At 38.6% G+C, this 66,343-nt stretch overlaps 2 protein-coding genes across 2 annotated transcripts; both read right to left on the bottom strand.

Annotated features, from left to right (window-relative positions):
* Positions 1–5,881: 5,881 nt before the first annotated feature.
* On the bottom strand, positions 5,882–34,956 carry NUS1 (NUS1 dehydrodolichyl diphosphate synthase subunit). The gene is made up of 5 exons (XM_059400615.1): positions 34,408–34,956; positions 19,859–19,984; positions 18,774–18,923; positions 12,611–12,710; positions 5,882–8,747 (listed from the first exon to the last, which is right to left on the bottom strand). The coding sequence occupies exons 1-5, from the start codon at positions 34,820–34,822 to the stop codon at positions 8,657–8,659; spliced, it is 882 nt and encodes a 293-aa protein (XP_059256598.1). The 5' UTR covers positions 34,823–34,956; the 3' UTR covers positions 5,882–8,656.
* Positions 34,957–44,463: 9,507 nt separating this feature from the next.
* On the bottom strand, positions 44,464–64,884 carry LOC132017333 (nephrocan-like). The gene is made up of 3 exons (XM_059399123.1): positions 64,601–64,884; positions 54,700–55,601; positions 44,464–45,508 (listed from the first exon to the last, which is right to left on the bottom strand). The coding sequence occupies exons 1-3, from the start codon at positions 64,787–64,789 to the stop codon at positions 45,061–45,063; spliced, it is 1,539 nt and encodes a 512-aa protein (XP_059255106.1). The 5' UTR covers positions 64,790–64,884; the 3' UTR covers positions 44,464–45,060.
* Positions 64,885–66,343: the final 1,459 nt, after the last annotated feature.

The raw sequence follows: 66,343 nt of genomic DNA, 5'->3' as shown, positions 1-66,343 counted from the left end.
AAAGAAAGAAAGAAAGAAAGAAAGAAAGAAAGAAAGAAAGAAAGAAAGAAAGAAAAGCAAAGCTGAGAGTTTTCCCCCTAAGGTCGGGAACACAACAGGGATATCCACTATCACCACTGTTATTCAACGTAGTACTAGAATGGGTACCTGGGTGGCTCAGTGGGTTAAGCCTCTGCCTTCGGCTCAGGTCATGATCTCAGTGTCTTGAGATAGAGCCCCGATTCGATCTGCTCAGCAGGGAGCCTGCTTCCCTCCCACTCTGCCTGCCTCTCTGCCTACTTGTGATCTCTGTCAAATAAATAAATAAAATCTTAAAAAACAACAGCAACAACAACAACAACAACAAAAACATAGTACTAGAAGTCCTAGCCTCAGCAAACAGACAACAAAAAGAAAAGGCATCTGAATCGGCAAAGAAGTTAAACTCTCACTCTTTGCAGATGATTTGATACTTTATGTGGAAAGCCCAAAAGCCTCCACTCTAAAACTGCTAGAACCCATCCAGGATTTCAGTAAAGTGTCAGGATATAAAATCAATGTACAGAAATAAGTTGCATTTCTAAATTTCTAAATAAGTTGCAAGACAGAAGAAAGAGAAATTAAGGAGTCAATTCGATTTACAATTACACCCAAAACTGTAAGATACCTAGGAATAAACCTAACCAAAGAGGTGAATAATCTGTACTCAGAAAACTATAAAGTACTTGTGAAAGAAATTGAGGAGGACACAAAGGAATGGACAGATGAACAAATATTGTGAAAACGTATTTGGAAGAACAAATATTGTGGACTGGAAGAACAAATATTGTGAAAATGTATTTGCTACCTAAAAGCAATCCATAGATATAATGCAATCCTTATCAAAGTACCATCAATCTTTTTCAAAGAAAAGGAACAAATAATCCTAAAATTTATATGGAACCAGAAAAGACCTCAAAGAGCCAGAGGAATGTTGAAAAAGAAGTTGGTGGCATCACAATTCTAGACTTCAAGCTCTATCACAAAGCTGTAATCATAAAGACAGTATGGTACAGGAACAAAAACAGACACATAGATCAATGGAACAGAATAGAGAACCCAGAAATGGATGCTCAACTCTATGGTCAACTAATCTTCTACAAAGCAGGAAAGAATATCCAATGAAGAAAAGACAGTCTCTTCAACAAATGGTCTCATTTCATTCTTCCGCATGTGACTGTCCAATTTTCCCAACACCATTTCCTTATACCACACACAAAAATAGACTCAAAATGGATGAAAGACATCAGTGTGAGACAGGAATCCATCCAATCCTTGAGGAGAACACAGGCAGCAACCTCTTCAATCTCAGCTGCCGCAAGTTCTTCCTAGAAACATCACCAAAGGCAAGGGAAGTAAAGGAAAAAATGAACTATTGGAATTTCATCAGGATCAAAAGCTTTTGCACAGCAAAGGAAACAGTCAACAAAACCAAAGACAACTGACAGAATGGGAGAGGATATTCACAAACGACATATCAGAAAAAAGGCTAGTATCCAAAATCTATAAGGAACTTATCAAACTCAACACCCAAAGAACAAATAATCCAATCAAGAAATGGACAGAAAACATGAACAGACATGTCTGTAAAGTAGACATCCAGATGGCCAACAGACACATGAAAAGTGCTCAATATCACTCGGCATCAGGGAAATACAAAACAAAACCAAAGTGAGATATACCTCACATGAATCAGAATGGCTAAAATTAACAAATCAGGAAACGACAGATGTTGACAAGGATTTGGAGAAAGGGGAAGCCTCCTACACTGTTGGTGGGAATGCAGACTGGGGCAACCACTCTGGAAAACAGTGTGGAGGTTCCTCAAAAAGTTGAAAATAGAGCTACCCTACAATCCAGCAATCGCATTGCCCTAAAGATACAAATGTAGTGATCCGAAGGGGCACGTGCACCCAAATGTTTATAGCAGCAATGTCCACAATAGCCAAACTATGGAAAAAGTCCAGATGTCCATCAACGATGAATGGATAAAGAAGATGTGGTATATATATATACAATGAAATACTATGCAGCTATCCAAATCCCAAAATATTGCCGTTTGCAACGATGTGGATGGAACTAGAGTGTATTGTGCTAAGTGAAATAAGTCAATCAGAGAAAGACAATTATCGTATGATCTCTCTGATATGGGGAATTTGAGAGGCAGGACAAAGGGTTTATAGGGGGAAGGGAGGGAGAAATGAAACAAGAATGGGACCAGGGTAGGAGACAAACTGTAAGAGACTTAATCTCATGAAACAAACTGAGGGTTGCTGGAGGGGAGTGGGGGAGGGATAGGGTGGCTGGGTTATGGACACTGGAGAGGGTATGTGTTATGGTGAGTGCTGTGAAATGTATAAACCTGATGATTCACAGACCTGTACCCCCGGGGGAAAACAATACATTATATGTTAATGTTTTAAAAAGTAGGTATTCATTCATTCAATAAATATTTGTTGAGCACTTGGTACGTGAATAAAAATCTAACAAAAATTCCTGCCTGGATTGAATTTACACTCTCCAGGGAGGCAGTCTACGAAAAATAAACGTTAAGTAAATCATAAAGTGAGTTGGATGCTCTTAAGTGGAATGTGAGTGGGGTAAAGGGATGAGGAATTCCAAGGAAATAAGGAGATGCGCAGTTACCGGCTTTCAAGAGGGTAAGCAGTAGAGGTTGGAGAGTGGCCATAACTTGAAGGATTGGAAAAGCTCAGCGCATTTGGAACTCAGGATGAGAATCCCCTGTGTTTAGCAGACTGGAAATGAGAAGGAAAAGTAACAGTCCCAAAGAGAGGAAGAGATGGTATCAGAGACACAGCGTGGGTATTAGTTGTGAACTTGACAAGAAATGTCTTTTCTTCACATGGGGTGAAGAAGGAGATTTTGAGGGAAAAAGGAGTGATGTTGACACCTAGATTGCGGAAGCCCTCCCCATGCTAGGCCTACCTACAAAATTTTAGGTCCATCTTTTGTGACAACCTTCTAGGTCACAAAAATACAGAGAATTCTTGGATATAATCATCAGCTCGGAAATCGAGTAGTAGTGCCAGTTTATGTGCGTTACCTGTTTCTTCTTCTAGTGACAAAACTCACATTCCAAAACACACATGCTCCTTTGGTTAACTGCGCTTTTCTTTTCCTGGGTTCCCAGGAGTAGCATCAGAAAAGTCAGGATTTTCTTTTAAATTAATTAGAAGCATTACCAGTTGATATGCTGTGAGCATCGTGGCTGGCCTTACCCATCTGATAAGCTGAGGACCTCAGAGTACAGCTGATAGGGTCTGATTTTGCAAGCAATTAGATATTCTGCATATTTATGGATAGATGAGTTTCTGCTTCCAAGGAACTCATAAGTTAATATTTAATGAAATCATTTGCCTGGGGATGTTTTGTGCATTCCTGTTACTCTCCTGAATGCTTTATATTTGGTGTTGCATCTCAAACTCCGAAGTAAGTGACAGACTTGTCAGGACTGTTTCACAGACACATATCTATCCCATGTCAGCAGGTTTATTTCTCTGTAATTAACCCTCAGAAAAGACATCTTTCTCCAGGCCAACCAAAATCTCTTTGTGAGAAGCACTCTAATTATGTATTTGAATCACAGGTAATATTTAAGAAAATCACATTAGACTGAAGCCACTTCACTATTACTTTCAGAATACTTAAAAGGGTGAAAAATTTAAAAAAAATTAACAATGTTTAGTCATTATTCTTGGAAATGTGACCTCAAAAACAAGCATAGGATATAGTACAAGCATTTTTTGGAACAGTATAAGTGGTTGTAATGTGGAAATCAACTACCTGCAGAATGAAGGGAAGAAATTGCTACCTTGCTGTTTATACAGTGGGTGATCTGAAGCATGGGATTTCTTAGAACATCATATGTGGGTAAAACTTTTAACATTTTCAGAAAACACTGCTTTCTTTCAATTAAGCTTAGACAACAAGCTGACATGCTTTAGAAAACTGGTGTCTCAAAACGTCAAGGGAAAATGTGAAAATAATGACTAGAACTCATGAGTAGAAAAAAGTTTATATATTTCACATAATGAAACTATGTATATAAAAGTGAGCATTTATTTCATCTATACATTCAAATCTAAACAAACTCAAATTATTTAAAATTGTGCTATGGCATATTTTGGACACCATCCATCACCACCCCTAGCTTGGCCTCTTTCCACTTGATACCAGTAGTATTCCCTGACTTGTGACAAACAAAAATATCTCCAGGTGTTGTCAGATGTTTCCCGGGGGGGTGTAATCACTCCAGTTGAGAACTCAGCACTAGACAATGCTGTCAAAAATCTCCAGTTAGGTAACTTCCAGGTTTTTCTTACATCCCATTTTCTAATTATCTGAAATCTAATTAAAATATTGGTCCCTCTCTGGTGAAAACAGTTGATTACTATTACCCCTATTTATTTCTCCACTTCATTTTGTAAAAATAAGAAATCTAAGGCAGTTATGCGTAACAGTTACTGAGGAATAATACTGCAAAATACCCATTAAAAAAGGAGGGGGGTCATCAATCCAAATCCATAGGATGTAGCAGTTGAAGTTAACTTCAAAATGGAAATATCAGATACTCTATACAAGTGTAACTATGTTGTTAATGACTAACCTACATTCAGATCTCTTCATTAGCTCAGGCTTTCCAAATTCTTTGAGCCAAATGTCTTTTTTTCCTTGTCCTCATTAAATCAACTTAAATTGTTACTATTACTGATGGGAAAGTATAAACATGGTCAGTGGCAGATAACCCAAATAGTCTGATCTGGGAGTATATCTCATTTTTATTTTTTGCATTCATCAGGATGTATGAATCTGGATGCTAAAATTTATTTTTAGGTCCCGAATCTCTATAAGACAAATGGAGGATAAAAAAGAGAAGTGTTAACAAGAACTTAGACCAAGGCTAAATACTAATTAAGGGTAACTGAACATGGACTTTAATTTCTTCCAAACATTTTTCATGTGCTCATGTGACTGTTTATTTCCAGACACAATAATGAAATACAAAACAGAAGGCAAGACTCTCAGTTTATAGTTTGTGGCTTAAAAAGAATCTCTTTATTAAGCCTCTTAGAGTAGAATTCATTTTTTTTCAAATGTAAGTACAAAAAATTTCTAGGAGTGTCACCAAAAATGTAACCAATGAGTGATGGCACTAGAGATTATTTTCCTTTATTTTTGCTTTTCTGAATTTTCTATTTTTCTACAATTAATGTGTATTTCTAAAACCGTATAAAAATTCTTTTTGTACTCCCTTTTCTCATCAATTTTACCAGTTTATGGCCTATTGAGTAGGATTCTTGGACAACTGGACATTAATCTTGTTTCCTGGGTTTTATTTCAAACTATACTGACCTCCTAATTTTTGTTAAATGCATTTCCTATTAACCAAAGTTAAAATGTACCCTTTGAAAATCCTGATTTCAGATAAAAATTATGCATTAGAAGTCAAGTGAATATTCTATGCAAAGCAAGACAAATCAGAGTTCTTACCGTTCTATTTTCTAGCTTAACAAGGACTGTCAAATTTCTTAAAAGAATACACATATATGTTTTTAATTTGGCATTCCCTATTCAATAAAAATCAATTTAGATTTTAATTATTCTGGAATTTTGAGAACTCTAACAATGGCAAAGCGAATTTTATCTTGCTGTTATCTAGCAAGAAGCAAATACCATTAAGGCTGCAAATGTTTAATCTGGTAAAAAACGTTTAACCTGAGAATACATTTCAATCAAGAACTTACCATCCAAAAAAAAAAGGTATTGCTATCTAGTCATGAGTTTCTCAGTAAATTTCTGCAGGCCCTAAATGTTTAGAATAAATGTAGCATTCACATACTACTATAGTCCATGAAAAGAGTATATTCTTTTATTGTTTTTGTTCATACATGTTAAGTTTCAACTTTCAATAATAAAATTCAATAAATTTGATTCCTCGATCATAAAAACTTGCTTTACACATTATTTACATGTTGCCGAAGTCTACAGTCATACAAAACACCACAAGGATTTGACTCTATGCATGGTACCATCACACAGGAGGAGGGAGCTAATCAAGTAACATACATTCAAAGATTAAATTGTAGATACGCACAGTGTATTTGGCACTGTTCATTAACATTGTAACACCTTCCTCTCAGAGATAGGTATTCTTAAGCCTTAGCCCCAATATGCCAGAATTTTGCTATTCACATCAAAAGCAGCTTTCAAACTTTGTTATAACAGTAATCAGGTTTAAGAAACAAAATACAACCAGAATTGGGAATGGAATTCAAACACTCCAAGTTTTTGCTATGCTCTAAGCTGCCATCCTTAAAGTCGGTTTAATGTGATTTTTCCATTGTGGGGAGTGTCAAGAAGAAACAATGTAAAGACAAAAACCTTGAGTACACACAAAGACAAACAACAGTTTTCTTTAAGGTTATCAATTCTTCTTGGGAGCGGAAAGGGAGCCCTGATGATACATAACTTGTGATGATCTTGGCAGGAATTACAGAATGACCAACGCCATTCAAGTTGTGGAAACTGATATTAAACTCCTGAGGAGAAGGATCTGGAATGCCTGTTATCTGAATTCAGAATCTTTAGCAACTTATTTTAAGGGTCTCTTCCTAGGACTAGAATAGACTCAGGTAACAGGTTATAGGTTTATTGTGATGTGTAATACTAAATACTACACTGTTATGAAATGGAAAGAGGAAAGTACAAAGACTCAACCATTAAACTTTTAGCAGCTTTGGCTATATCCCAGTGGGTAATTTTTTTTTTTTTTTTTTTTTAACTAACTTCATTTTAACAAATAAATCTCTTCCCTTCAATCAGGCCCATTAAATTTAATCCATTAAAGCCATACATTTTCCAGAATGTTTACAAAAGACACATATCGTGTTTATAAAGGACATAAATTCAGTCTCAAACTAAGGCAAAAAAGCCTCAATAGAACATGGATCACAGTACAGTGGGACAGAAATCAGATATTGTCTAGTAAAGTTCAGAGATAGGCTACAGTTTCACATAAAAACTTTCAGCAATAAATTAAGACTTAAAAAAAAAGTCTTAAAATGTACAAAGGACTATGAAGTGCAAAGTAATGTCACTGGACCAAAATTTAGTTTAATCATTTTATTTCAAGTGTAATTTTTAAAATCATAAATGGGGTTTTGTAATCCAAAGTGGAAACAATTATTCTTCATAGCTTCAGAATATGACAAGCAACTTCAGATCTTGCTTTCCAAACCCAGTCTTCTTTGCTATTTTTCAGACTTCTGAGACCTAGTATTTAAGCTGCTCCATTCCAAATGTACAGTTTTAGACAACTATTGTACACTTAAGATTTTACTGAAAGCAGTCCATCAAATATAAAGACTGGTTTCTATCCAAGGATCAGCAGTGAGGGAAGAAATATTAAACACCTATCAAAAAATCACTTATTCATTTAAAAAATAACAGAATCAGTGCTATTCTCTGTCATGAAAGAGAACATGTAAAATTAATTTAAATTACTTTTGTGGACTTTGGTAATCTTTTATTACCCACACAGACCTCAATCTTACTTAAAGTTCTTTTAGGCAAAGTCACCATCAGGATTTAGAGTAAAATGAGTAAAAATCCTGGGTACTAACACAGCCCGAAATGTGCTATTCCAAAGAGGAACAGGTTACTACTTTTGAAGAAAAGAGCTGCCCTGATAACTTCCCTCAAATGCTTATTTTAGTATATGTGCTGCCGAAGCGAGCACCTTCAAATGCTTATTTTAAATAAAAATAGTTAATGGAAATATTTTTTAAACCAACTTTGGGCACACACTGCCCACCAAATGAAAAAGGAAATTACTTTCTTCCCTATTTTAGGAAATTTTCCAACTTTACTTTTAAGATTATAACTTTTTCAATTTTTTACTTTCTAATACAGTATATAGATTTTTAAAATTTTGCATTTCAATGTAGTGAGGGTTCTTTTTCAGATGATCTTCACAACCCAGAACACAGACACCAGAGCAACCCTCAGAAGTCACACTGTTCAACTACAATGAGATGAAAATGGACGGATATCTGAAGTACGTATGCCCTCTGCTCCAAAGCTGAGCAAGCGCTTTTAACATGTGACCAACACAGAACTCCACTCTTCTGGAGATTCCTCAAGCTCAAAACAGTTCCATTTAATAAGTCAATATATTATTCTTAAAAATTAAGTCTGGTCACTAGGAAAGACTGAACAAAAATTACTCCCCTCCCCTCAACACAACAACCAAATAGCTTTAGTCACCCCCTCTGCTCCCCACAAAAATGGGGAAGTAGTGGAGGTTGAAACCTTTAAATCTGAAATTCCAGCTCCTAAAACACTGAGGCTATTTGCTCAAACTGCAGGTCTACGTCTTCCTTCTCCAATACTTCCCCATTTATAAATTTATTTACACACACACACACACACACGCACACGCACTCACACTCACACACATACTCTTACTCTCAAGTAAGACACTTTTTTGTGTTTGTTGATAAATTATGAGGATTATGAACTAGGTGTGTACAGGGTTTCATAGGTGCTTTGTAAACATCAGAGTCACTTGGGTCCTTTTCTCCAAAAGCCTGAAATCAAATTACGCAGCCAGGGATCACTACTTTCCCAGACGCTGTTCACAGGCTGCATATTGACGAAGGGCAGAGAAAAAGTCCTCATAATTGATGTTCAGATGGGAAGGCAAAGAGCTGAAAAGAAAGCACAGGGAAAAAAAGCAATTAAATGATACACTGTAATTTGAAGGGGGATCCAGAAGGATAATGACCCAAAGGAAGTTAAGGACAGAAGAAAGTAAATTCTAAGTGTAGGGTATGTCAAACCTTTTCTACTAAATGACTGCTAAACTCACTGTGAAACAGTCCAAGTAAAAAACTTTCTCTCCTTCTTTCCATAAGAAGAGGAACTTGTATTTTGAGATAGTGATTCAGAACATATAGTAAAGCCTAAGTCTAAATTAATGTAAAACTGGAGACCTATTTATAAAGAATCTCATTCAAATTCACTTTAAGAACTCCTTCCTGAAGCAACCAGGGTAGTGGCTCAGTCATGATCCTGGGGTACTGGGATCAAGCCCCACACTGAGCCCCGCACTGAGCCCCACACTGAGCTCAGCAGGGAGTCTGCTTCTCTCTCTGCCCCTCCCCGTGCTCATGTGAACTTGCACGCGCTCTTTCTCTCTCTCAAATAAACAAATATATAAATAAAATCTTAAAAAAAAAAAAAAAAAAGAAAAAGAACTCCTTTCTGTTAAGAGTATAGCCAGTACTACTTGAAAAGTTTATGAAAGCCAGGATTAACCCTGGCAGAATAGCACAGATCCTTCTATGACTGTATGTTAAAACCATGCGGTGAGCAACCAGTAAGTTTTTATCTCTACCATTTCTAATTGCTCAAGGAGGCAATTAGAGTGTACTGAAAAGGCAAACACTTTAAAGGCAGACTGAACATACAGCCAGAGGGTTCCCCTTTAAGTATTTTAAATACTTAATATAATTTTCAATAATTAACATAAACAATTCTCTAATTTATACAGCTTTATTGTGAGGCTTTGGAAATTCCAAACTGTACCAGAGCCAAACACCAGGTCAGAGTACAAGCCACAGAGTTCCAGTCACATGCACCACTGGGCAAACTACCATGAACGAACTGCTGGCCTGACCGTGTGGTGCTCATAGCTATGCCTTCTTCATCCTTCCTTTTCCCTTCCCTAGCTTTACTGAAATACAATTCACTTACAATCTTGTCCCTTCCTTTAACTGCCCAAAATTCTGAGAGATGTCTCCTTTCCCTCCATTTCCTTATCTCTTAATAATCTCTGCCCTCAAACTTTTATCTCATTCACTGTACTTCAGAAATAAGCTCACAAGATTTCCTCAAAGGACAAAGTCAGCGACCCTCCTCTTGCTGAAGCATCCTTCAGACATCCTCTTTAAACAACCCACTTTCCTCAGTCTTTCTCTTTTATCCTATCAATGGCTTCCTCTCCTTTCATTCCTCAAAAAGCTCTCAGCGCCACTACTCCTCAGTGCCTCCGAAGTGGTCTTGCCATTCTCTTCCATCTCCTTCTCCATATTATAATTAAGACATTAAGACCTAACCGTGCTTCCAGTCGGATGGGCAGCAGACTTCAATATAATGTGACACAGAGCTAGGACAGAAATATGTACAAAAATCCATGAGAAAGTTTGTTACGTGTTAGGTATCTGATATCCATTATCAGACTTAAATCCTCAACTTCTTATTAACATACCCATTTGACAAATACAGAGAAGCTTACACAACTATCCAAAGTCATGTTACTGAATTGCATTGCTAAGATTAGAAAGGAGATACATCTGTTCTACAACACACGCTTCCCTCCAAACCATGCTCAACTTCACAAGAAATCACTGCTAGCTTTCTTGGAGCCCAACCCAAAGGAACCTGAAATCAAACTCAGAAAACCCAAACTCAGAAAAAGAAATGAGAAATAGACACCTATCACAAGAAAACCCAGAGTTTGGAGATGTAGGTTCTAATTTCACTTTATTACAAGCAATAATAAGAGCAATGTCTCTTCCCCCTTCTCCTCACCTATAAAATAAGGAGGTAGGACCACATGGTCTATAGATCTTTCTGCCTGGCATGCTATGCGTTCTTTTCTGCCTTCTGATTCCACAAACCATTTCCCTGTCCTGCCCCTGAACTTGAAGCACTTCTTAAAAGACCAAAAGATCCCTCCGTACTGTGCTCTTCTATATACACCTGAGGAAGTTCCTTTATTCTCACTGGTTCAACTACTACTACTTCCTAGGTACTGTCAGTCTTCAAATACCCTTTTTTTGCCTTGAGTTCTCATCCATGGACCAATTCTAGATCTTCATATGCTCTCCTAAGTGTTTCCACTAAATAGTCTATGGCCTCAAAATCAACTTATCCTTGAATTCAACATTTTCTCTTCAAAAATCAATGTTCCCTTGACTTTCTAGTCTATAAGTGGGGAGTCTGCTTCTCCCTCTCCCTGTGCTGCTCCCTCTGTTGTGCACTGGCATTCTCTGTCAAATAAATAAATAAAATCTTTAAAACAAAATAAATCAAATCAGGGGTGAGCAAATGCAGCCCAAGAGCCTGCCACCTGTTTTTGTGAATACTGTTTTGCTTCGAGAGTCACACATATTTGTTTATGTACTATCCATGGCTGCTTAGCTACACTACGAATGTTGAGCAGCTGCAACAGAGAGGAATAGCTCGAGACTGTATGGCCCACATACTTACCTGAAATATTTTCCACCTAGTCCTTTATACAGAAAGTTTGGCCAACTCTCTTCTAAACAGGCAATTTCATACTCATCACTGTATGATCTCCTAAATCATAGTTATGGACTTCCACTCATTTCTCTACCTCATCCTTTCCCAGATTGAATCTACTCTAGTACACAGCGCCAAACAAATCTTTTAAAATCAGACACTTTATGCTATCCGCAGGTTCAGTGGCTTCCTACTTCCTGTCAAAACTGTTATACATATTCTTTGTGCTGGTATTTAAAGCCTTCCTAGCATCGATACCCAAATTATGCGTTTACACCTTACAGAGGTGACCCCTGACCAACATGGGTTTAAACTGCACAAGTCCAATTACACAAAGGTATTTTTTTTTTTTAAGAGTTTATTTATTTATTTGACAGAGAGAGATCACAAGGAGGCAGAGAGACAGGCAGAGAGAGAGTGAGGAGGAAGCAGGCTCCCTGCCGAGCAGAGAGCCCGATGCGGGACTCGATCCCAGAACCCTGAGATCATGACCTGAGCTGAAGGCAGCGGCCTAACCCACTGAGCCACCCAGGCGCCCACAAAGGTATTTTTTGATAAATGCAGTACAGTACTATTAATTTATTTTCTCTTCCCTATAATTTAAAAAACATTTTCTTTTCTCTAGCTAACTTTATTGTAAGAATATAATAATTGTGTTAATTGGTGTTATTCAGTTGGGCTTCCAGTCAAAAGTAGGCTATTAATAGTTAAGTTTTTAGGGGGTCAAGTTACATGCAGATTTTTGACTGCATACGGGGGCCCCCATAACACTCACATTGTTCAAGGATCAATTATTCTACCATCTAATGCTATAGTGCTAAGTCTCCATTCTGGTACAGCCAGTTCCCTACTTCTTGAAAATGAGATGTTCATTGCTCACCTCCCAGGTTTTTCTACCTTTTCCTACCATCATCCGCTACACTTCTCACCTTTTTTTCTAATTATAGAAATGCTATCCATTTTACATACATACCCCAGAGCAAGTTACATCTTTTTTTTTGTAAAACCAACAACTCTGGCCCACAGAGGTATCTCTCCTTCCTGGTCTCTTATGACAATGTGTATCAGAACCAAATACTTGCACAAACATACTCTCTTGTGTCTGAGTCCTCTACATATGTCTTTATCTTACCACTGATACTGTGAGATACCTGAGGGAAAGGAACAGTACTGTCTCTGGGAATCATCAAGATACCTAGTACAGTGCTAGGCTCAAGAAACACTTGCTGGATTGAACCAAAGTCAGCACATTTTAATTACTTACATAATCTCAGTCAATCTGATGTGCCAGGGAAGAAAGCCTAACGTGCTGTCCACAGGACCAAACTTCAATACTAAATCAGGATCAGGAAAGCCAGTTGAACCTTAAAAAGAAATAAACAGGAATTTAACATGCATTGCTTACAAATAAAATGACCGAAGGCAAAATCTGTTAATCAATTTGGCTTTTTATGCTCTGAGGGTGTTTCCTTTAGAGGTTTTATCCAATCCCCACCACACTGCCCAACATTTACTTTAATATCTATGCTTTTTTCATATGTCAAAGTTTTCTCTAAAGACCATTTAACTGAACTGATTACCTGATAAGAAGGGGTAACCCCACTCCCATTCTAAACCCTACAGGTATCCCCCAAATCCCACCCATCTTTCAACATAAGAGTTCTCTGGGCATTCTGGGAACCACACTGCTTTGGGGGCACAAATGCTTATAGAATCATGTAAGTTCATAGCCTCATATAACTTCAGATATGAAAAGGAACTATAAAAGTAACTACTATCCTTCCTTCCCCAATACCCATTTTATAGCTAAGGACCCACAAAGATCAGCTCCCAGATATCCAGCATAAATGTTCTTTCCAGAGCCCCTGCCCTGGGGTGGGAAAACACTATACACCTGCCTCAACAAAGGCATGGCCACTTGGTCTCACAACCCGGTTTCCATATAAGACCCGGTTTGAGAAAAAGAGGGGATAAGGATAGCACAAGGCAAAAATTTAAAGTAGTCACTGGTAGAACAGAAAAGATGCTATAATCCAAGAGACCCAGGCTCTAACAGTTTCGAATAGCTTCAGTTTTGCCACTAACTTTTGGTCCCATAACCACCCCAGAGCTTAGCTGTTTCATCTGTTAAGTGAGAAGACTAGATGAAACAGGCTCATCCGGCAGTAAATAAAGAATTATTTCCGTAAGGAAGTTTCTTTAAAGTCCATATTAGTAAAGTAAGTGGACTAAGAAGAATATCTATTCCTCGACCTGGTAAAAAGCAAATTCTCTTTAGTTTAAAAAAAAACCAAATTAAATAAAAAATGGCAAGAAGGAACTTCTCACGAATGGTAGTGTAAAGGTGATGAATCCTCCCCCATAAAAAACACATATAAAACTGGACAAAGCCAAACATTTAAGGGGACTAGGCACTGTCCAGAAGCAGACAATTATTCTTTTAATAACAAGAAAACGAAACAAAACAAAACACTAGCCAGAGCGTCAGGTAAGAGCAGTGGTAAGGGTCTTTGTCTCCTGCCTGGAAATGGTCCTAACTCCCCATGCCTCTACCCTCAGTCAAATGGTGAGCACCCCATTTTTACCAGCATGGGGCTCAGAGTAAAACTAGCAGATTTGGTGCTTGTAGACAAAAGGTATACACTCAGTTCGGAACTGGAGATTGGCGGGGGAGGGGGGATGATGATGATGAAAACCTAGGGTTTTGCCAGCTATAAGTGGAAAACTCAGAAGTGAACAAATGAGGAAAAGCCACAGCCTGCTGGCCTGATGTTGTAGCCCCAATGGGGGCAAGCAGTATAATGGTCAGAAATTTACCAGGAAGATCCCCAAAACAAGGGCTCAGATAAGCTCTCCACACACCCACAGCTGACCAGGAAACTGCATACATGCAAAGGAGGAAAGAGGGCAGGGGAAGAGGGCATCAAGAGAGCCAGTGAAAACAAACAGCCAAGAAGACTTGAGAACTGTGGCAACTCTGAATGCACTCTTACATCACACAGAGATCGGGGAAGCCTTACAAACTTAAGGTGTTTGAGCACAACCAGTGTGCATATCATAGTCTGACACATAAAACTAGACAGACACAGGCAATCAGACTAAAAAATAAAATAAAAAATAGAAAATTTGAATGAGCACAGATAGCAGTTGGCATCTTTATATATACACAACATCATCTTGTGCTTAAAAAATCTTAAGACTCTGAAAAATGAACTACCAGAACTATTAAATGAATTTTAGTAAGGTGGCAAGATATAAAATCAATATTTAAAAAGCAACTATATTTCCGCATATTACCAACAAACAATCCAAAAACAAATCGAGAAAACAATCCCATTAATAATGGCAACCAAAAGAATAAAATACTTGGGAATAAAATTAACAAAGTAAGTACAAACCCAAATCCCGAAATTAAAAAACATTGTTAAAAGAAAAATTAGGACCCAAATAAGTGGAGAGATATGCCATGTTCATGGATTGGAACGTTCAATATTGTTAAGATGGCAATATTCCCCTAACTGAGCAAGATTCAACTCAATCCCTATCAAAACAGGGTGTCTCTGTGAAACTGACAAACCTATTCTAAAACTTACATGAAAATGAAAGGGCCCTGAGTGTAGCCAAAGTTGTTTAACTTTGAAAAAGAAAATCAAAGTTGAAAGACATACCCTACATGATTTCACAGTTTACCACAGCAGATGCTGACGTAATCAAGACAGTGTGGTATTTGAAGGACAGACAATATAGAACAATGGAACAGAATAAGAAGTACAGAAATAAATTCAAGGATTTATGGTAAACAGAGTTTCAACAGAGGAGTCACAGTAATTCAAGGAGAAAAAAATGGTGGTAAAATGGTGGTAAAAGAACAACTGATTTTGTTTATCCCACATTATTCACAAAAAATAGGTCGAAATGGATTACAGATTTAAATGTAATAGCCAGAGTGATAAAAATCTAGAAAACAAGAACTGTGACTCTGGGTTAGGCAAAGATTTCTCTTTTTATTATTTATTTATTTATTTATTTATTTATTTATTTATTATTTTTAAAAGATTTTATTTATTAGAAAGAGAGAGAATGAGAGAGAGCACAAGAGGTGGGAGGGTCAGAGGGAGAAGCAGACTCTCCATGGAGCAGGGAGCCGGATGTGGGACTCGATCCCAGGACTCCAGGATCATGACCTGAGCTGAAGGCAGTCACTTAACCGCTGAGCCACCCAGGCGCCCAAGATTTCTCTTTTTAAAAATTTTTTATTATTATTAACATATAATGTATTATTTGTTTCAGGGGTACAGGTCTGTGATTCATCAGTCTTACACAATACACGGTGCTCACCACAACACATACCCTCCCCAATGTCCATCCCCATCCTTCCCACCCTCCTCCACTCCAGCAACCCCCAGTTTGCTTCCTAAGATTAAGAGGCAAAGATTTCTTAAATATGACACCAAATGTGTGATCCACAGAAGGAAAGAAATGATTAACTGTACTTCTTAAAGAGTAAACACTTTAAAAGAAACTGTTAAGAAAAAAAAAGCCATGGATTGTGAGAAAGTATTCATTCATAAATCATACCTTACTACTGAAAAAAGATGTACACCCAAAATACACAGACTTCTGAAAGTAACAAGACAAACTACCCATTAAAGACAGGCAGAATGTTTTGACTAGATTCTTCACCAAGAAGATACAGATGACAAATAAGCACATGAAAAAAGCTCAAGTCAGTAGTCATTAGGAAAATGTGAACTAAAAGCATAAGATACTACACACCCACCAGAACAGCGAAAATTAAACACACACACACACACACACACACACACACAATACTAAGCCTTGGCAAGGCTGTGAAGAATCTAGACTCCTCTACATTGCTGGTGGAATATAAAAATCAGTATAGCCTCTTTGGAAAATAGTTTGGCAGTTTCTTAAACATTCACTCACCACGCAATCTGGCAATTCCACTATTAGCTATGTACCAAGGAAAGGACAACATGTCTGCACAGAGACTGTATGTGATTGGTCACCGCAGCAGCATGCAAACAAACCTAATGCTCATCAACTGATGAATGAATCAACAAAATATACATCCATACAACTGAATACTGTTCAACAAAAAGTAATGAGGTATTAATATATGCAACATGGATGAACCTTAATAATATGCCGAGGAAACAAAGCAAGACATTAAAGTTATATATAAATGATTCCATTTATATATAACTTATAGAAAAGACAAAAGTATAGTCAAAAAGCAGATATGCAGTTGCCTTGCGTGGGAGTAGGAACGGTGATTAACTGCAGTCACAAGAGAACTTTTGGGGGTGACCGTATTCAGAGGGTTTGCTTCCATTTATAAGCAGTTGATCAGGTAGCCAGTCCAGGTGGCTGAGAACTGCAACTGGCATCTGAAGTGGGGACAGTCTTGTGTGTATTTTGGGTGCACCGTATTCAGAGGGTTTGCTTCCGTCCGATCAGTAAGTTAACGTATGGATTTTTCAGGGTTTACTACCCTGAAGATAACACCTGGGCTCAACACTTCAGTACTTCTCCATAGGCTACCTTTGGTCCCTGCATCACTTTCAGGATACCCTCATAAATTACTCTCTGGCTGAGGCATTACAGAATCCAGGAAACAGTCAACTCTCCAATAACCTACACTGAGCCCCTGCAACAGTCTACTTTAAGTCTGTTCATTCAGCCTGAAGACTGAATACAACAGGCAATGAGAAAAGAACAGGACAGTCGGGGAGGAGGTGAGTAGTCAATTTAAGTTGGGACTTAGTGAGGCCACGTGGCCAGAGAGCGACTATGCACTGGGATGAACATGTGTCAAAGTAGAAGAAACAAGAACACGGAGTCAAACAAATGACTGAGTTAGACAGAAAACGCATGATTAATGAGTAAGGTTAAGTGGAAACTCTATGTGAATGAACAAAAAAATGTATGTCTGAAATTGTATGGCTATAGAAGCTATCAACGGACATGAACTTGTTAGAAGTGCTGCCTTTATTCAAAAGGATCAAGGATAATGCCAGTAAGCAGAAGAACCATAAAGTTAATGCAAAAAGTTCCTATGGGGCTCTACAGAGAATCAGCAAATTAAAGGCTTTTTTATAAATAGTTACAGGAAAAAAGAAGTATAATGTTATACTTGGTACAACATGACAAATATAGTAAGTATATTTGGTATCACGTAATAGAAAGTCCTAAAAATAGAGCGATGATTAATGATAAGATTATATTCTTTGGAATGCCTCCTAAAGAGCTGTTAAATTCAAACTTACCAGATAGGTCAAATTAAAAAGACACAGTGAGAAGAGTGTGATATTATAATATAATAAAGAATATATACTTGGTCTCTGTCAAGGTTCCTGGCACAGAGCTCCTAAAATCCTTGCCATTTCCTGAATGATAGGAGAGGAGTATTTTTTGTTATTTATAATAAGCACCCTTCCACCATACCTGAGTTTATGTTAATTATGACTCTTGGTGAGCCTCTAGACCTCTAGATAACTTTAGGAAGGGAGCTAGTTGCCAAAGAAACCAATCATGTGATTAGAAGGCTGAAACTTTCCTCCTTCCCTTCCAACCTCCAGGTATGGAGGGGAAGAGAGGCAGGAGACAGAGTTCAAATCCTAAGAGGCACTGATTTAATTAATCATGCTAACATAAATGAACCACCATTAAAAACCCCTAAAAGACAGGGTTCTTAAAGCTTCCAGGTTGGTGAACACAATGACTGCACCCTCCCCTGCCAAGACCTTGTCCTAGACTCTTACACTGGGCTGCTCCTGACTTGTAGCCTTTATAATCAATGGGTAAACAGAAGTGAAGGTCCCACCTAAGTTCTGTGAGCCACTCTAACAAACTAGCAAACCTTAGGCGACAATCATGGGAACTCCCAATTTATAAGCAGTTGATCAGGTAGCCAGTCCAGGTGGCTGAGAACTGCAACTGGCATCTGAAGTGGGGACAGTCTTGTGTGACTGAGCCTTTAAACCTGGAGAATCAAACACTGGACTACAGGTGGTTAGCATCAGAAGTGAACTGAATTGCTAGACACTCCTGTGGTGTCTGAAGAACTGGAGAACTCACTGTCGGTATGGGAAAATATCCCAGAAGAAGGCTGGTGACAACGTATTCAAGAATATTCATTACTGCCCCCCAAAATCCTCTCATATCCTCTCCTTACCAGTTAGTCCTCATGCAAGTGAGTTGACTACAAATTTCATATCTCAAAACCATTTTCACATGTGGGTCTTTAAAATTTCAGAAACATTGCAAGTGTAAAAACAACAAAATCAGGCGTTATCATGCAAGTGGAACCTAGATGTTCTCCTTCATACTGTACACTTGTGGGACAAAACTAAAAATAAACATATATATATGTGTATATATATATATATATATGTATGACTTACTAAGTAAACGGTCGAACATGTCTACATCCAAATCTGTGGATCTCTTTTGCTGCTGGGCTACTAATTGGCAAAAGTCCTGAGCAGCTCTCACAATATCTGCTTTTCCATCTTCTGGGGAGAGCACCTTCACTGCTGATCGGCAATTTAAAACTGGAGGAAAAACCAAAGTTATTAAATAAAACATCCTGTTCTAGACATATTTCAAAATCTGTTTCAAGAAATATTAAGTTCAGACTAAAATAAAAGTACAGTTGTTCTAGTAAACAAGAATCATTTAGGTCCTTCAAATTCAATATCAAAACATACCTATTTACTCTCCTCTAAAAAGACTCACACATCACATTTTTGTGTATGTATTTATATATCGCCTTCCTTTTAGAGTGCTCAGAGACCTTGTATCTCTGAATGAATCCTCTAGAAAACAGGAATTATAGGCTAGCTTACAATCTTCATTCACCTAAAATGTCATCTACAATCACAGTACAGTTAGCAATAAACATGAGAGAAGATCAAAATGAAGACTGTAAGGAAAAAAATGTGTTTCAATGGAATAGGTATTGTCTACTTTATCAGACTCTGATTCTATTGGACCTATTTTATAATTGATAGGATTCTATCTTATCTATTGATATGTAATTCTTTCTGATATGCAAAATTCTTTTTTATCCAGTAAAGTCTAGCAATGCCAAATTCTTATCTATCGACATGCAAATTCTTTCTTGTCCAGTAGAGGATCAATTATCTTCTCTGTAACCCAACAAACAAACCAGTTTTGCCTCCATTTACATATTCATTTCAGTATTTCTGACCTGTGTGTCCATTCTCTGGACTCTCTTTTGAACTGGTTACAAAATCTGCCTGGTTCCTGGTCTATGAATTAAATGAAATCTTTAACATGTATTTATTTTTTAGTATCTACGAAAATCATAATTTTATCCTTTTCTGAAAATTATCTTTGAACAAGGTGAAGAAAGAAAAGTCTAAATCTGATGATTAAAGATGGTGACAATAAAGTGACAGAATTTACCTTGAAACACAAAACATATCTGCGTAAATTAGATACTCAATTTTATACTCATGCTTACCTTGATCATCTTTGTCATTACTATTTGCAAACTCTGGTGAGTATTTTGAACAATCTAAGCCCAGAAGTTCCTGCTGTTGTTTTAAAATTTCATCCATCAATCTGGAATTATTTCTTTTGAAAATACCTTAAAAAGAAAAAAAGCAAGTAAACCCCAACTAGGTTAATTTATCAACAATTAATGGATGTTTGTTGTGAAAACAACATGCTCCCAGAATTGGACAAATCCCAAATGAAACAAGTGACTGACTGAACCTAACTAGAATCTAAAAGAAAAACACAACAAGATTTTGTTACTATAAGAGTCTAGAGTCAGGCTAATTTACAAAAAAAAAAAAAAAAAAAAAGGGTGATTACTTAAGAGTCAGTATGACTATGATAAAATTAGACTGAGAAAAGCATTTTACTTTTTTAAAAAATATTTTATTTATTTATTTATTTATTTATTAGAGAGAGAGAGAGATCACAAGTAGGCAGAGAAGCAAGCAGAGAGGGGAGGGGGAAGCCGACTGAGCCGACTGCTCCCAGCTGAGCAGAGAGCCCAATGCAGGACCCTGAGATCATGACCTGAGCCAAAGGCAGAGACTTAACCCACTGAGCCACCCAGGCACCCCTGAGAAAGACATTTTAAGAGATCATTTACTTGAAACCTTTACTTACAGATTAAGAAACTGAGACACAAAATCCTTTAGAGACTTGTCCTAGAATTTAAAAACTATAGCAGTGATCTGGAGAGAGCCCTTGTCTTCCTGATTCCCAGTCAGATTTACTATGTACATTCAGTACTATTACCTTAATTTAAAAGATTTTTATTTATTTATTTGAGAGAGAGAGCATGAGCCCACTCAGGGGGAGGGGCAGAGGGAGAAGAAAGAAAAAGAGTCTCAAGCAGGCTTTGGGCGGAGCATGGAGCTCCAGTGGGCCTGATCCCACACCCGAGATCCGCAAACTGAGCTGAAACCAAGAGTCAGTCGCCCAACCAACTGCGCCACCCAGGAGCCCCTTGATTCGTTTTGTTTTTTCTTTTTTTTTTAAATAAAGATTTTATTTATTTATCTGACAGAGAGAAAGATCCAAGTAGGCACAGTGGCAGGCAGGGGGAGAGGGAGAAGCAGGATCCCTGCTGAGCAGAGAGCCCAATGCAGGGCTCGATTCCAGGACCCTGAGATCATGACCTGAGCCAAAGGCAGATGCTTAATCAACTAAGCCACACAGGCACCCCTTTATTTGTTTTTTTAATGATAAGATGAACTAGAATGAATTATGTAAAAAGCAGAGAGAATACACAAAGTAACAGAACCAGAATTTAGTAAATTCAAACAAAGCATGGAAAATGTACTACATAAAACTGTGTTTGAGGCACCTGGGTGGCTCAGTGGGTTAAAGCCTCTGCCTTCAGCTCAGGTCATGATCCCAGGGTCCTGGGATCAAGTCCCCCATCGGGCTCTCTGCTGAGCAGGGAGTCTGTTTCCTCCTCTCTCTCTGTCTGCCTCTCTGCCTACTTGTGATCTCTCTCCAACAAAAAAATAAATAAAATTTTTAAAAACAAAAGTGTGTTTGATCCTTCAGCCATGCACAGAAAAGTTAAAACTTTTAATTACTATTAGGTCATTGAAAGGGATGAAGAACTATGTGACGTATGTTTAATATAAAACTAATAAAGATAGCTCTAAAAACAAGTGACAAGTTTTTAGCTGTTTTCAGAGGGGGCATTTCTCCAATGGCCAGTGGGTTTTTTACTTTATATCTCCAATGGCCAGTGGGTTTGTTCCTACTCTGTACTCTCAGTCAGATTTGACTTTAAAGCACTTCAAAGATTAACTGGGAGAGAGAACACTGTAAATATAAATAAAATTACACAGAATCTGCTGTATACACATGTCAACTTGGTGGTGTATGTGTTACAGCAATTCAAAGATAAAAAAAGCAGTCTCCTTTATTTTAAAAGAAAGGGTTTGTAAAATAAGCAAGACTTGAGCTACGCTGACTTGAGAAACTTAAAAAAATGAGAATACTGTTTTTCAGGAGAAAAAAAAACAAAAACCCAAAGCCTGAATTCAAAAGACAGACAAATGTTGCTGGAGCAAAGGATCTGAGAAAAGGAGACAGACCTAATTTTCACTTCATGGTGTCTACCGAACAGGTAACCAACAATTAAATTCCAAAGCAATGTGGTAATGGTGGAAATTTAGAACTTCAGGAAAATTAACCTGACAACACTACAGAGAAAGGGAGGCAGGAGAGTACTGTAATAGCCCACTCATAACCTGATGAAGCAATGGAAGGAGTTCATTATAAAAGAACTGACACAATGAAGAGCGTGACTTCATTAGAGGTGAACACAGAAAATTCCATGACTTTAATCCTAGCAAACAGATAATAGTAACTTTTTTTTTAAAGATTTATTTATTTATGTATTTGACAAAGAGAGATTACAAGTAGGCAGAGAGGTAGGCAGAGAGAGAGAGAGGAGGAAGCAGGCTCCCTGCTGAGCAGAGAGCCTGATGCGGGACTCGATCCCAGGACCCTGAGATCATGACCTGAGCCGAAGGCAGCGGCTTAACCCACTGAGCCACCCAGGCGCCCAGTAACTTTTTTTTTAAAGTGGAGAAATTCTAGCAGAAAAGTGGTTTGAAGGAGAATAAGCTTAGTTTTAGAGAGCTGATGACGAATATTTAGGCAGGGGATACCAAAAAAAGTGATTAAGATACATGAGGAAATGACATTCAAAACAGGTCCTCTAAGTACCATGTGGGTAGATCTAGATCTTGAGAAGACAACAAATAAACGTCTGCTGAAAGAAGACAACAGGTTAGAGACTGGCCGGGGGACTTCAAAAAACCTCTTTAGGGTAAATGACGTTTCAACTGGCCCATGAAGAATTAGGAGAATTCTTCAGGGGTACACACAAGAAGTGAGAAATAAGATTTCCAAAGGTAAGGAAACATACATGGGGGAGAGCAGGGGCTAAGGTTGTGGCTCCTTTATGAAAGCCCACAATCACAAGATCAAAAGCCAAGAAATATAAATGCAAACATTGTGTAGTAGTACCCATACCCAGAGTGAAAGTAAACAAAAAAATATAGTCCCAAGTACAACCAAAATTTTTAAAGGCAGGTGATTAATATCAGAAACTATTTGAAAAACAATGTTTAGTATTATACTACTTCTGCAACAACAGAGATGTGCAGGATATGAACATCTTTGAGTAAATCACATAATTCACATGTATGACACAAAGGCATATACTTCAAAACAACTATATAATACAGATTTAGTAATGTTATAAGATTTCCAATTATTTATGCAAATAAAAGATAATTTAGACCACACTTTGGTCTATATCATAGGTATAAATTATGGAAGACATATGAATGTTAAAAACAATTCAAAATCTCCACAACACTCCTGCCAGGACATATGGAACTTATTAAAATGTTAAATCTATTTCTCACATGAGCTAAGATTATTCATTTCAACAGTAACCTACCACTAGGAACCCTTGCTTTTGTCTATTTACACCACGCTGGTCCCTTCCTTTGATACTCTGAAGATCTATGCTTCAGTTCTCACCAATTCAATTTGCCAATCCAATTCAATTTCCTTAGCTTCCAGAGGAGAGTGGTAACACGCTACAGGAACTCCTGCTCTCTCCAAATCAATGGGTGATATTCTTTATTACCAAAATATCACCATCTCTTCTCAATCTATACCTTTCCTTCTCAATCTTTCTAAAGTGTTACCATTAATGACTACCCTGCTTCCTTCTCAAAATTCTATCCTTACCCCAGCTTGTCTGAATGCCCTTTCTTAGCTCTACTCCCAACCTGTTTCTTGAATGGCACCTTCTCCCTTTTCACCGCATCCGTTCCCTCTTCCCACCTATAACTGGAGATTACTCCTAGAATTCCTATCTCCACTTTCTCTTTCTGTCCATGTGCTTCTTGCTCTCTAAGTCTAGTCACCCACAGGACTTTACAACCCCTCAGGACCAGGACAAGGGTAAGATGAGTGAGGCAAGACTTAAGGGGGCACCAAAAAATTCAGTTATTACGATAAATAATAACTTAATGCAGTATCTTTAACAACTTAATGCAAAAACATCCATGATGAACAAAACATTAAAATTTTAAGTAAAAACAGGATTAGCATTTGGTTAACAATTCCAGTTCTTTCAAATATCTAATTCTATCTAGAAGTCCTGTAAACATCTGAAAATGAACAAACCTAAAACCTGGCAGCTTATCTTTTAAAGCTAGTTCTCAGGGCGCCTGGGTGGCTCAGTGGTGTAAGCCGCTGCCTTCGGCTCAGGTCATGATCTCAGGTCCTGGGATCGAGTCCCGCATCGGGCTCTCTGCTCAGCAGGGAGCCTGCTTCCCTCTCTCTTTCTCTCTGCCTGCCTCTCCATCTACTCGTGATTTCTCTCTGTCAAATAAATAAATAAAATCTTTAAAAAAAAAAAAATAAATAAAGCTAGTTCTCAAATACGTATATCAAGTTTGTTTGTTTCTTTGTTTTAATGGAACAGTACCATAAATGTAAAACTTACATGCACTTAGGACACGGCCTGAAGGGAATAGGCAATGTAAGAATAGAGAATGTATAAGGATGATAGGACAACAGGTGATTTAAAATTGTCACTGTAGTTAAACTATTTATATAATTAAGATTAAAAAAAAAAAAGCCATAGCCCTTTTTGTTGGTCTATTTCTAATAAAGGCATCACTACCTACGCAGTTACCCAGGCATCTTCTCTACTCTCTAGTATTTTCACTATCACCTCCAATGCCCTACTAATATGCTAAACCCATTATCTCTCCTACAGCAATATTTCCTATATCCATTTCCATTTGTTCCTTTTCCCCAATTATTTCAAGCAATTCTCTTCTTTAAAATATTATAATCAATGGGTTTTCCTGCCCCTTCTAACATGTATTACTAGATTGGCAACTAGACTAATTGTTGGATTCATCTTCAACTCTGACATATTCCAATTTTATTATCTCTGAAGGCCCCCCAAATGCTTAATGTATTAAGAACATACTGCTCAGATCAGCATTAAGTTGTGCCTAGGGACGCCTGGGTGGCTCAGTCAGTTAAGCATCTGCCTTCAGCTCAGGTCATGATCCTGATGTCCTGGGATCAAGTCCTGCGTCCGGCTCCTTGCCCACCTGCTGCTCCCACCGCCTGCTGCTCACCCTGGTATTGTGCTTGCCCTCTCGCTCTGACAAATAAATAAAATCTTTAAAAAAAAAAAAAAAAAAAAGATTGCAGCCAATGTTACTACACATGGTAGGGAGAAATAATGTTTATGAAACAAATGACTATTTCTCTGTAGTATGCCACTCCCAGCAAATTAGAATTGCCTTATGCCCCCCCCCAAACATATGATGTAAGTCCAACGTCCATCCTTTGTGACCTTCCCAGCCCCACGCCTACTAAAACTCTACATAAGCCAGCTAAAATATCACTTACCCTCAAGAAGCCCTTTCCAACTCCCCAGCCAGATATGCCCCATTCCTCCTTGGACTCACCCTCACCAAATACACACTTTGTTCAAACTCCGTAATAGAAAATATTCTACTTTTTATTCTAATTATAGCTTAATCCCCCTACTGAATTGCAGTCTTACTTCATCTCTTTTCCCCAAGGCACCTTCCACATAGCAGGAGTTCAATGTTTGTTTAAAAAACTGAATTATCAGTGCACAAAGTGCCACCACCAACAAAACCTAACTGGACAGGTCTCTGAATGGAATTTTTAAGAAGTTTCCAGGAACCTCTCACAATAAAAGCAGGCACTTCCTTAATGCATACAGGCAGAAATTCTGTTAAAAGGGAAGAATACAGAGGCACAGTTACAAAGTATCTTTTATAAGGATGCTCATAAAGTTATTTTAAACACAACCTTTGTCTTGGCTGATTTGGATGGAGAAATTAAATATATAGGTATTGCTTCCGATAAGTGCTAAATACAGACAAAGCACAGTATCAGCAAAATGATTCCTGATACCTCATAGCTTGCCTCCTCCAGAAATCCTGATTATATACCACACCCATCTCACTTTCCTATAAGCAATACTATCAACTTAAAATTTACTTCAGGATTCAATGTGTACCCACACATATTTCACATGATACACAAGAAATGCAACAAGATTAAGACTGCCTTTGACTAAGACAGGCAATTCCTCTGGTAATAGCATAGTATGATATTATGCAAGTATTTATACTTATAGAGTTCTTTTTCTCATATCATAATTTATCTTTTTTGCCTTCATAGGCTCTCAATGGAAGCCAAAATGTTGTGAAATAAGTCAAGCAGAGAAAGTCACTTATCATATGGTTTCACTTATTTGTGGAACATAGGATATAGCATGGAGGACATTGGGAAAAGGAAGGGAAAAATGAAGGGGGGGAATTGGAGGGGGAGAGAAACCATGAGAGACCATGGTCTCTGATAATCAAACTGAGGGTTTTAGAGGAGAAGGGGGTGGGAGGATGGGTTGGTCCCGTGATGGGTATTAAGAGGGTATGTATTGCATGGAGCGCTGGGTGTTACACGCAAACAATGAATCATGGAACACTACATCAAAAACTACTGATGTACTGTATGGTGACTAACAACATAATTTAAAAAAGAAAAGAAAAGAAAGCAAAAATGTAATAAAAGAAACTATCACAAAAGTCATTTTATGTAAAAGGAAGTTGGGACCATAATCACTCAGAAATAACTTACCTAAGGGATTACCTAAGGGAAAAACAACTGCAAATACATTTTTGAGAAAAATCACACCCATCTTTTTACAGATGAGGAAATAGACCTAAAAAGGTTAAGCAATTGTCCTTGTTGGTTAAGAGTCTTTAAAACGATGGCCTGAAATCCAGGTCTCTCGGATTCTACTTACTCAGTTCAGTAACTATTTTTAACACTGATAAACACACAATGTTAAACCCACTTTACTAAAGACCCATTACATTCTGAATTCCTCTCCCCCAAAGTTGAACTCTATTAAAATATATACAATTAGCGTTTTCACAAATAAGTCACATCTTTTGAAAAAAACTAGGACTAGAGCTCCTTTTTAAAAGGTTTTTAAGAAAGCTTGCCAGGGCTAACAGTTATTTAAAGAATTTTGTATTATGTTTTGTTGCTCTACAAGTATATCTCATGTACTCTCAACTTCCTAAGTGTAAACTACCTGTAAATAGACAGAAAAGATATATGGAAGAACTATTTTTAAAAATACACAGATTCACATGTACACACACCCATGAACATTTATAATTTCAATAAGAAATAAAATATTATGCTAAGAAAACTGGACCTCAGAAAGGCTACACTGTTTTTGGTATTTCTTGATAAACATTAGCTGTGCACTTTGGGGGCCAAATGTAAACTTTTTAATCTTAAGAAATATCTATTTTAAATTCTAGTATTCAAATCTACTTACAATGCTCAAAGTATAGGCAACAAGGTAAAGTAATGTCCCCTAACCATCCACCCTGAACTGAATGCCCCCAACCTCACATCATAACACTTCCAGTTTTTACTATTTCTTAGTCTTTGTTCCCATGCATGTGTAATCCTGGTTTATAGGATCATACAATTTTTTTTTCACTTGTGTAACATGTATTCTTCCTCGGTGCTAATCTCGTGATTATTGTAACAATTGCATTATTTAACAAAAAAGTCTTTGCTGATTTTATTCAGCTCTCAAAATACAAAAATCAATACTTTCAAAACTGAGATCGTTACCATTATAGCTACGGCATATTCTCCCAGCATTTAGGTTTTCATCATATTCAAGGGAAAGAAAAATGCCACTATAACTGGTGAACATAGAAATTAAGTGGAAAAAAAAAATTATATGAGGTCAGACAGATGTAGGCAAAAGGGTCATACAAAAGGATCTGTGGGCCTTAGTAATGAGCTGAGAAAACATTCCAGGTACAAAAGGAAACTGCTGGAAGGTTTTATTCAGGTTTCGAATGATGTTAACAAAAAAGATCACCTTGCTGGTGAGTGAAGAATGGATTATATAGGGGCCTGAATATCAATGACGATCTAACAGGTGGCTACAGCAATAATCCAGGTGAAAAATAATAACTCAAAGTGGGTGGCTGTAATGGACAACCAAAAGTAGTGTCCAATTTGAAACATATTCTAGAAGTAAGGCCAAGGAGGCCTGTTGATGAATTACAGGTGGAATATAATGTAAGAGATTCACAGAAGACATCTAAGTTTTTAGTTGAGCAATTAGTTGGAAGGTGCTAGTATCTTTTAAGATAAGAAAAACTGTGAGAGAGACAGGTCTGGGGTAGGGGGTGAATTCAAGAGTACTGTTTTGGAAATGTTATGTATCTGAGATGTCAAATAAAAGTGAAACTGTTAGGCAGTGAGTTGGATATAGGAGCTAGAATTATGGGAGAGATCAAGACTGGAGATACAAATCTGGGTATGAGCATTTAAAGGCTATCTAAAGTGATAAGAATGGAGAAATCATCTGGTATAGGGGTCAACAAACTACTGCTATTGGGAACACAGCCTCCACCACTCACTTATGACTGAGTTTTGGACTCACTTGCAGAACTGAGTAGTTGTAACAGAGACCTCTAACCCACTAAGCCTAAAATATTTACTAGCTGACCCTTCAAGAAAAAGCTGGTTGACCTAGAAGATGGCATGAATGAGAGAAAGACAAGGCATATATACATATAAGCAGCACAAAACTCTAGGACACCCCAACATTCAGAAGTGGAACAAATGAAGAGAAGCCAGAAGGCTCAGAAGGAACAGAGCAAGACAGGAAGAAATCTAAGCATATATGATAGCATCAAAGCCAAGACAGAAATATTTCAAAGAGAGTAGAATTAAGTATGCTCTACATGCTCTTAACTACCTATTAGAGTATATACTGTATTCAGGACCCTTCCTGTAGCTTTCCTGAAATATCTACTATATTAATTAAAATGACATTTTAGAATTATAGAGTTCAATGTTTAGTCTACGCTTTCACTCAAGCATGCATACATTAACTGGGTAATACAACCATGACATACGTACTTTTTTTCAAATTAAGGTAACCAAAAAGGAGGTTTGTTTTTTTTTTTAAGATTTTATTTATTTATTTGACAGACAGAGATCACAAGTAGGCAGATAAGCAGGCAGAGAGAGAAGAGGAAGCAGGCTCTCCACAGGGCAGAGAGCCCGATGTGGGGCTCAATCCCAGATCCCTGGGATCATGACCTGAGCTGAAGGCAGAGGCTTTAACCCACTGAGCCATCCAGGCGCCCCTAAGAAGGAATTTCATTAGACAAGTATTCACTCAGCAAATCTTATCTGTATTCCTTAAACACTGCTTCTTTTTTAAAATTTATATGAAATGAATAATCAATTCCATAAAATGAGACTTTTAAAGCACCTATTTAATGTATCTTCTTTTAAATCTGAAATTAGAAATTTTTATCATGGTTATCCCCTCCCTTCTATAGAAACAGATTTCAAGAAACATCTACAGCAGGTATTTACAAGGCAGGGTCCTGGGATCAAGTCCCACATGGGGCTCCCTGCTTGGCTCCCTCTGCTTGTGCTCTGTCAAATAAATAAATAAAATCTTAAAAAAAAAAAAAAAAAGACAAGGGAAGGGAAGAGAGAAAAGTGGGATAAACACTAAAATAATCTCTCCTAATTATAAAGCATAACCGGCTATGGAATTAATAAGTGTCCGTCCTTCAAAGTGGCCTTTTATCCTTTTAAACTAGACACGTAAGTGACCTAGTGGTTACCCTCATTTAATTTCTCTAACAACCCAATTACCCTATCAGAAGCAATCTTCAGAGAAAAAAACATATACTTATGAAGCAATTATTTAAAATTTTTAAAAACTACCATTAAAATTTTACATGACTAAAGTAGTCATAACAAAATAAATCTTATATGCCATTAAACAATTTTACTTTAAGGGAGAGCCCCAGGATACTTCATTGGAATGAGCACACTGTAGCAAGGGAAGAGACCTGTGACTGGGGCACAGCAAATGTGACAAGTGCTGTGCTTCCCAACCCAGCTCTTCAGCAGGAGAGACGGGCGTGATTAACAAACTGCACAGGATTTCTCGGCCTCTGGGTGCACATCTTAAAAATGAGAAGAATGTCTTCACATACTATGACAAAGACATAATTCAACACAGAGCAGAAGTCCCATAAAATTAAATTTGGTTGATTAAGAAAGTATGTCCCATAATTTATAGGATTAACCTCTGTATTAGTGGTATGAAGAAAATTCTATTTGCCTTCAAATACGTTACAAATTATTTCTATTACCTGTAGATAAGTACCACTTTAATCAAGGCTTTAAGATGACCCAACATAATTAGGAATAATACTAAAAGTGACTATATTATAGTCCTATTCTCTTACCAGTGGAGGTCAGTATAGCGAAACAATTAAGTACAAAACCCGTACAAGAAAATCTAGTTCAAATTCTAGAGCTGCTCCTTACTAGATACGGGTGCTTGGCTTTCTAAGTGTCAGTTTCTTTATGTGTAAAACTGCTAAGGATTTACTGCTAACTTCTTTGCATAGTATCTAGTACATAGTAAGAATTCAACAGAGACTAATTATTCCTATTACGTAAAGGTTTATTTTTTTAAAATTTTATTTATTTATTTATTTGACAGAGATCACAAGTAGGTAGAAAGGCAGGCAGTGAGAGGAGAGGAAGCAGGCTCAATGCAGGGCTCAATCCCAGGGCCCTGAGACTCTGACCTGAGCCAAAGGCAGAGGCTATAACCCACTGAGCCACCCAGGCACCCCAAAGTTTATTTTCATACACGGGCAGTACTGTGGCTAAACAGAAGGGTACTCAAGAGAATGAGGTCATTTCAAAAGTTAACAAAAGCAGAGTAAGGCTTTTCAAAGTCAGCAAAATTGGGGATTGAATAACCAAGACCTTAACTAAAAGTTACAGAGTGGACGTTATAAGGATTGATGGTAACCTTTTGCTGGGTACCTAACTTTGTGGCACAGAGAGGACATTCCAGGATGCTAAGGTACATGTGAAATTCTGTACAGGACAAAAAGTACACAAAGGTGAAGACTGGGAACAGATGCTCCCATACATGAGTTTCCCCATGAAGGAAGACAAGCACCCCAGTTTGTATTGCTCATTATAACATGATATAATCACAATACAACTGGATTTTCACCACTTCTTCCAACTCTGTATTTCAATATGAGGAGAACAAGAAGTACTTAGTAAAACCATACCACCCAACAGCATCTGTGTCACTGTGCCAAATACAACTCGGACAAACTATGTTCATTTCCCTCCATTATTTTAGGGGTCCTGGGTATTCATGCTGGGAAACAAATTACATGAACAACATCAAACTACACATTGTAGGAGAAGCAAAAATGAAAAGGATAGATAAATCTGTGGAGCTTACAATCTAGTAAGATGATTCAGGCCCACAGACATGACTACTACTTTAGAAAAGAAATACCTTTAGAGATGTACAAAGTTCTGAAGATATCCAAGGATAAAGCAAGATAAAAGAATGGAAGGGTCAAGACAGGCTACGTAAGAGGTCATAGTGAGTAAGGATGGATTTACAAGGATAAATGAGAGCTTCTGACTAGTAGACAGCCAATAGACAGTGAGAGGGAACATCAAGTAACCTAAACATGGATGCAGCAAAAGGTATGTAAGATAGTGAGAAGTAGGTTGGGGAGGCTGGGAGTACACTGGGCAGGCATTTTTAATGCCAGTGTGAGAAATCTGTACCCAAAAACAATTTCAGAAGATACCTAGTCCAGATTTACAACTTTACAACTATGGAAGTTAACACCAGAGAGAGCAACACAAAAGAAATCTGTTCTCCTGTTGCTGAATCTTCACAGAGAAGACAATTCTGGAACACTCCAATTTATGCTAATAGTTTAGGGGCTAATTTATGCTAGTATTTTAGGGGCTAATATTAAGCCCCCACCCAGATTGCCTCCCTCATGGAAAGGAACATGAAGAATGAATAATCTGAAGTAAGGTTAAGTTGCAGAGTATCCCTCAATTTGTGCTAGCCTCAAATTTCAGTGCACAGAGGCAATGTATAGACAGTCTGATAAAAACAAAGATGCTCAGGTCCCACTCCCCTAATTCAGTCTGATCTAACTGTTCAATCTCTATTTTTTAAGATTTTATTTATTTATTTGACAGAAACAGCACAAGTATAGAGGGAAGGGCAGGCAGAGGGAGAGAAAGAAGCAGACTTCCCCACCGAACAGGGAGCCTGATGTGGGGCTCCATTCCAGCATGACCTGAGCTGAAGGCAGCCACTTAACCAAATGAGTCGCCCAGGGGTCCCTGAATCTCTGTTTCTTATAAGCATCCCCAATGACTCATTCTCAGATGGTCCCTTGGCCACATTTTGAAAAATACTGCCCTACAGCAAGGTCTCCGCATGGCAACAATAGAGCTGGGCAGTAAGAACAGGTCCCATCACTGAAGATAACAATACATACCCAGGTAACGTGGAGTTAAGCATACTTCAAGTGAGACCCAGGCAAGCATAGCACCCAAAAGCCCCTAAACTCCAGTTTTTTTGCCACTCCAATTATGGTCATTTCTTTAGTTATAATCATGGAGACAAATCTCTTTACTCAGGTCCTGTTCCTTGAGCTCCCTGCTCAATGGGGAGTCTGCCTTTCCTTCTCCCTCTGCTCCTCCCCCTGCCAATGCTCTCTGGCTCATTCTCTCTCTCATACAAATAAAATCTAAAAACCAAACCTCCTGTTTTTTTTTGTCAATACCTGGTTAGCTTGACTTCTTCCTTTTCATTAACAATCATTTTTCTTTTAGCAAATGTAACACAAGATATTTCTGAACCACATCAACAATTCGTTAACAGGAACTGCTGGAACAAGGAAGTGTGGCAATATTACAATCTTTGTAGGTACAATAACCAAGTTAAGCTGTTAGCTATACATCTGCCTTCCCTTCTGGAATATAAAGGTACTTGCTTGAAAAGAATCAACTGTACGTATGGGATTCACTTATAAGTTAATTCACCACATTGTTTAATGGCTTCAACTAATTTCCATTTCTGCTTCACTTCTTTCCCCAGGCAGTATTTGTGTTGCCCTGGTTTAAGCAACGATGGTGTCCCTTCCTAACAGTCTTGTGATTTCTATTGGTCTGCTGACTACTTTGGGAAGTTCCATAAAATGTCAGTCTCCATTAAACTTTATCCTACAGGTTAAATCATTTGATGATGACAGGCTGAGTCACTCTATTCCTTGCTGACTGCAAGGAAGATGCCAGGTTAAAGATTAATACCCTCTAAGAGTTACGTCTGACCTCACGCTATCTTTCTGACAAAACCCCACAAATGACACCCACCTACCTGAGAAAGATTCTAAGGAAAAAAATCAAACTGTAGCTTCCGTGGCGCATACAAGTAATCTACAGTACTGAACAGAGAATAAAATATTAGTTTCCTTTCCTTCATACCAGCACATCTAAATCATTGTTACGACACCTGTGTCTCTAAAAAAATATTCCACTGCTTTCAAGATCTAACTGAACTCAGGCCTGACATTTAGAGCCTTCATCAACCTTATCTCCAACTCATAATGTCCCACTGAAAGCCCATTTCCTCTGCCTGAACATCTCAAGTTCCTCCATTCGAAATTTCTCTCCCCCAATCTCACAGTGTTTACTAACTCTCAACACTTCTTGTTATTAACTCGGTCACTTAGGTATTTGTCTACTCCCCATAAGCCTGACAGTCCACGGAGTCAAATGCAAAATCACAAGGAATGTGCTCAGCACAGTGCTGAAGGTTTGTCGCTACCCAGTAAGTGTTAAATTCTCGGACTTAACAAAATCCCCCACGGTGAAATGCATTCCCTTCATCAGAACTTAACAAAGGGAACTATTCTCTCAAGGACGGTGTTAACCACTAAGGATCAACCACTAAGTTAACCACTTAGTTAACCACTAAGGATCTGCACACCACCCCAGAACTCTGAAGACTAAGTGGTTAGTTTCATTTTTGCCTATCCAGCCTCAGACTTCTCGCAGGCCCAGTTCAACTGCTACCTGGCCCCAACCCCTCACCTTACGCCTCTTACCCTTCACAGCCTGACACTGACTTAGGAGCGGTTCCTGGAATCTGAAGAAACACTGCGGTGCAACAAAAGGGCAAGTACGTGGAGAAGCACAGATGCTGGCGATCCTCAGGTCTCCTCTTTGGTGAAACAAGGGGATACAGATACCATCTACCTTACCGGGGCATTGTAAAGAACAAGAAATGTTTTTAGACGCGTAGAACACGACTGAATCGAATAGAGGGACTTAGGAGGTGTTAGTAAATCCTCTCTCCCTTCCTCGAAAGCGCTGGCATCCTAATAGGCACTCAAGGACCTCGGGACTTGGCAAGTGGAGGAGCCTGGAACACCGCGGTGAGCGGCACGCCCCGGATACATCTGCCGGATGTGCGGTCCCGGCGGTCGAAGATGCCCGGGTCCCCCTCCCCGCGCCGGACCTCACCTTGGTGGTCGTAGACGCTAATGTAGGAGATGCCCACAGCCATACACCACACCACGAGACTCGCGATGTCCGAGAAGCTGGGCTCCTGCTCCTCTTCAGTGACCACCAAGCCCATATGCACTGGCAGCTTCTCCAGGGAACGGCCGTCCGCGCGCCAGCGGAGCCGGAGGTGGGAGGCGGTCAGGCCCGGCCTCCCGCGCGGGTGCGGGTGGTGACGGCGGTTCCTGCCGGCAGCCGGGGGCTTGCGGAGCGTGAAGCCGAGCGGCGCTAGGACCGCGGCGGAGGCGGCGCGACAGCAGCGCCGCCAGATCCAGTTCCAGGTGCCGAACCGAACGCGGAGCCAGGAGGTGAGCGTGCGGTGCAGACAGAGCAGAGCGTGCAGCACCCGCCACACCAACTCGTACAGCCCCGTCATACTCTCGTGGCGCCCTCACCTCCCTCCCTCCTACACCCGCGGCGCGACGGCTTTTATCCAGCCCTGCGGCCGGCGCGGGCCATCGCTCCACGTTCCCCCGCCCCCCACGCCCGAACCCCTTTCTGCTGCCAACACCTCACCTCGCCCCCGCCGCCATCTTCCTCCTGCCTCGGCAGCCCCGCCCCCGCTAGTACATGGACAGTGCTGATTGGCTGGTGCGAAACTGTGACGCGGCCTCTGGGTCTGAGGATGTGGCCTAACCCCCCGCGGCAAGGAAGGGCGAGCACCTGCGAACTAAGTGGCTCCGGACCAAAGCACACCCCCTAGTGTGTGGAGGGCGAGCTGCAGACGCCGCCAACCCTTGCTGGCAGGATCCCAGAAAGGTACACATCTTAGAGGTTGGATCCGGCGGTTTCAGGGATTCAGCGTGTCTGGGGGAATTAGGAGTCTTATACTGCCTACTTTCATGGCCCGGCCAGAAACGGTTTCTAAGGAGTAGAAGTGACCCAGGGATTAGAAATTACAAACGCCAGAAACAATCTAGGAATAGAAGGAAGCCCGCTGTCATCACTGCTACATTTCTCTGACTTACTCTAGTGTTTGCCACTTCAGACAAGATTAAAGCCATCAATTTCATCTCCCCATGGCCAGCTCCCAGGTCTGCAGGCACATGTGGGCTACAACTTTTGTACTTCCTTGAGTTGCAAACTTAAGCAAAGGGGTTCTGGCCCCATCTCTATCTGATAGTACCCACCACGGCCCCCAACATGCAGATCCTGGTTCCTCTCCTCAAGTGTTTGTTTTTTTCCTCCAAGAGTAACCAGAGGTAGGTTAACAGGTCTCCTGGCTTAAACATGACCAGCCTCCCCGGGTGCTTGGGTGGCTCAGTTGGTTAAACTCTTGATTTCAGCTCAGGTCATGATCTCAGGGTCATGGAATCAAGCTCTGCATGGAGCCCCACGTTGAGCCCCATACTCTCTCTCAAATAAATAAATAAATGTTCATTCTCTACAAGGGAGTAGGGAGGGGGCTCCCACTCTTCTTCTTTGGCATCTTTCAGTGAGGTGGGGATGGAAGTGTCTGGTGGTGGTTCTCAAATTCTGGCTACTTCTCTGTGCTTAGAAGGAGGTAGTTTTCCTGTACCCCAATGTTTTTAACAGCGATGTCCACAATAGCCAAACTATGGAAATAGCCCAGATGTGTACCGACAGACGAATGGATAAGGCAGATGTGGTATATACATACCACGGAATATTATTCAGCCCAGAAAAATGAAATAACGGTAGGAACATTTAACTGTAGGAAACAAACTGAGGTTGGTGGGGGTTGGGGTAACTGGGTGATGGACATTAAGGAGAGTATGTGATGTAATGAGTACTAGGTGTAATATGCAACTGATGAATCCCTGAACTCTATCTCTGAAACTAATAATACACTCTATGTTAATTAATTGAATTTAAATAAAATAAAAATTTTTAAAAAGGAGTTAGGTTTGATGCCTTTTGTTTTCTGCCACAATTCTGGGATAACAGGAAAACATAATATCCTGTTAGGTATTGAATATCCATTCAATCCAAAGTTTATGCACTTCTCTCTTTTCTAAAGAATTTCTTATTTTGTCATTTTCCAAAAATGACAAAAGTAAGAAGTAAATGTGAAAGAAGTAAATGTGAAACTTCTAGGAATGTTAGGGGTTTATATAAATATAATACACATTTTGAACTTCTTAAGCATAATTCCCAACCCCCAAGTCCTACCAGGGACAGAAAAATGCTGGAAGAATTTCACAGCCTCAGAAAGATAGTAAGTCCCCAACATTATGGGGACATACATACTGCGTGATTCCAAGTGTATGACATTCTTGATATGTCATTTATCAACATTCCTTGTATATCAGTCTGGTTCTGATGCCTCCTCTCTCTGTCTTCAAACTGGTTTTGTTTTGTTCTGTTCATTGTTTTTGCCTTTTAGAATGCACTGTAATTTTTATTTGAGGATAGGACATGATATACTGGGGAAAAGCAACTTCTGTGAACGGTCCTTTAGTAATGTGGTGAATGAGTTGCAGAGGACGGGAAGCAGGAAGAGTTCTGTAATCCTATGATCAGGACTCAAACTCTTAGTGAGGCTGTGTCTGTCATCTGTGAACCCACCAATGTTTTCAGTTCCCTAACTCACTCCCTCTTCTGTGGGCCAGGATGGCTAGACAGGGCTGGAGTTGGGTATTTCCCTTCCCCTAGACCAGATACAAATCCCAATAATTTAGACTGTGGTGAAATAGTTTCTCTTCGGAGCACACCTTGTTAAGAAGAACAAAATGCATATTTCAAAAGTTCCTATCTGCCATCTATTGCCAGAAGCACAAGGTGATTTTTGCCTCTACTATTTACTTGAGAACCTTGTCCCTTCCTTGTTGACTTGTTGAAACTTGACTTCCTGAAGGTAAAAGGTACATAAGTGTGGGAGACCTCCCGTCCCTGCCCTTCTCAACCCCACTCTCCAGAGTTTCTAATTCTCAGACTTGTCCATTTTGAGCCTCCAGCACTTTATCAATTACAGTGTGGGTTTTTCTGCCATAACACTGGCTCCTGCTGAGGTGTCTGCTCCAGACTTTTGGCTCCAGTGAACTGCGATTCTCTCGTTCACCCGTCTCTCTAATGTGGGGAGCAGCAGTCTGCCTTGTGACCTCACTCCTCTTACAGATCAAAAAACGTTGATTTTTTAGTTTGTTCAGGTTTTTTATTTGCTGTTACAACAGACTGACAACTTCCAAGCTCCTTACATGATGGGTCATAAACCAAACACCCGCTACCAGATTTTAAAACGTTTTATTAGAACACAACCATACCCCCGCCTTTTTTTTATGACTTGTCTATGGCAGAGTTGAGTAGTTACAACAGAGATTTAAGTCCCATGACGTCTCATATATGTACTCTTAGGTCATTTAAATTAGAAATTAGCCGATTTGGCTTAGATTACAAAATTACTTAAAGAAAAGGAACCTCATTCTGATTGGTCTCTAGAGGCTATAAAATACATGTCTAATCTTCCTTGAATTCCCAGAAAACAAAACAAAACAAACAAAACAAAACAACACTATGTACTAGGTTCTTAAAGGGAAAAAAATCCCTCTCTCACAGAAACTGCTAGGTCCAAAATCCAAAAAAAGTACCCAAAATGTTTAGGTAAATCATACTTGTCTGATAGTACGGGTTTTTAAAAAGTCTGTAAGATTATTCCCTAGACTTGTCTTCTCATAAAGAGGCTGGTTAACATGAACTTGCTGAGTTCTTGCTCTGTGTTATTGATCAGATACATTTACTCCTACGTAATGTTTAAAATTAAGAAAAATGCAAAATTATATGTTCAACAATTTAGCACTATATAAATTCTGATGAACTTTGTATGTCAACACTAACTATGATCTGTAGTATGTCATTTTAAACAGAATTTCCAAGATCCTTTGTTAACTTTTACAGTTGGAAATAATATTAGATCAGGTTACTTGATTAATTGTTATGAGTTACACAGAAAACTTCTAAGTAACATAGAATACTGAAACATATGTCACCAGGTTATATAACTATCCACAGAGTAGATACATATCTTATGTGTATGCTATATATATGCACATATACACATATTATATAAACACACATATATACACTAAAATGTATCTTAGTGTATATACATATATATGTGTGTATATATATATATATATATATATATATATATAGTGCCTTTGGCTCAAGTCATGATCTCAGGATCAAACTCCCACCTGCTTGGCAGGGAGTCTGCTTCTCCCTCGGCCCCTCATCCCCCTTGTGCTCTCGCTCTCCAGAGCAACCTGAGCTGAAATCTCGCTCTCCCTCTCAAATAAATAAACAAATAAATAAAATCTTTTAAAAAAGAAGATGAGCTTATTTGACTATCTAAAGGTTAAATTTTTTATAAGACAAAAAACATCATAAAGCAAGTCAAAACAAAAGCAATGATCCTGGAGAAAATGTTAATAATATAACCGGCAAAATAGAGGTAATATCCCTTACTAAATGAAGAAATCCTACAAATTGCTTTTTTGAAAAGACAAAGACCTGAATTTTTTTTTAAATGGGTAAAGTGGATGAATAGGTCATTAACAGAAGAGGAAGCGCAAAGGCTAACAAACATATAAAAACGTGCTCGACCTCCCAAGTAGTCCGTAGAGTGAAGACCAAAACAACGAGATACTGTTTTTTCACTCACCAGACTGGCAAAAAGTAAAGACCAAGGGTAAATTCTGATGACCATGTAGAAACGGGTCTCTACAAACATTGCTGCTGACTTGATACCTTTGGAGGAGGTAATCTTTGTAAAATGATCTGGTGGAATAGATTATAATTAACAATACACATAGCCTGTAACACAGGGATCCATTTTGAAATTTCATTACATTTCCAAGTGAACAATTATCATGAGCTACTTTTCATATAATACATGGACATTTATTGTCTATCAGACAGTGTTGTTTTCAGTGGCATTTGTGAAATCTTTTTTAGAAAGGGGGGTTGGTAAATTAATACTAAAACAGAAATGAGTACTGTAAATCTCAATAAGAATAACCCAACACAGGATAGCAGTTTGTGGGTGGTTTGTGTTGTGGAAAGAGAGTAAGTGGGAAGGAATAACTATATCCTAGGTATCCTTCCAAAACCAAGATAAATTAGAATAAGAACACTCTAGGGGCAACTGTCAGTGACTGTTTTAAAAGTTGAATAGTGGCTATTAAATAAAATCCTCTGCATTGGATTCTTAAAAACAGTGTTTTATGAAAGCCTATAGGAATATGAGAACAATATTCTACCTTAGAAAAAGATAGGGAAATCCATCATACTAGCTTTTCCCTGTCAAAAACAGATACCATATAGAATAAAGGCAATCTTAGAATTCAGAGACAATCTTAGTAATGTTACTAAATCACACTGTTAAGATAATCCATTATTATTACCAGAATGATACCAGTTCCACAAAGTTCATTCTTTAAAAACGGTGCTTTGGGACACTTTTACCACTCCCTGAAGTTTCAGACTGATAAGCTGGTGAGAATCAAATTTTTAACATTCACTACACCATTATACGATGGAAAACCATTGAATTTCTGGTTGACTTGTAAAGATGGTAGTTTCTCATTTATGAGGACATTTGTTTAAGCACTCTGGGCTAAGAGCAATATATCTAATTGACTAAATAATGGTGATAGAACTGAGCAGTGACCTCTGGTACAGTAGGGCTTTAAAAGAATAATGATATTAAGGCCTGGTGAAACCCATACAGCCTGTATTTAAAAGGCATGAAAGCATTAAGTATCAACTGACCTCCCCCTCCCCCAACATGGCTGTTTTATAATGAGGAGACCAGCATTTTTGGTTACAGCCTCAATACCAGCACATTATTTGATGAGGGGACATAATGATCAACTGGAGAAAAAGGACTTCTTCTAATTTTTTTTTTAAAGACTTTTTTAGAGAAAGGAGTGTTCTTGAGCATTAGCCTTAGAGACAACTTTTCCATCTAAAACCAGGGTGTCCTTGAACCACATGAAGTCAGGGAGGAGACTCAGAGATGCAACAAAGCAGGGAATTTGAGACTTGTGAGCCCCTTTGCAAAGGCATTAGCAGAAAGCCTACACATCTCAAGAAGGCAAGTCCAGAGTTCCTGCTATTGCATATATTGGATAACAGAAAGTGGGGCTCCTGGGTGGCTCAGTGGGTTAAGCCTCTGCCTTTGGCTCAGGGTCCTGGGATTGAGCCCTGCATTGGGCTCTTTGCTCAGCAGGGAGCCTGCTTCCCCTTCTGTCTCTCTGCCTGCCTCTCAGCCTACTTGTGATCCCTCTCTCTCTGTCAAATAAATAAATAAAATCTTTTTTTTTTTAAAAAGGGATAACAGAAAGTTATAAAGTCTGTGAGGGAAAAACTCTATTTAAAGTTTATATACATTCTGAGCATTTCCAAGTAGAAACTAAGAAATCTCCTGATTGAGACTCTCCACCCTGATAAAAGTAGTACTTTTATGTTTGACCCTGTGTATGCCAGAAAGGAGCATCTGTGCCTTCTATTCAGATCATTCGTTTCAGTTACTCATTCATTTTGGCTATTCTCACTCCCTTTCCCAAGGCAGAGTGGAAGACTAGTCTTTCATCTAAGAAAAATCAAGCCCTTACAGTGGGCAGTTTAAAGACTTCAACCAGGATTTGTATCACCAAGGGAGCAGCCACTGGGAGGGTTTGACCAGGCAGTGGTTCGGTTCTGACTTTTGGCAGGTCTAAGCAGACATACTTGGAAACCAGAGAAGGAAAGCAGTGAGAGAATAAAAACACTTTCAGAAGAGACACATGCTATCCACTGTGTAATCCCAGGAAGCGTCATTTACATATGCCACTGCATGATTGGCATCTGGGGTATAGAACAATGAATGTCTCCATTTGGAGAGGGAGGAAGATTTGCAAATTATGGGGGGCAATTAAGAAAATGTTTTTCTTTCAGATGGGTTCAATTTGAAAGAATTGGCGCAAGGAGCTAGTATTACAGTCCCCACTTTACGAATAAGGGCATAGTGGCACTAAAAGGTAGCACAGGAAAACCTAGTCTCAGGAAGTTTATCTCCTCTTTTTCTTATCTACCACCAACGAATCCCCCTTTTCAGGCATTAAATGGACCCTTGTGCCCAAGATGACGGCCCCTTCTACTCCGGTGACACTCAACCTACACCGGCCTTCTGGGATCACGAAGCACCATCTCAGTCTATAGTTCATCGTTCCTCTGAGTTTTACCTGCCCTGTAGCTCAATGTTGCCCTCTAGCGGCCTTCTCAGAGTAGTAGCTAAATACCTGATCTTTAAAAAACTCTAGGTAAGTGTAAATGTGTGATAGCGAGGCTTTAAAGTTTCCTAATCCTTTTCTACTTTGTCCTCCCCCGCCTTTACCTTTTTCTTATTTCTTTTTTTGTAAGTTTATCAATAAACTTAATCAAGAGCCCAAAACTGAGATAGCGTAAGTAGGTGGGTAGATACATACATGCGTTATATGTACATTTACATACTGTTATGGACGGAATTGTGTCCCCCACATTTCTTATGTTAAGCCCTAACCCCCAGTGTGATTGTATTTGGAGATAAGACTTTTAGGGAAGCAATTAACATTAAATGAGGTCATAAGGGTGGGATCTTAATCCAATAGGACTGGTATCCTCATAAGAAGAAGAGACACAATGGGGCACCTGGGTGGCTCAGTGGGTTAAAGCCTCTGCCTTGGGCTCCAGTCATGATTCCAGGGTCCTGAGATTGAGCCCCACATTGGGCTGTCTGCTCAGCAGAGAGTCTGCTTCCTTCTCTCTCTGCCTGCCTCTCTGCCTACTTGTGATCTCTGTCTGTCAAATAAATAAATAAGATCTTTAAAAAGAAGAAGAAGAGACACCATAGATCTCACTTTTTCCCAGTGTGCACACGCACATGAGAAAAGACCTTGTGAGCAAGAAGGCAGTGGTCTACAAGCCAAGAAGAGGGACCTCACCAGAAACCAACGCTGATGACATCTTAACCTTAGGCTTCCTAGCCTCTAGAACTGTGAGAAAATACCAGCTTGTGGTATTTTGTTATGGTCACCAAAGCAGATGAATTCACGTATCTAATGGAACAGTCTAGTATTCTGGACATTGTTTGTGAGGAGAGTGTCCTAAGTGAATCTTAACATCAAATTCTGTAGTAGGAGTACTGGATGAAATAAAAAAAAAAAAAAAAAGATGCAGTCAAGTACTAGTTCTGCCATTTTCTATGTTTATGAACTTGACCTTGACTTCACCCCTCTGAGACTGCATTCTCACGTCTGTAAAAGACTAGATTCTTTCTCAAGGCCCTCATACCTTGGGAATTCTGACTATTAATACCCAGGCAATGGCAGTGGGCAAAAATTATTATATATCACAAATCATTGGTTTTTCTCAGAATGGTAGGTCTGACACATTACAAGAGTTGAAACCCATACAATAACATGAAAAGTGATCTATGAGTTCCTTTATTTCTGTATTTCTGGGCTTTATGTAGTTGGGATACCTGTCAGTGTGTCAAGGAATACTCACAGCCACAGTGAAAATCAAGCTCCTTTTCAAGGAATGTCCATTTCATAAAGATTTTGGGAGAAGAAAACGTGGACATAAAGCAATAATACAAATTCTGCATAAAATTTGAAAACATGACACTGTAGAGAAAGTTCAAGTTTCTGGTAGGCCTATTATTCATCCGTTCAATCTCTACTATGTACTTTCTCTGCCTTTAGGAGCATTTTGGTGGAAAAACTCTCAAAAATAAATACAACAGGGCACCTGGGTGGCTCAGTGGGTTAAGCCTCTGCCTTCATCTCAGGTCATGATCCCGGGGTCCTGGGATGGAGCGCTCTGCTCAGTGGGAAGCCTGCTTCCCCAATTCTCTGCTTGCATCTCTGTCTACTTGTGATCTCTGTCTGTCAAATAAATAAATAAAATCTTTAAAAATAAGTAAATAGGGACGCCTGGGTGGCTCAGTGGGTTAAGCCTCTACCTTCAGCTCAGGTCATGATCCCAGGGGCCTGGGGTCGAGTCCTGCATAGGGCTCTCTGCTCAGCAGGGAGCCTGCTTCTCCTCATCTCTCTGTCTGTCTCTCTGCTTATTTGTGATCTCTCTCTCTGTCAAATAAATAAATAAAATCTTTAAAAAAAAATAAGTAAATAAACAGATGACTCTTACCATTTAGAAAAGGAGCCAATTTAGATGAGGTTTTAGATTTATACCCTAATAGATCATATTTATAAGTTGAGGGATAGAAAAAAAATTTTCTACAGTCACACCTCTATCCCTAGGCAGGCAACTCTCAAAAGAATGCAGTTCATCAAAGGGAAGGGGGTGTCGGGATTGTGGTCCACGCAGGGAACCCCAAATGTAACTCAGATAGGAACATCCACCTTACAATTCCTTTTTTTGGTTTTCCCTTGATAAGTCTTGCTAAGACTGTCAGGCCAGACCTACTCTCCCAGCCAAGGGTGAATATGTGATCAGAGTTAGGCCAACTGGCCTCTCCTTCTGAAGATATGAATGTGGAGAAGACAACACTGATGATAGCGGGACCTCTTCATTCTACACAGAGAACCTGGAAGAAGCTGAGGGCTTCTCCATTATGTCCTTCTGCTTAGGGCCCTGGAGCAGTTCTTATCCCTATTCTCTCCAGATTCTTCAGCTTTTCCTTTGATTTTAGGAGCTAGACCCAATCTTTCCAACACTTTCTTTCCTGCTTAACCTGGAGTCTGTTTCTATTGCTTAGTCAAAAGCCTGTAGTGTAGGACTGCAAGCACCAGCTTCATACCCAGAAGTCATCACCTTACGTGATAAAATGAACTACTCTATTTGCAGGAAGTTAACCAGGTGGCAATTTTATGTGGCATCGTTATTTGTGTAGATTTCAGTATAGAACACAAATGACTTTTTAAGTGGAAGGAATCTCACATCTTTTTACCACTGTCCCTTTCCCTTTCCTCCCCCACCTCAACTTACCTTAACTCTCAGTTCATTTTTTTTTTTTAAGATTTTATTTATTTATTTTACAGAGAGAGAGAGATCACAAGTAGGCAGGGAGGCAGGCAGAGAGAGAGAGGAGGAAGCAGGCTCCCCACTGAGCAGAGAGCTGATGTGGGGCTCGATCCCAGGACCCTGGGACCACGACCTGAGCCAAAGGCAGAGGCTTTAACCCACTGAGCCACCCAGGCACCCCACTCTCAGTTCATTTTTAGAAAAAAACAAAACAGCAACTTACAAAAAGAGTCCTACATATCTAAATTTATTGACTATTTCTGCTTAAGAGATGGAACACTATAAAACTTTTCCTGGAATGCAGAGCATTTTTAAAGCAGTGAAACTACTTTGTGTGATAATACAGTGATCGATACCTGTCATCATACATTTGTCCAAATTCCCAGAATGCACACCACCAAGAGCGAACCCAGGTGCAAACTATGGACTTTAGGTGGTGATGATGTGTCCATGCGGGTTCTTCAACTGTAATAAATGTCCTGCTCTGAAGGGGAATGCAGAGATCAGGGAGGTCATGCATGTGTGGAAGTAGGAGACATATGGGAAATTTTTATATCTTGCTCTCAGTTTTGCTGTGAACCTAAAACTGCTCTAAAATGAAGTCTATTTTAAGAAAACCTTTTTCTAAACTGTAAACAAAGCTCATACTTAATCTATTTCATAATCATAATCATCATCATCAATGTTGATTCTGATGCTGGAGTGCTCTTCTGGTTTTGGTTTCTTTTTGGTCTCTTTGTTTTTCTCCGTCAGATGTAAGTGATGCTCACACTGTCTCATGATCTTCTTGGAGGACATCCAGCTCTCCCCTTGTCGTTCAGCTGGTGCAGCACATTGTCCTCCCCTCACATCTGTGCCCTTGGCCTTCAGGATCTCCCTCGCTCTTACGAGACTGCAGGTGCAATTCCACGGATTTCCATCCAGATACAGGTGTCTGAGGCGAGGCAAGCCCTCCAAGACTTTGAGGTCTAAGGCAGAAATCCTGTTGTTCCTAAGGTTTAGAACCTGAAGTTTCTTCAGATCCTTGAGCTCCCTCTCAGCAATATCCTGGATGGCATTGCCTTTTAGGTCCAGCCTGGCTAAGGTCTCCGGAAGCCTGCAAAAGCATGGAAATAGGAGGGGAGAGGAACTCAGAATAAGCAACACCAGCCTTTTCTGTACCGTTGTGTCCTGGTGGAAGCTAGAAAACAAGCTACGTTTTGAAAAATTAAGTCTTCTGTATAGGTCTTTAACCTTTCTCATAGGTCTTGTCTTCTAACCCTCAGAGTGTTCTTGTTCCTAGCCATAAGACTCTCTCATTTTTTGTCTTGTCAAACAGGATCAGGTAAATCGATAAGAAAGAACATTGCCAATTTTTATGTGGCAAAGGTCATGAGTCCATAATGTATAGGAGAAGTAAAAGTATGGAATAAAAACATGAAAAGTTGTGGTTCTTCATGAATATAAAAGGCAACGAAAAAAATGATGCAATGTTTTATGTATGAAATTAGAACATGGTTTTGGTTTTAAATTTTAAAATGTATTGCTCCTGAAGGTGTTGGAGGTAAGAACTTAAACTCTGTTGGTGGAAGTGTAACTTGGTACCACCTTGGAAATAATTTAGTAACACATATCAAATTTAAATAACATCATGTCTTTCAACCTAGGAAATAGTAGAAGCAAACAAAGTTATTTACAAATATGTTTGTCACATATTTAATTATATTTACACTAGAAAAAAGGATAAAGACTTAATTTGGAAATTAAGAGATAATAGATTATTATGTGACAACAAAAATCATGTATTTAAAAATTTTTTTAAATCCTAATCCTAGGAGAAAGCTTTTCTAACTATGACTTGAAAATCCAGAAGCTATAAAGATCAGTGAATCAAATGATCTTTTTTCACACACAAAAAATTGTGTATGGCAAAAGACATAAGAAAAGTCAAAAGATAAATGATAAACTGGGGGAAATATCTGCAACTTATAACCCAAAAAGCTAATCTCCCTAATATGTAAAGGATTCTTAAAAGATGAAAAGAAGGGGCACCTGGGTGGCTCAGTTGGTTGAGCGACTGCCTTCAGTTCAGGTCATGATCCCGGAGTCCCTGAATCAAGTCCTACATCAGGCTCCCAACTCCATGGGGAATCTGTTTCTCTCTCTGATCCTCCCCCTTCTCATGCTCTATCTCTCATTCTCTCTCTCAAATAAATAAATAAATAAATAAGATCTTTAAAAAAAAAAAAGGTGAGAAGAAAAGGTTTTAAAATGAGACTTAAAAATGGGCAAAAGGCATGAATGAAAGTCCACATAAACAGGAAAGCAAAGCTTTTAAGTCTTCAAACATACTCAGAATAGAGAAATGAAAAAATAAAACCACACAGAGATGCCATTTCTCACCTACCAGATTGGTTAAAAAAATTTTTTAAAAAATTAAAAAAAAATTCTTAGCAATACATTCTGTGGACAACGCTGTGAAGAGACAGACATTCTCATACATCACTTGGTCAGACACTAAAATGGCATAACTCCTATGGAGGAGAATTTAGCAAAGCCTAATGAAATAACTTGTGCATTTACCCTACCACCCAATCATTTCACTTCGAAGACTATACTCTGAAGATAAGACTCAATAAATATAAAACTGCATATGGGCAATTATTATGGTATTATTCATAATAGCAAAAGACTAGAAACAACCCAGTACAAAGTTAAAAAACTACTATGCACTTCCTCATATATGAAACAAGATGGGATTGGGAGGGAGACAAACCATAAGTGACTCTTAATCTCACAAAACAAACTGAGGGTTGCTGGGGGGAGGGGGTTTGGGAGAAGGGGGTGGGATTATGGACATTGGGGAGGGTATGTGCTTTGGTGAGTGCTGTGAAGTGTGTAAACCTGGTGATTCACAGACCTGTACCCCTGGGGATAAAAATATATGTTTATAAAAAATAAAAAATTAATAAAATTAAAAAAAAAAACTACTATGCAGTCCTAAAAAAAAGGGACTCATCCCTAAGAATTATCATAAAATGATTTCCAGAAAGTATTGTTAAAGGGAAAAAAGTAGGAAGTGCAATAGGATGTATAGTCTATCAGTTTTTGTGTAAGAGGGAAATGAGAATATACGGACACATATTTGCTTATGTTGGGTTAAAAAAAAGAACGATAACCCAGAAGTGAATAAAAATGGTTACTTATAGGAAGTGTATGCATATGGTTTTAATTTTGAATCATGTTAATGTTTTACATGTTCACAAAATGAAAACGGTAAAACAGAATCAAGCCCTAAAATTGAACACAAACAGAAACAAGCATATCTAATTAATCAATCAAATGATGATGTTGGTATATAACCACATAAAAGAAAGAAAAAGTACTCAGACTGAATATCCTTCATGGATATATCTAAGCCTTAGACATTAAGGACGAAAGGATCTGCAAGGAAATTTCTCTTACCACGTTTATTATTCATACTGCTGTTAGTAATGAAGTTTTGAAACCTTTTTTTAATGAAGTAAGTAAATATATTCATATCATTAAAAACCAAGATTTCATTGTAAAAGAAAAGATACAAATATAAAATAAGAAAAACTCTCTAATGTTAAATATGAACTAGAGGTATTAATGTGAATTCATCACTTTAAAAATATATTTTCTAGTTGTGCATACTGGAAGGATCTCGAAGTAATATTACACCCTGATACCAATGCTACTCCAATAGCCTAAGCACACTGAGCACCCAGATCTTAATTTCAGAATTCCAGTTCCCACTTAAAAAAAGCAAGGCTTCTTAGAGAAATGACTGTTTCCATGTCTGGGGCAAGGTAAGCCAGAACGTCTGAACCAGACTGCAATAGCATGTTCAAAGATTAATGGGACATCCATCAGGATGGATAGCTGCTATTAAAAAGCCAGAAAATAAAAAGTGTTGAGGATGATGTGGAGAAATTGGAAGCCTGGTGTGCTGTCAGTGGGAATGTAAAATGGCGCCAGCACTATGGAAAACAATATGAGGTGCTTCCCCCCAAAATTAAATATAGAATTACCACATGATCTAGCGATTCCATTCTGAGTATATACATAGAAGAACTGGAAGCATGATTGGTCTCAAAGAGCTATTTACGTATTAAATAATATTATACAATATTTACATGTTGTATACCCATATTGAATTCACAAGAGCTGAAATGTGGAAGCAATCTGAGTGTCCATTGATGGGTGAATGGATAAGCAAGATAAAATATGTATGTACCATGCAATATTTAGCTTTAAAAAGGAAGGAAATTCTGGTACATGCTACAACATGAATAAACCTTGAAGACATTGTGCTAAGTGAAAAAAGCCATCACAAAAAAAGACAACTACTATAATTCCACTTACATGACATATCTAGAATAGTCAAATTCATAGAAACAGAAAGTATAATAGTGGTTTTCAGGGGCTGTGAGAGGAGGAAATGAGGAGTTGTTTAATGAATGTGGAGTTTCAGTTTTGCAAAATGAAAAAAGTCCCAGAGAACAACTGCACAACAATATGAAGGGATTTAGCAATATGGCATTGTACAGTTAAAAACAGCTAAGTAAATTTTATGTATATTTTATGACAATTTTTTAAAAAGAGAACTAATAAATTTGTGTCTCATGAACAGAGGGACCAGCTTAGAAGGGATCTCACTAGACAAATTTGGAACAACTTGAGAATAAAAGAGACTAGCAACGTTAAGTGACTGTAACACAGTGAATAAAGTAAGATCCCTTGGGTCCATTGTAATACTTGGAAAAAGTGGAAAAGGGAAAGAACAATCCTCTATGGTGTTAAATAGAAAACAAAACTGAATGATCCCAAGAATATGAAAACAAATTATAGCAAAAGGTCATGAGTCCATAATGTATTTCTTTGAGTCTACTCAAATGGATACCAATTTGAAAAATGTCATGCTAATGCCTATTGATAAAAATTTAATAAGAATCACAATTGTGAACCTGAACATTTTCCTACTACTCAACAACCCCATATTAAGGGTCATTCTGTTTCTGAAGATAAGAAGGGGAAAAGTTTTATAGAAAAAAAAAAAAAAACCTCTCTTTTCATAGAGTGTGAATCCACTGATGCCTTTCGGCAATCAGTGAAATTTATGGTTGTTGTCCCAGTCATACTTTACAGTGTATCCTAAGCTATACACCGCATATACATATGTATGTATTTATGCTTTTGAGTATTTTTTTAAAGATTTTATTTATTTACTTGACAGAGATCACAAGTAGGCAGAGGGGCAGGCAGAGGGAAAGAGAGGAGGAAGCAGGCTCCCTGATGAGCAGAGAGCCCAATGCAGGGCTCAGTCCCAGGACCCTGAGATCATGACCTGAGCCGAAGGCAGAGGCTTAACCCACTGAGTCACCCAGTTGCCCCTATGCTTTTGAGTATTCTTTAGTCTTATTTATTTAAAGTGACTTCTTCTTGGTTGGAATAAAATTTACCTTAAAAAGTGGATTAATTGGGGCACCTGGGTGGCTCAGTGGTTTAAGCCGCTGCCTTCGGCTCAGGTCATGATCTCAAGGTCCTGGGATCGAGTCCCACATTCGGCTCTCTGCTCGGCAGGGAGCCTGCTTCCCTCTCATTCTCTCTGCCTGACTCTCTGCCTACTTGTGATCTCTGTCAAATAAATAAATAAATAAAATCTTTAAAAATATTTTTAAAAAAGTGGATTAATTTACCAGGGCAAATCACTTCATACATTTTAATAATCTGCTAAATTTATTTTGAAGTCAATCCCCAGGAAAATGTAATTTTGTGCACATACCAACTGATATAAGGTAAATCCCTAAAAGTTATACAGAAAAATCTTACGTATAGCTTCTTTTTTTTTTCAAGGAAAGATGGACTGTTTACAGATGATGTGGCGGGAAGCAAGTTTCCGTCACCCTTGAAAGTAAAGGGAGAACAACAGAGAAAAGATATGGTAAAGTAAACCAAGAGTCGTCTACTAATTAAGACTCAAGATCTAACTTTGGCCACGCGACTTCAGGTAAGTTATTTAGCTTAAAGCTTCTGATTGTCCACCTTATAGATGAAGGTGCCCAGTACACAGAAATCACATAATAAACATTAGCTAATGAAAATGAGAAAGCCAAGTTTCCTTTTAAACAAATATGATGATCAGTTCTAGGCTGCAGAGCCAAAATGTGTACCTGTTCTTCCTTTTTTGTGTGTGTGTTTTGATGAGCATTATAACCAAAATGACACTGTAAGCGAAATCACTAATATCCTGGTTTTGTGAAATTAGGGCAGTCACTTATGGCTTTGACATAATTTGTCTTTTGAGTCTGATTTATAGAGAAAGGTATCCCTAATTTTAAGACAAACCAGCTTCTAAAAATGATATTTATTCTTTGAGTCTGTCGCTTTTTAGTGTAAAAAGAGGTATCCCATGTTACCAGTAGATGGCATGGGAGCGTAAGTAAGATAAAATGTTATGCCTGCGGTAGGTTGTAGAAAGCTATTCTGGATTTGAATTATCCAAATTGTGAATAAAGATAAGATGATGTAACTAATCGTTGTTCTTCGAATTGCAGATTGGTAAAATAAGAATGAAACTGCAAAAGTGATACCCAGGTCATAGGGTGTTCTAAGTTTTTAAGTGGGTCTAGTGTATTGTTTATAGCAGAGTACATCTCAGGGGCAGGTGATCATGTGGTGGCTAAAATTCCCTGGCTCTGTTAGTTCGTTTCGTTTCTTTTTTTTTTTTTTAATTTTTTCAGTGTTCTAAGATTCATTGTTTAGGCACCACACCCAGTGCTCCATGCAATATGTGCCCTCCTTAATACCCACCACCAGGTTCACCCAAACCCCACCCCCCTCCCCTCCAAAACCCTCAGAGTCCACAGTCTCTCATGCTTGGTCTCCCCCTCTGATTTTCCCCAATTCACTTCTCCTTTCCTTCTCCTAATATCCTCCATGTTATTCCTTATGCTCCACAAGTAAGTGAAACCATATGATAACTGACTCTCTCTGCTTGACTTATTTCACTCAGCATAATCTCCTCCAGCCCATTAGTTTTTTTAACAATATATGTGTTGCTGGAGTGGATGGCTGTGGTAGGGATGGGGTGGACATTGGGGAAGGTGTGTGCTATGGGGAGTGCTGTGAATTATGTAAGACCGATGAATCACAGACCTGTACCCTTGAAATAAATAATATATTCTATGTTAATAAAAAAAGAAATTAATTTTTTTAAAATTCCCTGGCTCTGCAGTTAAGCTGTTGTGTTTAATCTAGACTCTCCCACTTACTGATGGTCTGATTTTGAGAAGTATCTTGATACCTCCTTGATACTTAAATGTTCTAGTCCATAAAATAGTCCATAAAATAATAGTTAAAAAGTGTACCTACTTTCACAGGATTGTTGTAAGAAGTAATGGGGAATAACACAGAGATATAAATTCACTGTTGGGTTAGTCAGTACTTAACACTAGGTATTATTTTCTATCTCAATTCGTATATTGAGGCAAATATAGTAGATATTTGAATGTATGTGTACCTACAACCATCTACTATTATTTCCTTGGTGAAATCTAAACTGGAGGATGGTAGGCAAAAGAAGGGATTTGTAATTTGTGGTAGGATTTTTTCTTGGAGTAGAGGTATATAGTGATAGCAACTAGAAACAAGTTAGGTAAGCAACTGGCAATGGATAGGTTGCCTGTGTTTATAGTTCCTTAATAGGAATCTGAATTTTAAAGTACAATTTTGTGCATGAATAAGACCCATGCAAATAAGAGTATATTGTTTTAAGCTCATAAATAAAAGTTCTACCAATCAAAAATTTAAAAACAGTATTGAGTTTTAATGCTCTTTGGGAGGAAAATCAAGGAAAAACTTTTCTGGGCCATTCCCATTTTCCAAGTCAAAGAAAAGCTGGGACGTGGGAGGGGGGGTTGATGAGGAATTTAAAAATCACTTTCTACAAAGAACACATTGCTCTCATAGCTGGCCAAGTTCTTTGACTGAACAGACAGTTGTGTTGCTTAATTTAAGCCTCATAGGAAAAGCCCACACTCATCTCATGTCCCTCGCTCATTGTTCTTGCTCATTACTTCTCTAAACCGGCTGCGCATTAAATTCATCAGGGAGCTTTTCAAAAATACTGATGCCTGGGCACAAATCCTGGAGTGTCTGCTTTAATTAGTTTGAAGTGAGGCCTGGGCATAAGTATGCTCCTTTCAGAGTTCTCCAGATAATTGTAACATGGAGTCAGATTTGAGAATCATGGCTAGCTCAGGCTTGCAATTCTATTATACAGTCCATTGGGCAAAAGCATTGTGCTTTCTGTAGTCACTTATTAAAACACACAAATGCCCTGGCAGGAGTAAATAATTAAGCTACTTTTCACTCATTAAACTTAGCAGGATTACTCAACCAAATGCTGCTAAAAGCCATCTGAATAGAGCAGTCCCCTGCCTTCACACTTTTGCCAAGGCTCTCACAGCCCCCTGAGAATCCTTGATGACAACAGTCACTTCCCAACCTGTTTTAGGAGTTTTTATTCTATACATGATTTTTTTTTTCTTGGAGTAGGGGTATATAGTGATAGAAAATAAGACTTGAAACATAGTAGAGAAATTATTGAAATATCAAGTATTAGAATCCTAATACACTGCATGTTTTTTGCCTTAGGGTCTTTGTATTGGCTGTTCTGTCTAGAACACTTCCCCCGCCAAACAGCTTCACAGCTAAATCTCTCACCTCCTTCCAGTTTTTGCTCAAAGTTTACATTTTCATGAGAGTTACCATGCTTACCCTATTTAAAATTGCAACCAGCCATGCCCACGCTCCTGAACCTGTAAGCCTGCCCTTTTTTGTTGTTGCTAACTATAGCTCCAAACACCATCTCAGTGTTATATACTTATACATTCTGTTTCTTATTACTACTTCCCTGCTGGAATTTAGGCTGTATAGAACAAGAAGTTTTATTTTTTACTGCACTGATGTATCCCAAGGGCCTGGTAAAATACATTATTTGTATGCACATGATTATGCATTAAAAATTGATTAATTTCAAATAACCCTCAATATATATTTTAAAATACTAATTTCCATTATAAAAATTACTTTCTGGTGTTTTGCATTGGGTTACAGTTACCATGCTGTATAATAAAATATCTTTTTTTCAACTAGAAAAAATGAACATCTGTGCATAGCAAAGATAATTTTCCCTTTCTCATTGATAACAAAATGAAAATAAGTAAATCGAGTGCCACAGGACTGTAAAGAAGCCAAAAGTTGGTATGTTACTTATGAGCAATTTGATAATGATAATCAACAGAGCAAGGGGACTTTTTTTTCCTATAAAGCACCCAAAGGAAAATGAATCCACTGATAGGCATGTATAATTAACCATATTCTCTTTCTAGGAGAATAATAGGGCTTTCTCCTTCTACCATTTTTTAATTTACCTATTTCATACATGTAGAACATGGAATAAAGTTTACCTAAAAAAGGATCAGTTAATGTCAACATGCACATTAATTATCAGTTATGACTGGGTGAGGAAACAAGACAGGAGGCTGGGCACAGAGGGAGGGATATTTGGAAAGAGAAATTAAGTGTCAGAGTATGAGGGTGTGTATGTGCACATGTGTTTATGAGAGAGACAACCAAAAACGCAAGGTGAGACCAACACAAATGGGCTTGCATACCCAAAGGCAGACAGAGAAATAAGCAGAGCCACGTTTAAGTCCTTTAAAGATCTCAGTACTGAGAAGCATATGAGGCCTCCAAATATATAATTCAAAATAAATACAAGATTAGATTATTCACTTGTGATTTTTTTTCATAATTGCTATTTCAATGCTGTTAAAAATGTAAATATCTTACTACATTTCCCCTTCGTTTCTTTCTCATAACCTTGTTTTGCTAGTGGCTAAGCACCCAATATCCCTGTTGCTGGTCCCAGGCCACATACTTAAAAACACATATTTAAAAACCAAGATCTTTTATAAGATCCCCATATTATGTGTAATAGCATACTTCGCCAAAGCAGCATTGCCTATTTTCAACATAGATCTCACTTGCCCGTGTCTTATCCAACAGGCAAGATAAATTAAGTGGGTGCAGGATTTAGTTAGAGAGCTGGAGATTCCAAAACTCTGTCTACAGTCTCTACCTTTGAGCTCTCGGGCACCCTTGACCAAGTCATTTATGTTTGTTCTCATTTTTTTTCTTGCTTGTCTAATGTGCTTCATTGCCCCGATTTTCAGAAAACATTTAAAGTAGTCACCATAAATAATAACTCCCACTCACCTCAGAGGTATAGACAACAGCAGGTTCTGCTCCAAGGCCAGGTTGGAGAGCTGGGAACACATCTGCAGGGCTCCAGCTTCAAACAAGCTAACAATGTTGTTGTCCAGAAACAAGTGTTTCAAGTCTCGGAGGTCCTGGAAGTCTTGCGCTGTAACTCTCTGAATCAGATTATTGCTAATGTCAAGTTTTTGTAGTTTTGCTGGTAGTCTGAGGGGCAACATTTGAACCTGATTTTGGGACAGCTCAAGAGTAGTTAAATTGGCAAGTATCTGTGCCCCGTCAATGGAGGAGAGTGAATTTTCTGACAGATAAAGATGGGAGAGATGCTCCAAGTGTTTCATATCTCGAAAACTTACCACTTTGAGCTGGTTCCTCTCCATTTTTAAAGAAAGCAGAGATTTGGGCAGATTAATAGGAATTTTAGTCAGAAAGTTACCACTGAAGCTGAGAAATTGCAAAGACTGGAGAGACATGAAGAAGTTGGCTGGTATAAGATGGAGTCTGTTATTCTCCATGCTCATGCGTTTCAGGTGGGGAAGTGCCAGCGGTCCGGCTACAGATTCAATATTGTTGTTATCTAACACCAAACTCTGCAAACTGACAAGAGAGGAGAGTGTGGTGGGAGACAGAGAAGAGATCAGATTGTTTTTAAGTTCAAGGATTTTTAATTTCTTCAGCCCTTCAAAATCGGATCCATGTAGGACATATATTGAATTATCATTTAGTTTTAACACTTCAAGACTGACTGGGAGAATCCTGGGGACTTGTCTTAACTTATTTTTCCAGAGTTCCAAGGTCTTCAAGTTACTCAGAGTTTTGAAAGTGTCATTTTCTACTGACTCTGTTCCACTAGCCAACAGAATAAAATCTTCCAAAGCCAACATTCGGGTGAAGCTGGACATCTGCAAAAAAGTCAGGGATGGGTCACAAAGAGAAAAAGCAGTAAATTAAGATTATTGTCGGGGGTGGGGGAAAATACTCTACACATTATCATTTAATACTAATGATACTTCAGATTTCTCTTCAAGATCTATTTAAAATTATCTCTTGGAAAAGGATGGAAACTCAGGTCCTGACTTTTTAAAGTTTATTTCAGAGAAAGAGAGAGAGAGATTGAGAGAGATTGAGAGCATTAGCAGGGGAAGTGGCAGTGGGGGAAGAAGAGGGAGAAGCAGATTCCCTGCTGAGCAGGGAGCCTGATACGGGGCTCGATCCTAGGACCCTGGGATCATGACCTAAGCTGAAGGCAGCTGCTTAACTGACTGAGCCAGCCAGGTGCCCCATGACTTTTTTTTTTTTTTAAAGATTTTATTTTTAAGTAGTCTCTACACCCAACCTGGGGCTCCAACTCACAATCCTGAGATCAAGCGTTGTATGATCCACTGAATGAGCCAGCCTGGCGCCCCAGGTCCCGACTATTTTTTATTTATGCTTGCTAACAGTCTAAAATATCAAATATACGTTAGGATATTCACACAGTATTGGTAGACATAATATTAGCCAACTTTTGCTATGTAGTCTCTGACCCAGCAAGTTTATTTCTAGCCAGAAGTGCTACCAAGTTGCACAGTGATTTGTACAATAGGATGCTCTTTGTGGCATCATCTTACAATAGCCCAGAATGGGAATGATCTGGAAATTACTGTCTTCATTTTTCATTGTTTAGATGATTTTTTAATGTTATAAATTACATAAAATTTTTTTTAAGCATTAAAAGTAAAAATTTTAAGTATCCTAGACACTGCTGTCACTAGGATGGGCCTATCAGAGAAACATTTTCAACTCTATTATAGTTAGTAAAACTAGCCTAGCCTCCCTCTTCCCTAACCCTCAATTTGCACTTCACTGATGAAAAAGATCCAGGAAGAAACAAACAGGATACATGTGTCTCCATGTCTGAGAGCAAAGATTCCATTTGGCATATATCCCAGACCTAATCTACTCTTCTCTTAGGTTTTAGAAATGATCAAATCTGATAAACTTTCTCCATGGGTTGCAAGTTCAAGCACTCCTATCCTTCCACATATCTGTCAACCTCCTACCTTGCCATCTAGGTCTTCTCCAGGATGACGTAATCCTTGGTATTTAGTTCTTACAGTAAGATCATCTCTAGGCAGAAAGAGGAATTGTTCCAGGTTTTCTTCAGCTTGATAAAGATTCTCAAAATTTTCTGTCTGGTTTAGAATTCAACTGAGCTAAAATTTTCAATGCACAGTGTGCCTGGGCGGCTCAGACAGTTTAGCGTCTGCCTTCAGCTCAGGTCATGAAACCAGGATCCTAGCATCCAGCGACTTGGGCTCCCTGCTCCCCAGAGACCTTTCTTCTCCCTCTTCCTCTGCCACTCCCCCTGCTTGTGTGCTCTCTCTTTCTCTCTCTCTCTCTCTCATAAACAAACAAACAAACAAACAAATAAATAAAGTCTTTAGACATTTTTTTCCAATGCACAGTTTTATGTCTTTCTATCCAGTTTTTGAATGTTTGACTTAATTATGCAGTTGAGCCCTCTGTAATACCAATGCATGATTAACACATTCAAGGCAGGTTAATTTTGCACCACATATTTATTAAAGGTACTTATATCCTAGGAGGACATGTGATGTGAATTATGGTATATTTTAAAGCTTCTCCTAAGATGATACTCCATTGGAAGAATCTCATGTTAAAATTTCCATAAACAGATGTTTTTAATCATAAAAGCTTTGGCAGCTGCCTTGATTTGTGAATTGCTGCTAACATATGATCTTCTCTTAATGATTAGTCAGATGTGTTAGTTAGTCCTAGTCCCAATATTAATAGTATTTTTTTTCTTGCATTTGTTGACTATCTGCAGGTGCCAAGTGCTTTTTGTTAAAAACAAAACAAAACAAATCAAAAAACCCCATACACGTCCCAAATGGAGTCATTTCTCCCCACCCATGACAGCAAAGACTTAATTACAGTTTTAACCTCTCTTAAGAATGTGAATTTTAACAGTCAACCTGAAATTTCCTGATCAGCATTAGTGACATAATCATCATTATAAAAACCCTGCCCTTCCCTTATTCTCAAAAGGAACTTGACCTGACTTGAAACCATCCTTACTTACTGTTTTCTCAGTAACTCCCTTGCTCTACCCTAAAATCCTCCCATTTGATAACAGCTTCTGGGAGCATAGCTCTGCCTGCTAGAGGAGATGCTGCCTGATTCATGAATAGCTTACTTATTAGATCTTCCAAGGTACTCAGTTGAATTTTGTTTATTAACAGTACACTATCACTAATTCTTCTAATAACCCTGCAAGTTTGCTAATATCAAACTTAAACGAGTTGAGAATTTCAGCAAGGTCTGCTGAACTCTAAACAGACTGAACTCTTAACGCTAACCTCTTTCTTCCTCACCTTACCATCTTCTCTTGCTTCTGGTCTACAATTAATGTTTTTCAAAAAAGACAAAATCTAGACATAAATCATAGAGATTTAGAAAAGCAGAAATTTTGGATATTATCTAATTCAAATCTCCTATTAAAGGGATGAAGAATTTCAGCCTCCCCACCAAAAATGAAAAGACCTGCCCAAGACTGTTCTTTAATATACTTTTCATTTCTAAATGCCCTTTCTAACCTTTCTTGCATATAAAGTTAGAAAAGACTCTAGACATAGATCTTCACTTCTTAGACTGCTGATCTTCCATAAGAACTTGGTGCTATTAATAGTTCCACTTTTGTCTGAGTGACTACAAACCCTAAAAGATTGCTGAGTATGCAGCAAGTATCAGGGCTAACATGGATCCAAATGGGCTGTTTATCTGGGGACCAAAGTGTCATTTCAGAGGTTCAATTTGTCTTCATTTCTACTCGTCCAGTGTACAGACTGGCATAAACCATTGACATAGATGATGTTCTTAACGGAATTTTCTTTTGGTAAGCATAGAGACCTTTCTTTTTTCTTTCTGTCAGTCAATGCAGATTACTTTGGGTTATTACTAATTAAAATGGTTACCATCTTCTTGGGACACCTGGCTGGCTCAGTCAGAGGAACATGCGACTCTTGATCTCAGGGTTGTGAGTTGGAGCCCCACATTGGGTGTAGACATTACTTAAAAATAAAATCTTTTAAAAATGGCTACCATTTTCTAAGTATTTACTATGGTTATCTTTGTAAAGTCCTGTGTGTAAGCATGATTATTCCTTTTTCGGAAAGGGAAACTGAGGCTTGAGGAGATAAAATATCTGGGCTTAGTGTATCTTGCTAGCAAGTGGAAAAATTGAGCCTCCAACCCAGATTTATCTCATACCAACACACATATTTTTATTTTAACCTCACTCCTATGACATGCATTTAGCAGAAGAATATAGAATTCTGACACCACAAACAGTGGGGAAGATACTTATTTTCAACTTTTCCGTTGAATTTACAGAGCAGAAAAAGGAAAATAATTCTGCTAGACCAGTTTTTCCATTTCCCTGGACTAAGCTGAACTGTGCTCAGGAGATGTAAAAAAGAGATGCTTTTGCCCTCGAGCTAACCTTGAGGCTATGTGAGTTTTTTCAATGTTGCTTAAAAAGCAAGGCAAGTAGGGCTTGGTGTTAATGATTAAGTGTAGGAAGTTTAACTAAGTATAATTCCCTCCACACATTTTTACAGTTTAGTGAATCTAAGATATATGTAGATAAAAGTTATAATAAAATTCAAAAAATGAAAAAGAAGCAAGAAAAGTAAAATGAGGTAGACCAGAGAAGCAAGGGCTGCTGGCTTCCTTCCTCATGACAGGCTTTTTTTCCAGTTTCTTCTGGGTGGGTTCTGCTGCAAGCATTAGAGGGCCACAAACCTTTCTTGGGTTGCTTATAGGTTCAATGTCCACATGATAACCGAAATACCCTCATAGTTAGAGGCTCAGACGTGTGTGCACCAGGCCAATAAGTAAAACAATATTGGAACTTTTTTCTGATCATCAATATACTTGTTCTCTGTAAATAATTTTAAAATTCTGGCAAGTATGGAGAGAATATAAAAATAGTCCATAATCCTCCCACTTGGTGATCAAGTCTGTTTATGTTTCCTACCCAGGAGGAATCTGAAGTAGCTTTTCTCCTTCTACTGAAGATGTAAAGAACAATCATTTTAATTGACTGCCGTCCTAAAGGCACTCCTATTTGTCCTCTAAAGGTAGGAGCCAAAACTGTAAAACTGTTACTAGAAAATATAGACATAAATTTTCATGACCCTGGGTTTGATAAAAGCTATCTTAGATATGACACCAAAAGCTAAAGTGACATACACAAAGAATAGTCAATGGAACTTACTGGAAATTAAAAACCTGTGCTTCAAAGGACGCCATTAAGAAAATTAACAACAGTAACAGCAAACAACCATAGAATGGGAGAACATTTTCTCAAATAATAGATCTGATAGGAGATTTGTATTTAGAAAATGCAAAGGACTCTTACAACTCGAAAATGAAAAGACAAAGAACCCAATTTCAAAAAATGGGCAAAGGATTCATAGAGACATTTTCCCAAAAAAAGATATCAAGTGGTCAATTAGTGCACAAAAAGATGCTCAACATCATTAACCTCTAGTGATAGAAAAGTCAAACCACAGTGAGATTCTAACAGACACTCACTAGGATGGTTATGATCCAAAAAAACAAACAAACAAAAAAAAAACGATAAGAAGTGTTGGCAGGAATGTGAAGAAACCAGAACCATCATACGTTACTCTAGGAATACAAAACAATGGAGCCACTTTGGAAAAACAATCTGGCAGTTCCTCAAAATGTGAAACAGAATTACCATATTACCCAGAGATCCCACTCTTAGATATATACCCAAGGCAGATGAAAATATATATCCACAGAAAAACTTGTACATGAATGTTCTTTGGAGCATAATATCTAAAAAGAGGAAACAACCCAAATGTCCACCAACTGATAAATGGATAAACAAAATGTGGTATATACATAAGGTGGAATATTATTTAGTCTTTAAAAGGAAGGAATTTCTGACATATGCTACAACATGGATAAACCTTAGGGCATTACTTTAAGTGAAAGAAGCCAGCGACAAGAGACCACGGGTTTAGGGGGAAAGATTTGTGCATGTTATTTTGAGATGAAATACATATATGAAGAGGTCCAATAGGGAGCTGGATAAGTCTGAAACATGGGAGGAAGGCATGAATTAGAAATTCAGTTATGGGAGCCATCATTACTTACATAAAGTGAAGTCACCTAAGCAGACTGTACATAGTAAGAAATGGCATGGCTGAGGACCGAGACTCCCCGGAGAAGCCAAAAAAATAAGGGGCAGAGGAGGAAAAGAAACCTACAAAAATGGCAGAAAAGAACTATCAGAAAGGAATCATGAGGACATAAAAGTGTGGTGCCATGGAAGGCAAAAGAGTAAGAATTTCAAGAAATATGAATGACCCAAGGCCTTAGAAGGAATAGTGGTTTAACTGTTTGGAGTAGGTAGAAACCAGACAGTGGTGAATTAAAGAATAAATAGGAGGTAAACTAGAGACAGTAAGTACAGAGTATCCTTTTACAGAGTTTTGCAAGTAAAGAGAGACAGTAGCAGGAAGAGACAAAGAGAGTTAAAATTATTTTATTTTGTTTTATTTTAAACATTTATTTATTTGAGATTTATTTATTTATTTAAGTGGTGGGGAGAGGGAGAGGGAAAGAGAGAATATCAAGCAGATTCCCCACTGAATGTGGAGCCAAATGCAAGGCTCAATCCCACAATCCTGAGATCATGACATGAGATAAAATCAAGAGTCCAACATGCAACCAGCTGAGCCATTCAGGTGCCCCCAAATAATTTTATTTTTATTGTAACGAGAGGGGCCTATCTATTTATAAGCTAGAATAAGGCACTAGTAAGGAAAGAGAAACTGAAGATATGGGTGTGGGGAGAATGATGGAGCAAGCTTCAGGGGGTGGCAAAGAAGATGGACTCCAGGGGATGAGTGGGACGCTGCCTTGAGCAGAAGAAGGAAGATCTCATCCTCTCCGCCTGGAGGAAAGAGTTTGCAGAACTGAATGGAGACAAGTTAGTCCACAATGAGCAGAAGTTGAGTTTTGTTAGGATTAATCAATAAAATGGGAGGCCAGCCACGGGTGAGAATGAAGATAGTAGAAATTGAGAACATAACCCAAACTCTACTGAGGTTTTAGAAGATGTTGATGGAAGGTAGGAAAGCCTGACAAAGAAGAATTGAAAGGATTAATGACACTGAAGACCCAGATGAGGTCAGAGACCTTAAATTTGCAGTATTTCTACAAATCTGTGAATGCTCCAAACCACACACTTATACATACATATGTGTAGAGAGGTGGTGTGATCCTCTCCAGCAGCATCAGGCTATCTAAGTATAAGAGAAACAAGAGAAAATGATCACCATTATTTAAGACTAGGACTTTGCGGGATAGGTGTTGAGATAATTTATTTGGGGGATGCAAAAAAAAAAAAAAAAGGAGGGGATGGGAAAGAAGATGATAGGAAATAAACTAATGATCTGAGAAAAACGGGTTGATGTACGGTTAGAAGTCTCCACGAGGTGACAAGAGAAGTGCAGAATATGGCAGCTGAAAGCAAGGAAGATAATGATCAGAGAATGGGGGAATTGAAGATTTCTGAGTGGAGGAGTTTCGGTATAATAATTATGATATCACCAAGTAGATGGCTGTAGTGAAGTGGAAATGTAGATGGATACTTTATTATCAGCTCAGGGAATTCTAATGAGCTAGGACACTGTACCCTGGTGGCAACAAGGAGATGCAGGGCTCAGGATGGAAAGCAAGACCAGAAGCCAGGAGGGAAGGGGCTGAGGCACAGTATGAAACAAAGGAAGAAGAAACAGGAGTGCTACAGTCCGATGGCATGCACCTCAAACAAGCAGGCAGCTTTACAGATGAACGGATAATGAAGGCCTTCATGTCTCAAGGGCAGGAACTGTGAATTTTTTGTCTTTTATCCCCAGTCTCAAACACAGCATTCACAGTCCCAAACACAAATTAGATAAAGAAGTAATAGAAATATTTTAAATTGTGAGGCGTTTGCATGTATATGTGTAGGGTGTACACGTGTGTTTGTATGTGGCATGTGCGTATATGTATGTGTGCATATATATATATGTGTGTGTGTACATATGTGTGTAATTTCTATTGCTTTAATCTGAAGATATTCTAATGTTTATTTCTTGGAATACAGGCACCTGATTCTGTAGAACATATATCATATTCACCAATAACAGCTAAAAGAGATGTATTATTGCTTAGAGCTTTTTATTTCCTTCCCAAAACAACCCTGTCTTTCATCAACCTCTCTGCTAAAACTGTCCTTCCAAGAGACCATGAACTGGGTTGAAGTCAGGGAAGTGGCAGTATTGCCATTCATTGAACATAAACCAATGCGCTCATTCAGTAAATGAATCTGATGAGAGGTGTAATTTCGTCTTCCTGGCTGTGAAGCAGCAGTGTAGGATCATTACCGAGCTTAGCTCACACTTTAGCTCTGGGCATCTCAGGCCTCCAAAACAAATATTTAAGCATCTTACTACTGGATTACAGGAGGAGAGTCCACATGTCCACTAGGCAATTTTGCTTATTGAGCCTTGAAATCAATACCATACCACATACTTTAAACTCTCCGTGTTTAGGTGCACCTGCATTTGAATTTCTTAAGCAGACGAAAAGGGATGGGGTCTCTATGTGGAGGGAAATTACAGCCACCTGTGGACTCTCTGCACCTGTCCCACAGAGATGTATTTCCTTCTCTTGGGATTTGGTTCAAGGAGGCAAGAACAGTGACCGGTAAAGACAAAATCAGATTGACTTTTCCAGGTAAAAAGAGTCAGGGATCACCAATCTAACCCAAACTTCTTACTTCAAAAAGGTAGAAAGTGAGGCCCAGGGATTTTTTTTTTTAAGTGTTTGCTTAAGATGATTATATCTCTGGCTAGGGGGAAACCTAGGATAAGGACCCTTGTCTTTCTATAGCTTCCAAAATATCAAAGGCCCAAACCAAAATTCCTTTGTATTATAAAAGCCAGACAAATCTATAGCACTCTTTGCACTCTGACTAGCTTGGCATAAATGTAAAAGTCAAAATTAGTTCATAGAACAGGGGTGTCTGGGTGGCTCAGTGGGTTAAGCATCTCCCTTCAGCTCAGGTCATGGTCCCAGGGTGCTGGGATCAAGCCCCACATCTGGCTCCTTGCTCAGCGGGGAGCCTGCTTCTCCCTGCCTGCTGTTCCCCCTTCTTGCCCTTACTCTCTGTCTCGCTCGCTCTCTGTGTGTCAAATAAATAAATAAAAATCTTAAAAAAAAAAAAAAAAGAAGTTCAAAGAACAAGTACTGCAATAACACGCCAAATCAAAAACACGTATTTCCTCCGTAGATGTTTCCATAAAACCCCTGATGTCTGGCACATGTGTAGGGTCTGCTACAAATAATTCTCACATGCTGGGGTTCATCTGGATAGTCTTACAATGCTCTAAGGAATACCTGCTTTTTATGGCACAAACAAAACTCCTTTTTTTATCCCCCGAAAGCACTCATTGTCAATTCCAAGGATAGCGAGTAGCCATTGGCTCTCAAGCTCTCTTTGTTAAGAAAGAGCCACTTCTTTACTTGTACTTTGCAACAACATAATTACACTTTTACAAACGTAAAAATTGAAATAAAACATCATGAATGATAGATTCTGATGGTTTTTGACTGAGTCTCTAAAAAGAAATACCCAGAGGCATATACCCCTCTCAGGAGTAAAGGGCAAGCAGATAGTTAGTCCAAGGATCCCAACTTGATAACCACCACTTTTAAGGGTTGATCATTTAAATCAAGCCTCCCAGCCCCACCGTCCCCCCTCACCCTGCCTCAAAAAAATAAGACTGCGGCAACTTGAGCATGGAATGGTTACCTGAAGGTGTGGAATTTTGCTGTGGCTAATGTAGAGCTTCTTGGTGGTGGAAGGAAGAGCGGACGGCACCTCCGTTATCCTGTAGCATTGCACTGACTGCAGGGAATCACAGCTACATCTGCTGGGACAGGTGGGATGGAAACCATCACTAAGAGAAAGCAAAACAAGGAAAGCATAAAGCAGATGCATCTTCCCAAACGAGGCCTCCCAGGCAGCAGGCGAGTGTTTAGGGGATGTCCCACTCTTTATATCGTGAAATCTGATAATAGAATCTTATGAATGTGTACTCTGTCAATGTAAGAAGACAGGAAAGAAAAAAATTCTCAGTTCACCTGGGTTAAAATGTTAGCAACCATCACAAAGGGTTTAAACATTGATAAGCTGCCTTAATATTTGTAGGTGAGCAAAACCCTCTGTTATTTATGGCTTGGGAGGCTAATCTGCAAACACCTCTACTATCTGTAGTTTCCTTGTTTTGTTAAATGTGACACTAGGGAATTAGTGGGAAAAGACAAAGAGCTGTTTTATAGTGGGCTGTAAACCTTTGAATTTTCTGTGACCCTGTATTAAAACCATTTTTGTAGACCTGCAACAGGCAGGTGTTTTCTAATCCCATTAACCAGTATAGGGAAATGGGCAGGTATTTTCTTTATTATTGTTGTTCCAGTAACATTTTATTGCTATGGGAAACAATGCGCCACCAAGAAGAGAGGTTTAGAGGCACAGAAAACTGGTTCGGTTCATCTATCATTCTACCCACCCAACTAACATATTTGGACAATATTTTTTGCCATTCAAAATTCAAATTCAAGAATTTGAATGGCAAAAATATGGTTGACTCAGATGTAGAATGAAACATCACAATGGGTCCCTTACCTTAATCTATCTGTAATGGAAGAAAAGGCCTCTAGTTTCTTCAGAGGAACTTGTGTGTTCTGAAATCCAGCTGCAGAAGGAAGGCTTCATTTGTCCCAGGCATGCCTTTTTTGAGGCTCTATTACTTTCTGGGCTCATCCCTGCTGAGGAATTTAAAAGCATTTCAAGCAAAAGATTATATAGCAAAGCTTTCTCCTGCCAGGTGGAAGACCTGAATTTCCCCATGCTTTTTGGCCTGAGTGGATTGCTCCAAATTTTCTAATATTGAAAAGCTTTTGTGATGTGCTCTTCAACCCACCTATCTTTGCTACAGTTTTCATTGTGAAGCCACAAGGTTTCTTTTCTCTAATAATCAGTTCATTCTATTTCCAGAGTAAGGATTTCTGTGTGCTTTTCTCAAAAGACTTGTCTGCTCCTCTTTCCTGATTTTTTTTTTAACCTCTGTTTTCTTTTACTATCTGAGATAGGGAATGATAAGGGATTTCTTTTCTACCAATATCCTGATTTTCAACAAACTTGATCATTTATTTCTCTTGTCTAGTGATAGAATTTTTTTTTTTTAAGATTTTAGAATCTTCAAATCAGAAAGTCATGCTCAATAAAAGAAAATTTGGGAAAAAAGAAGCAAGGAAGGGGAAAAAAAAATAAATGTTAGTCCTGTGTGCCAATCAAACATTTTTCCAGTTTCTTTTCTCTGCCTAGACTTTAAAAAAAACAAGAAGAAATACTCATGGGAAATCTTTTTTTCTTCTGTCTTACTAAGAGTGAATTCATGGTTACTTAAAAGGAAATGCCTACCAAACCCTATGCCGTCATCTGCCATCAGCGACAGCTAATTTTTCTGTTTTGTAGCACAGAGATGAAGTC

The sequence above is a fragment of the Mustela nigripes genome, chromosome 5, assembly GCF_022355385.1.
Source record: "Mustela nigripes isolate SB6536 chromosome 5, MUSNIG.SB6536, whole genome shotgun sequence".
Classification (NCBI taxonomy): domain Eukaryota; kingdom Metazoa; phylum Chordata; class Mammalia; order Carnivora; family Mustelidae; genus Mustela; species Mustela nigripes.
This window is presented reverse-complemented; position numbering and strand designations above follow the sequence as displayed.

Bases quoted from the DNA above. Each gene is read 5' to 3' on its own strand.
- NUS1 (XM_059400615.1), bottom strand. From the start codon at position 34,822: ATGACGGGGCTGTACGAGTTGGTGTGGCGGGTGCTGCACGCTCTGCTC. The intron at 12,711-18,773 runs GTAAGTCATACA...TTTCTTTTTAAG, and splicing joins CATGTTCGACCGTTTACTTA to GTTCAACTGGCTTTCCTGAT. The intron at 8,748-12,610 runs GTAAGTAATTAA...CTTTCTTTTCAG, and splicing joins ATCAGATTGACTGAGATTAT to CTCTTTGCCTTCCCATCTGA.
- LOC132017333 (XM_059399123.1), bottom strand. From the start codon at position 64,789: ATGCATCTGCTTTATGCTTTCCTTGTTTTGCTTTCTCTTAGTGATGGT. The intron at 55,602-64,600 runs GTAACCATTCCA...ACTTTTTTGCAG, and splicing joins GCAAAATTCCACACCTTCAG to ATGTCCAGCTTCACCCGAAT. The intron at 45,509-54,699 runs GTGAGTGGGAGT...ATGCTTTTGCAG, and splicing joins CTGTTGTCTATACCTCTGAG to GCTTCCGGAGACCTTAGCCA.